At 39.0% G+C, this 72089-nt stretch overlaps 2 protein-coding genes across 2 annotated transcripts; one reads left to right on the top strand and one right to left on the bottom strand.

Moving 5' to 3' along the window:
- Nucleotides 1–26189: 26189 nt before the first annotated feature.
- On the bottom strand, nucleotides 26190–57105 carry LOC126373245 (pecanex-like protein 1). Its single transcript, XM_050019307.1, has 26 exons — nucleotides 56630–57105; nucleotides 53691–53854; nucleotides 52752–52864; nucleotides 47801–52239; nucleotides 47104–47268; nucleotides 46222–46366; nucleotides 45472–45638; nucleotides 44649–44805; nucleotides 44306–44431; nucleotides 43790–43906; nucleotides 42442–42594; nucleotides 41847–42043; nucleotides 40671–40840; nucleotides 40079–40252; nucleotides 39355–39502; nucleotides 38780–38931; nucleotides 37978–38164; nucleotides 37053–37222; nucleotides 36516–36646; nucleotides 35744–35854; nucleotides 33108–33271; nucleotides 32753–32875; nucleotides 31799–31867; nucleotides 30604–30755; nucleotides 29459–29870; nucleotides 26190–28630 (listed from the first exon to the last, which is right to left on the bottom strand). The coding sequence occupies exons 1-26, from the start codon at nucleotides 56780–56782 to the stop codon at nucleotides 28490–28492; spliced, it is 8400 nt and encodes a 2799-aa protein (XP_049875264.1). The 5' UTR covers nucleotides 56783–57105; the 3' UTR covers nucleotides 26190–28489.
- Nucleotides 57106–57305: 200 nt separating this feature from the next.
- LOC126373180 (mitochondrial 2-oxodicarboxylate carrier) lies at nucleotides 57306–63785 on the top strand. Its single transcript, XM_050019224.1, has 4 exons — nucleotides 57306–57858; nucleotides 58428–58700; nucleotides 60210–60391; nucleotides 62939–63785. The coding sequence occupies exons 1-4, from the start codon at nucleotides 57517–57519 to the stop codon at nucleotides 63060–63062; spliced, it is 921 nt and encodes a 306-aa protein (XP_049875181.1). The 5' UTR covers nucleotides 57306–57516; the 3' UTR covers nucleotides 63063–63785.
- The last annotated feature ends 8304 nt before the right edge of the window (nucleotides 63786–72089 follow it).

Genomic DNA, 72089 nt, shown 5'->3' with positions numbered 1-72089 from the left:
CGCCTTATTTACAAACTTAAATTACAGAAATTAAAAAAAAAAAAAACAAAGACAAAAAGACAAATAATACAGACATTAAATACACAATGGAAGCGCCCAAAATAAAAAAGGATCTCCCTCAGCATAATTCCGTGACACGTGCTTAGCACGGGCCGCGGCGCTGGTATTATGGAAGATCTAATGTTGTGTAATCTTCACTTCCCGAGGTATTTAAAAAAGTAAAATGAGAGAGGCATGTCTCTTTCGCGCTAAAAGTACTTAAGTACAGTTTAGTTAGTACAAAAAAGACGAAAGATATGTCACTTAATGCTACGTTAAGTTAATAAATAGATATCGAATTATTGTTAACTACAAGTTGAAATACCAGTGCTGATTCCAGTATGTTCACGAGCATTAATATGTAACATAGTACACTTTGTTACCATGTCACATTAACTTTTTTGACAAATTGACCTGTAAGTCTCACTCAATGTCAAATATGTTAGTGCGACAGAGTCCTAAAGTGAGTACATTATATTGCTCATGACTGTACATGCCATTTAATTTTATTTTAAGTTACACCTGTAATTTTTTTATCCGACGAAATAAAAAAGTATGGGTAATCGACAGGCATAAAATTTATGAAACACACGTCAATTTTAAGCTGAAATTTAAAGAACCCTCTAAAACTGTTTACATTGGCCAATAACCCGACAGTATTAAGTAGACAACACACATCAAACGGGTATTTTATCTAAATGCCTATTTTTTCACTAGAGTTATTCGTTCATTCCTCATTCGGTTTAAATTTATCAGCTGTCAATCATCCGTCTCTTTTCTTTCGACGCATAAGGGACATGACACGTGTAACTTAAAATAAAATTAGGAGTTGTCTGCAGGAATCAGGGAGAATGTATTTCTTAATTAATATTTCTAAGAAAAAATATTATTTGCAAGTCTAATGCTTCCTTTAGGCTGCTCATTGATGTTACAGGTAAACTACCTACCTAATTTCCAATTTTCAATTAATGAAGAAACTTCATTATAATTGTTTTGTTAGTAATATTTAAAAGAGTGCGATGTTTTATACACCCTTTAAATATTTAGTAAATTTAATATTAGTAACGAATTTTTCGATTTGTATTTCAGTAATTGTTGTAAGTAAATAAAATGCGAATGAATGTGCATTATTTTTTATCTGTGAACAATAATAATAACAAATAGGTGAGTAAGCATTATAATAAAATAAAATAAAAAATCTAGGGACATACTTACCTAATAATATTATTATAAATTATGAGATTCGAAACTGGTATTATCATATCAAACATAATTCAATGTTTTCAACAATAAATTCATTCTATTTGTGTATTTTGTTGTTTTTTTTTCTCCGCACACCCCTCACACAGTTGTTTCGACCATAGGGTGTTAGTGACATCGTAACGAAAATTTTAGGGTTGTTTCAGACCAAGATTCTCAGTTGATATTAAGTGGATTTTTCCGTCGCAAAAGTATGGAAATAAAAATAATAAAAAAACAACAAAAGTTTCATGAATTTTCCGACAGTATATTCCACTTAATATTAGCTCAGAATCATGGTCTGAAGCATCCCCCTCAGTATTCGTTCCGGGGTCTCACTAACGCCCTGAATTTTATATTAAGTAAAGATAAATATAAGGATATCGAATAACGATTCTTTTACTTAAGATTTAGAAAAAATAATTTAATAAAAAAAACCCAAGCTGACGAGGCTTTTTGGCGGGAACGGGACAGCTACTTTCTTCATTGAATAATGTAAATAATTAATACGAAGTGGTGTTTTGTTGTTAAGTATCGCATAAAGTTAGCTAGAAAACATTCGCGATAGTGTTATTATATCGGAATATTCAATAAACAAAGTGTACCTACCTACTTATCTATTTTCGCTTCGTGCCAACAAGCCGCTTCATAACTCGAAAGTTTATGCGGACTTTTGAGTTAATTCGTTTGGGGTTCGGAGTAGAAGTCTACTCCGAGGGTGGGGGCTTAGGTTTCATCATACACCGTCATCACCTTTCATCATTTCATTAATCATCGTCAAGAAAAAAATATATAAGACATGGCTGTATGGGCATAGTTCCCTTTGCCTTGCCCTTCGGGGAAAACCAAAACAAACCAAGTTGACAACCCAGTGCCCGAGGAACCCGATGAAATACCAACTACAACGCGGCAAATATTTCATAAAACTTAATTTTGTCCCGGTATTTCATTAATTAATTTATTATAGAGCTGGCATTTGGAATTTAAATCTATTAACACATTCAATATATGTATATACGTACATATATCGTCAATAGTCATTTTTTAAAAAACGTCTAGGGTCCTGTTCCGAGGTTTTTCTTGCAGCTTTTCCCCGGCTATGCAGGTTGTGAGAAGCTGCAGTAGTTTTAGGTTTCCTATGCAGCTATTTTTTATACATATGTATCTGTTGAGACCATTATAGACGGCGATACGGCTCGTTACGCCCAATGGTTGAGCGTTGGACTCACGATCCGGAAGCCCCGGGTGCGAATCCCGGTGAGGATAGGTCACAAAAATCCGAAAATCACTTTGTGATCCCTGGTTTGGTTAGGACATTACAGGCTGATCACCTGATTGTCCGAAAGTAAGATGATCCGTGCTTCGGAAGGCACGTTAAGCCGTTGGTCCCGGTTACTATTTAGTGATGTAAATCGTTACATGAGCCATGTCAGGGGCGTTCGGCGGGTCAATCATAACGCTGACACCAGAGTTGATGAGGTTGGTTATCCACCTCACAACCCACACGATAAGAAGAAGGCGTGGGTCTAACAGAAAACTCGGTGAGGCGTGGGTAATTAGTTCAATGTGCGGTGGATGTACTTCTGACTTCTAACTACGCTAATTGAGAATATATTAGTGAAGTTATGTTATATTAAAAAGTAATTTAATTTTCGTAATGTTTCATGTGAAACAGAGGTTACAAAGGAAAGTTATATGCGTACTATGTTTTACAATTTACACGAAATGTACCCTGCATAGTCTTGACTAAGGCTGTGTTCCCATTAGGGTCATTTGTCTGGCCAGATCTACGTTAATAAAGAAAATGGCTCACAGTTAGCGGCTAGCTATTTGCCTCTTGTTCGCTTCCCCATATAGGGTGTTAGTGAAATCGTAACGGAAACTTTGAGCGATGATTCAAACCATTAGAGTTGATATCAAGTGGAATTTTCCATCGCAAAAGTATGGAACTGAAAGTAATATAAAAAACACTAACATTTTCATGATTTTTCCGACAGGAATTTTCACTTGATATCAACTCAATTCTCAATTATTTATTGCATTCCATGTAGTATAATGGGATGTTACATAGGTACTGTACTCGAGCAGCTTGTGGGCCAAATATACTCAAAAAGCGTATATACTCAATAAACATTCAGGGCTCTATTGCGGCTGCCTCGTTACTGCAGCGCGTCGGCTATGTTCGCGGAGGCGGGTGTGGATCGTTTTGACGCTGTCTGGCGCAAAAAACCGCATCCCTGCTGAACAGAATGCGGGTCAGTAGCAATGGGATCCTGGCTGCAATCGCTAATAGGTGTGACAGCCCTCTGATATTGGACCTCATAAAGCGTGTCAAATCCCCTCTAGTTATAAGGTACTAACATAAATTAAGTGAATTGTACTAACAAATAAATGGATCTGTGTTGTCTTTAATAAATAAATTATTATTATTATATAGGCATAGGAACTATAACATAGACCCTGTAGGGCACAGCAACGTTGAAGGGAAGAGAGGAAGTGTGTATTAAAATTAAAACTTATCATTCAAAAATTCGTCTACAGTATAATAGCTCTTTTTAATTAGCATTGTTTTTAGATTTTTCATAAATAAGTTAGTTTTATTTTCATCTCTTAAGTATCCCACTAACAAAAACCCCCAGTAACTCAGAATCATGATCTGAATCATACCCTCAGTATTCGTAACGGTGTCACTAATACTCATACGTAAGTACTTGTATAGCTACCTGTAGGTATTTGTACGGAGCGTAAGTAACGACGTCACGAATACTGAAGGGGATGATTCGGACCATGATTCTGAGTTAATATCAAGTGGAATATTGCGGCGGCCCTAGAATAAGGAATAATACTACGTATAGAACGGCAACCCTCCGCTCCCCACCGGCGTCGACCCAACCCTTTCGACCCACTAGGGTCGATTAATTCTTTCAAATATTTTTCCTCTCAGACGACGCCCTGAGCCGAGGTTCGAGCCCAACGGGGCACCCTCAGGCGTGTTGTCTTAAACGTTGTACCGGGTCTTCAGCGCTCCCCATTTGTCCGGCCAAGTAGTTAATGCCATCTGCGGCAAATCTACAATAAGTCACGTCAAAAAAAAAAAAAATTGGAGAATGTCATTGAGCGTAACCTAAAAAAAAATAATAAAAAAAAAGTTTATTTAGGTAAAATCTACGACACACATATACTACATTTACAACATTAAAATATACACACATAACATTAATACATATTTAGCCTCGAACCTCGAACTACAGGGCAAATTATAACCCACTTAAACTAAAAGGTGAAAGCAGGGAACTCTGTTTGGAGTGCACTTATAAGTTACTAGCGACCCGCCCCGGCTTCGCTCGGGTGCAATGCTGAGAAAAAAAAATACGACATCACATTAAAAACCTCAAAATAACAGTATTTCTCCACTATTTAATGGATGTTATTATACATATAAGCTTTCCTCTTGAATCACTCTGTCTATACAAAAAACCGCTCCCCATTTATCCGGCCAAGTATTTAATGTCACGTCAAAAAAAAAAGATTTTTCGTAAAAAGGAACCGATTTTGAAACTAGTCTACTCAGTTATCGCGCGCGACATGCGTGTTGTTTCTCTCACCCTCCTTCCGGTCCCATTAGGGAAGATTTCCCGGATAAAAACGTATGTTCTTCCGTCGTGAAGGTTGTGAGTCAACCCAAACATCCGACCCTAATCAACCTTGACGTCAGAGCTACTCGTATTATTGTACCACTTAACGTCTCTCATTATGACGCTTATAATACAACAACTACCTACGTACTTAGCTACATTTGTAAATACCTACGTACTTAGGGTACATTAGTAAGTACCTACGTACTTAGGGTAACTTTGTAAGTACCTACGTACTTAGGGTACATTAGTAGGTACCTACTTAATTATGGTACTTTAGTAAGTATCTACGTACTCAGGGTACATTAGTAAGTACCTACGTACTTTGGGTAACTTTGTAAGTACATACGTACTTAGGGTACATTAGTAAGTACCTACGTACTTAGGGTAAATTTGTAAGTACCTAAGTACTTAGGGTACATTAGTAAGTACATTAGTAAGTTTTTGTGATAAATATGTGCACTGGGATTCGAACCTACTTGATCACATTAAAAACTATCTTATCTTCTTCAGAATAGAATACAATAGAAATTGTTCATTATAGGTAATTTATTATTTATTACATCTTCGACCGAGAGAAGATGTTCCCATAAAAACAACAATCTGGTAAGTATATAAAAATATAAGTTTAAAAACTATAACCCGACTACGGAAAATCACGCTCTTAAAAGTATGAAACAATAAAATAGGTATATTCCTCTGAAATTGTCATTTTTAGGTGATAGCCGTGGTAAGCGAAAACACTTAGGACTCTTAGAACAGATTAGCGGTTTTCTTTTTCTTCACTACATAGTATATAAATCAAAGTCGCTGTGTTTTCTGCCCCTACAATATCCCTATTCAAATTCATTAAAATTCAAATTATTTATTTCAGATAAATATCCATAATTATAAGCTGCGATTACACACGCTACGAGTACATTAGATTAGATTATTTTAATATTAAATTTAGTATTAAATTAATATTAAATTAAATTAATATTAGATTATATTAAAAAGATTACTAAATCTTTTAAGGGGCAATGTATACTTTTTTACAATAAGATTCCCATTGACATTCAGAATTTTCCTTTCAACTGTTTTAAGACAGTAGTTAAACAAAAACTTTACAAAAAAGGTTATTATAAAGTTAGTGATTATTTAGAAGATATGAATGCATGGGATTAACTGTCTGAGAACTGATATTAGGCAGCTAAATTACTCAATTGTATACCAATATTTTATGTTTATTTTTATTTTTTTAAAGAACGTCTAGGGCCCTGTGCCGAGGTTTTTCTTGCAGCTTCTTTTCCCCGGCTATACAGGTTGTGAGAAGCTGCAGTAGTTTTAGGCGGATGAGACGTTCGTTATGTAAAAATTGACGATTCAAAGTGTAACTATGTTACCTACTGAATAAAGATATTTTTGAATTTGAATTTGAATTTTGAATTAATAAAATTATAATTAAATTATACAAAATCAAATAAAATTAAAATTATCAATGTCCTAATAAATAAAATAAAATTAATATTATTAATAAAATTGAAATAAAAAACATGTACGCTTAAATAAATAAATAAATAAATCTTTAAAACTACGCAACGGATTTTGAAGCGGTTTTTTTAATAGATTTTCGTAGAATGATTCAAGAAGAAGGTTTATATATGTAAGTATAATAACATCCATTAAATTGCGGAGAAATACTGTTATTTTTGAGGTTTTTGATGTGATGTCGTAAATATCACGTATGTGATTAATTTCATTTTTTCCTCAGCATCGCACCCGAGCGAAGCCGGGGCGGGTCGCTAGTTTTGTATAAAACACACCATGCGTTTAGAGAATTTCTGTTACTGCCTCTGTAAATATCGGGCTTATTTAAATTTCATGCAGGCAGAATACATCACAATATTGTTATTTAAATTATTTTTACCACCTTTTTGTATTATAAAATATGTGTTCTCGCAAATACATAGATTTGATTTGGGCACACAAATAATGGTACACAATGAAATCGCCAATAGATACACTACACCGCACAGTAGACGAAAATTGGTGTTACTTGACCATTAAACGCGCGCTCCTGCCATGGTCAGCCGCTCGGCCAATTAGTGGATGTGAAACATCCATTCTGGGAGGCGACATAACACATTTGTTCACTTCTCTCGCATGGGTTGTAAGTTCAACGACCGACCTCATCAACCCTTGTTTCAGGGTAACTGATGAGCAGCCATAGGCCCCTGACTTAGCTCATGAAACGACTATTTGTACGTAATATTTTATACTTATTTTTTAAAGAACGTCTAGGGCCCTGTGCCGAGGTTTTTCTTGCAGCTTCTTTTCCCCGGCTATACAGGTTGTGAGAAGCTGCAGTAGTTTTAGGTGGATGAGACGTTCGTTATGTACAAATTGACGTTTGAAAGTGTAACTATGTTACCTATAGAATAAAGATATTTTTGAATTTGAATTGAATTTTAATAGTAGCCGGGACCGTCTTCTTAGCATACCCTCCGAAGCACTGGTCACACTTACGAAGATATTAAAGTCTTTCGGCCTTACAAATAAAAACTTACTATTCCATCCTTATTTCAAGATTATACTAGGAATAGTTAAACCTGGTATAAGCCGATAAATAAGGAGAGATAATTTAAAAAATCCGTGTGCAAACCAATAAATCACCATAAAATCACATCTGCCAATGTCAGTCAGTTTTAAGTTATTCCGAACTTAAACCAACCAATAGATATGAGACGTTACAGCAAGGTATAAGTTATTCCGAGTTTATTTGTAGAGATTTTGCTTATTCTTAGTTTAAGATATTCGGTATAAAATGTTACACCAGGTTTATTTGTAAGGTAAGTAGTTAGAAATCGCATAAAACATTTATTATTACGCACTAATTTATGAAACAACAAAAAGCAATAGCAGTAGCTTTTGGTGTGCCGCAGCCTTTAAACTTTTATTCAGACATAAGGTTGGTGCCTAGTAGTGACGTGCCTTTCCGAGAATGTTCCCAAAGTGGGAATGTTCTCGTTGTAAAAACTCTTTAATAGTAAGGATAGAGGCTGCTTGTTTCTTCCAATTGTTAAAGCTCATTTTACCTAAGTTTTGCGCCTTTTTACTAGCGGGAATGTTCCCGAAGTGGGAACATTCTCGGGAACGGCCCATCGTTGGTACCTGCCGCTAGATATTCAGCTCTGATTGAGTTTACTTCGTTTCGTTACGATCGCACTTATTAAAGTGTTCATTAATTTGAAAACTAGCTATTAAGTACCAATTAACGGTGATACACGATCTGGAAGTCCGGGTTCGATTCCCGATGGAGACAATGTCGAAAGCACTTTGTGTGACTGACTGTGACGCAGACTGTCTTTTTTTTGACGTGACTTATTGTAGATTTGCCGCAGGTGGCATTAACTACTTGGCCGGACAAATGGGGAGCGCTGAAGGCTCTCACCCGGCGACGCAGACTGTCCTTTGGCTAGGACATTGAAGACTGAATCAACTGATTGTCCGAAACAGTAAGATGATTTGTTAAGTTGACCGTGCTTCGAAAGGCACGTTAAGCGGTTAGTCCTGGGCTACTAGCTCTTAAACCTCCGCCAAGCTGTGTGGTGGAGTATGCATACTCCCCTCCGGTTATGTGCAATAAAGCGTTTTTGTATTGTATTGTATGTTTATCGCGATCTGCCCATTTCGGCCGCTCGTCGACGTACATACACGCATACATAAAATCGCGCGTATTTTTAGGGATGAGCAACCTGCGGGCGACACCACGACTTAATCCTCCTAGACTAAGCCCCTCAGTTATTTCCCCAAATCCCTCCTTCAATCCTAATCCCGGCCTTAAGCGATATCATAGAATAAGGAACAGTACCTACTACGTATAGAACTGCAACTCTCCGCTCCCCACCAGCGTCTGAGCTAGGTTTACCTTTCTAGTCTTCAATCGTACGTGCGTCAGACATCACACACACAGATGCGCGTGTACGATAACTTCTATGTGTAGTGTCCGTGTAAAACGAGGTTGTGCAAGATAGCATAACTTTATAAATAAATAAATAAAAAATCGTTTATTTCGGACAAAGTCCATAGAATGTTAGTGTAAAAACGACTTATAAACTAGTGTTAGTAAGACATTATTCGGGCGATCATAAATACAAACTTATAAAGTGTGAAGCTCCATCCACCTTTTTAGAAGGGGGGAGTCCCACCTATCACATAACGTCTTCAGGATACTGTTGGGGCTGGCTCGAGTTCGCGTGCCATTTGCAAAACTATTTGCAATCATGCGGAAACGTTGTGTGCTAGAAGAACTATGCCTCTTTGATATAGTTTTTTATTCCTTTATTGTCTATGTTTTTGATAATGACTTTGTCTTTTGTTAGCAAACTCTACAATACAACGTAAATATTAGTAACATACCCAGTTTTAATCAGTAAAGGTACCACAAATATCACTCTTATTAAGGAAACCAAATATTATTACCACAAAGAATACAGCATCTAGTCTTTCAGTTTTCGCTTCTCTCGACAATAATCGTCTTCACTTGTTTTTCTCTTCGTAGTCGCAGACGGAACACCCGCCAAACGTTTTTCTCTTAAAAAGTGACGTGCCATTCGGCTTTTTGGCGGGAAACGGGAACGGGACAGTTGCTTTTTTCATTGAATAGTCTAAATAATTAATACGAAGTGGTGTTTTGTGGTTAATGATCGCATTAAGTTAGTCGGAAGACATTCGCGAGTGTTATTATATTGGAGTATTCAATAAACAAAGTGTATCTGCCTATTTTCGATTCGTGCCAGGAAGCCGGTTCATAACTCAAAAGTTTATGAGGACTTTTGAGTTAATTCGTTTGGGGTTCGGAGTAGGAGTCTACTCCGAGGGTGGGGGCTTAGGTTTCATCATCATCACCTTTCATTATTTCATCAATCATCAAGAAAAAAATACGTAAGACATGGCTGTATGGGCATAGTTCCCTTTGCCTTACCTTTCGGGGAAAACCAAAACAAAAAAAAAGACGTGACGTTCCTTTTTTGAAATTGCCAAGTACTAGCTTTTGCCCGCGACTTCGTCTGCGTGGCGTGTTATAAAAGAGATCTTTGTGTGTGTGGGAGAAAGCTTAAAAATGCTTAATTTTATTATTTTTAAATGAGGTTAGAGTATAAGTAGCTCAGTTAAACAATGAATTGTTATTAATTTTTAGATTATTAGTTTATGATAATTTGGTTTAATATAAATTTTGGAAAGTACGATCAGAGGAGGCTAACCCTAAAATACCTATAAGCTTTCGTCTGGAATTCAGAGATGAGAATGTTTTTTTCATACAAATGCTTTTTCCCGCTAACTCCCGTTCCCGTGGGAATTTCAAGAATTCCTTTCTTAGTGCACATCTACGGTACCTAAACTACTTCCGTTCCAAATTTCAAGTAACTGAAGCCAATTCTATTATTCATTATGTTCATTCATTTGAAAACTAACTATTACCAAGTAACGGTGATACACGATCTGGAGGTCCGGGTTCGATTCCTGCTGGGGACAATGTCGAAAACACTTTGTGAGACTGTCCTTTATATGGCTAGGACATTGCAGGCTGAATCAACTGATTGTCCGAGAAAGTAAGATGATTCCGTGCTTCGGAGGGCACGTTAAGCCGTTGGTCCCGGCAATTAACTGTCCCGTTCCCGCCAAAAAGTCCCTTTGGCTTCTTCTAAAAGTATATTGCTTTTTTTTGCAAGAGAATCGGTTTATTATTGTTAGGTCGTCAATAGAAGTGTTTTGTATGAAGTGTCAAGGGTGTGGCAATATTCAATCCCCGATACCGACCCCGCCGGCGTGGTCGACGATTTCCCTCATTCAGCGCTTATCGCTATCGACCCACTAGGGTCGATTAATTCTTTCAAATATTTTTCCTCTCAGACGATGCCCTGAGCCGAGGTTCGCGCCCAACTGGGCACCCTCAGGCCTGTTGTCTTAAACGTTGTACCGGGTGAGAGCCTTCAGCGCTCCCCATTTGTCCGGCCAAGTAGTTAATGCCATCTGCGGCAAATCTACAATAAGTCACGTCAAAAAAAAAAGGCAATATTCAATATTAAACGAATCCTCGCTCCTCTAGCCACACGATTCTCTCCTAAGCTACACAATTAACAGCGCCATGTTCGTGTTACAACATAAATCATTAAAATACGTTAATGAAGGCCCAAAATAACGAGACGTAACTAAAACTGGAATATTATTTTGGCTGGTTTAGCATGAACTGTTCAATGCATGATTCACACATAACATAATCTCAGGGGGCTTATAAAGATCACACACACACACACACTTCATTTCTTTTTGACTTGACTTATTGTAATTAAAGCACATAATAACGGGTTCTTACCGCGTTTAAATGGGGATATGAGACTCCCGATATTTCGACACTGTAGAACTAACACACACACTGACACACTGACACGACACTGTGACTTATTGTAGATTTGCCACAGATGGCATTAACTACTCGGCCGGACAAATGGGGAGGACGGAAGGCTCTCAACCGGTACAACGTTTAAGACAACAGGCCTTAGGGTGCCCAGTTGAGCACACATTAAAGCAATAGGCTAGTTTCCAACTAGTCAAATCAGTTACTTTTTACTAAACGTCAAAACACGAAATTTCTATGGTATTTGTATGAAAAAGCACACTGTGACGTCATAGCAAAACGTGACATGTCGTAACTTATTGTTACGTTTTCATAATTAGAATTCATAAATAAGTTAAATAGAAAAAGAAAATGTTTTTCATTAGTTTTAGATCGGTCTCTATTTAGCAATCAGAATATCATAATTTCCCTTGAACCTAGTGCACGACCCATGCAATTAACCTAAAAAGCAATATTGCTATTTGACATTTGTTTGCATTGCGCACTTACTTTTATATTATACGCGCAAATGTCAAATTGCAGTATTGCGTTTTTATATGAATCGCTTCGACGTGGCGTTTTTAGCCCCCCGTGACTCTATTCCTTTCGGGGTAGTAAGAAGTACATCCATCGCAAGATGAATTAAGCATTGCATGGTTCGCTTGCGGATAATCTGTTGTTCTTTATAAATAAAACAGCTTATTGACTGCTGCACTGCTGGACGCAGGTCTTCAATCAATTAACCGGAAGCGGTATGGAGCGCTCGGCCGCGCAAAGGCCGGTCATAGGATGGGTGACCACAAAAATAAAGTTTTCTCCAGCTCCTCCGTGCTTCGGAAGGCACGTTAAGCCGTTGGTCCCGGCTGCATTAGCAGTCGTCAATAACCACCAATCCGCACTGGGCCAGCGTGGTGGTTTAAGGCCCGATCTCCCTATCCACCCAAAGGGAAGGCCCGTACCCCAGCAGTGGGGAAGTTGATGGGCTGGTGATGATGATGATGATGACCGAGGAAATTAGAAATAATAAATAAAATATCTTTATTAAATAAAACAGAGTTACAATTTATTTTTATTTTAATAAAGTAATATTATTTAATATAATAAAATAATAATAATATTATATTAATATTATTTTACATGATGATGACTCCTTTTAAACTACAAAGTCTGTGTTAGGAGGCATCACTCTTCACTCCCAGTTAGATCTAATAATATACTAAGTAAGGACTTTAGTATTCTGAAAGCTACGCGTTTCATTTTGTGTAAATATGTAAATATCCCTTACCTTTGCGTTCATTCTATTATTCCGGGGTTCGCTTACCTGACCTGCAGACATTGACTGGCCTGGTTTTACGGTTCCGTGGGTACCCAAATATGGGATGCTATTAAGTCTATCTGTATTATTATGGCTGTGTAGGATAGCTGTTCATAATGCAGTACTTGTCCCTACGCTGAAGCACGGTAGTGAATGTTGCGAATAGCAGAAGAAGCATGAAAGTAGGATTAATGCCGTAGAAATGAGGTGTTAAATTGAGTGAGAAACAGTGTGACAAAAGAGAGATGTGGTGTAAAAGACGATATAGTGAGTAAGATTGAGAAGGGAATGTTAAGTTGGTTTAGACACGTAGACCGGATGAAGGATAATAGGATTACGAAAGCAGTATATATAAAGCGAAGATTGGTGGTAGGGCTGGCAGACATGACACGACATGACTTATTTGAGTTCACATCGACCAACCACACACACGCACACACACACACGCACGCACGTACGCACGCACGCACGCACGCACGCACCCACGCACGCACGCACGCACCCACGCACGCACGCACGCACCCACGCACGCACGCACTCACGCACGTAGTTTAGGCTCCAGACTCTACAAATATTATTAATGTTCATGTTATAATATTATTGTAAATTAGTATAAGAACAGTGTTATTTGTAGAGGAAATAAATATTTTACTTACTTACTTACTTACCAATCGACAAAACAATATAATTGGGTATTTGACTGGGCCAAGGATAAATTATAAAATGCTAATCTAGAAATAGAAGCCAGTCTAAGATGATCAAAATTAAATTTTTTACTTTTTTATTTATTTAATAATTTTATTCATGAATAAAGTAATAATGAGTACGAGGTTTGGCCGCTTTCATTGATGACGTGACAGGACAGTATTTCCATACAAACTCCATGTAAAACTATCGTTTTGACGTTTCGTAAATCCCTCAATCAGCGCTTATCGCTATCGACCCACTAGGGTCGATTAATTCTTTCATATATTTTTCCTCTCAGACGACGCCCTGAGCCGAGGTTCGCACCCAAATGGCCTTCAGCGCTCCCCATAAGTCCGGCCAAGTAGTTAATGCAATCTGCGGCAAATCTACAAAGAGTTGTCAAGTAGACTAATCGATAAAATGTCTGTGACAAGATTTTATCTCGCTGCGTATGTTATACTGGTCCTTAGTTGTCCGCCCCGACATTGCTCGTCGTGTGAGCAAAGCCTTTGACCGTGTGCTCTCGGAAGCTCCCGGCGTTCCACTGACTTTGCCTTTCATGTGGAAAATAACAGATGAATCACCACTGTTTTGTATTTCTCATACATGTTATATATACATAACATGATTAAAACACAACAACATAACATAACATCGCGCCTGTATTCCCGAAGCAAAGATGGATAGTAGGCCCACACCTTCAGCTATACAGGGTGTTAGTCAAATTCAAAAATATATTTATTCAGTAGGTAACATAGTTTCACTTTGAATCGTCAATTTTTACATAACGAACGTCTCATCCGCCTAAAACTACTGCAGCTTCTCACAATCTGTATAGCCTAACGAAAACTTTGAGGGATGATTCAGACCATGATTCAGAAAGTAGAGAATTAAAAATAATTTAAAAAAATCAGAATTTTGTGACGGAAAATTCCACTTGATATTAACTTGAAATCACAGTCTGAATCATCCCCTTCAGTATAATTATTCGTTACGATGTCACTAACACCCTGTATTTAAGTCCCATGTAATAGGGGGCGAGCATACCTATCCCCATTAACCATGCACAAATTTCTTGAAACCACGTGATGTCAATTATCTATTAGATAAAATCTTATCTTATTTAGCCTATACGATCCCACTGCTGGGCAAAGGCCTCCCCTTGATTTTTCCACTCCTCTCGACTTTGCGCGATCTCCGGCCAATCCTTGCGATAAGCATTGAGGTGGTCACACCATCTTTTACGCGGTCTGCCTCGACTTCTAAGCCCGCCCTGAGGTATCCAGTGAGTAACGACTCGTGCCCACCGCTCCGGATGCATCCGACAAACGTGTCCGGCCCAGTCCCACTTCAGTTTGGCGGACTTTTTCCCTACATCAGTGATACCCGTTTTGGAGCGCAGTGTAGTGTTTCGCACACGGTCGATTCGTTTAACGTCTAGGATACTGCGTTCCATTGCTCTTTGGCAGACCTTGAGCTTAGACTTTTGAGATGCTGTCAGTGACCATGTTTGGGCACCGTAGGTTAAGATTAGATAAAATAAACCCTTTTATTTTTTTTAACAAACTTACTTACATATCGTCACCAAATAAGTGAAACCCACGTAGGTAAGCGCCTTTTTGAAATATCACATTCTAACTAAAAAGATTTTCTTCAACAGTCTTGATTTCTTTCTTGTACGTGTTCCTCTAGTTATTAAATAACTTGTAATATGATTCAATAGATTTGTTGCTGTTGCAGTGTCTTGTCATTTCTTCTCCTCAGCCATAACACCTTCCGAAATGACGTAAAAAAATGTTACATTGACCTTCAACAAGTTTATCCATGATAATAACGTTGAATAAATGATTCTGATTTCAATTAATCTCAATCCGGCGAAAAATTGAGACCACAATTTTTTACCTGAATTGAAACTAGTTTGTTTACTTTTTTGTGTTTATTGTCTGTGGTTTTGTTAACAAACTCACACTCGAATGTGGTTTACGAAAAGTCGCTACGTGCTAGCGAAACATCGCTTTAAAAGCATTGAGACCCGGGGACGAGTTTTTCATACAATTTTTCTGTGGCAAAAGCTTTCAACGCAAACTTTTATTTTTCAAAGTGCAATAGGTACCCTACGCTTCCACAATTTGCATGGTTCATTATGTGTAAAAGGCATTTGGTTGCGACTTCCAACGTTAAATGTTTCATACGCTACCATTAAAGAAAATTCGACGTTATGTTCATTAGATTTTCATCTCCACCAACCCGCACTGGAGCAGTATCTTATTATTTATTTATTAATGTACATTGAGGAGCTCGGTGGCGCAGCGGTAAACGCGCTCGGTCTGCGATTGTTGAAGTTAAGCAACTTTCGCAAAGGCCGGTCATAGGAAGGGCGACCACAAAAAAAAGTTTTCATCTCGAGCTCCTCCGTGCTTCGGAAGGCACGTTAAGCCGTTGGTCCCGGCTGCATTAGCAGTCGTTAATAACCACAAATCCGCACTGGGCCCGCGTGATGGTTTAAGGCCCGATCTCCCTATCCATCCATAGGGAAGGCCCGTGCCCCAGCAGTGGGGACGTTAATGGGCTGATGATGATGAATGTACATACAACATTACAGTATGGCCCAATGCGCTGTATGACGAGAAAACAATATACAAACTAATACAACAAAAATAAACATTGAAAGAAACAAAAAGGAAAATAGACTATAAATAATATGAAAAACACTAAAGGAAATTACTTATGAAAAGTAAATGACAGTAAATGACTTGTTTGTAGTATCTTACGAAAATTAATCTTCTATCGTGTGGATTGTGAGGTGGATTACCAACCCCATCAACCCTCATGTCAGGTGTCAGGGTTATTATTAAACCGCCATAGGCCCCTGACATGGCTCATGTAACGACTATGTACTTACATCATTACGTAATAACCGGTACCAACGGCTTAACGTGCCTTCCGAAGCACGGAACATCTTACTTTTGGACAATCGGGTGATCAGCCTGTAATGTCCTAACCAAACTAGGGATCACAAGGTGATTTTTGTGATTTGTCCCCACCGGGATTCCAACCCGGAACCTCCGGATCGTGAACACAACGCTCAACTACTGGACCACGGAGGCCGTACGAGAAGTAATGATAACATTGCGGCCTATTACATAAAAATATTGCTTTGAGCTATCTTACAAGTATCATCTGTTTGCAGTGGTAGTATTAAAAGAGAGTGGGGTTGAACCGGCGACAGCGGTTCTCATACAAAATGTGCGTTAGGGCCTTGCCTTACCCTCTTTCTTCTATTTTGTGATGATAACAAAACAGCGAGATAACAGGGTTTTATCTATGTAAGCGAGGAGAACCGATGGCCGCTGGGGCGGAAAGGTTCTAGAATGGCGACCACGTGTACAAAGTGGACCGACGATCTGGTGAAGGTCGCGGGAAGCCGCTGGATGCGAACAGCGCAGGACCGATCGTCGTGGAGATCCTTGGGGGAGGCCTATGCCCAGCAGTGGGCGTCGTACGGCTGATGATGATGATGATGATCTATGTAAGAGGAGTTTTTGGCGGGAACGGAAACGGGACGGTTGCGTTCTTCATTGAATAATCTAAATAATCAATAAGAAGTGGTGTTTTGTGGTTAATGTTCGCATTAAGTTAGTCGGAAAACATTCGAGATAGTGTTATTATATCGGGATATATGTATATTCAATGAACAAATTGTACGGTCACTAATATGTATACACTTTGATACCATGTCACATTAACTTTTTTGACAAATTAAACCGTAAGTCTCATTAAATGTCAAATATGATAGTGGGTCAGGGTTTTAAAATGAGTACATGATATTGCTCGTGACTGTACTTACCTACTCGTATCTATTTTCGCTTCGTGCCAACAAGCTGCTTCATAACTCGAAAGTTTATGCGGACTTTTGAGTTAATTCGTTTCGGGTTCGGAGTAGGAGTCTGCTCCGAGGGTAGGGGCTTAGGTTTCATTATTCGTCGCCATCACCTTTCATCATTTCATTAATCATCATCAAGAAAAAAAAATACATAAGACATGGCTGTATGGGCATAGTTCCCTTTGCTTTGCCCTTCGGGGAAAACCGAAACAAAAAAAAATATCTATGTAAGACTCTGGAGAAATCAATAGACATTTGACCTTCAAGAATCGTATATAAAACCGTTCCAATGTTGGTCTATCCCTGATCGTATAACTCGACTACTCCGAGATAAAAGTGACTGCAAATTGACGACCTCCCGTGAGGTCTCGCAAATCGACAAAACAACCACTAGACTAACATAATATAATCTCACGACTATATCCCAAATGGGGTAGTCAGACAGAGGTATAATCAAAGAGCAAAAGGCAGTAAGTGAGCCCAGCGAATTATTTATAAACAGTGGTGATTTTTTTTTTTTTAGAATAGACAGAAACTTTATTTACACCGTAAACAAAACAGTTACATAACAAAAATATTAGAAAAATATGAAACAAAACAGAAATATAATTAAAATAAAACTAAAACAAATAAACAGAACTCAAAATAAAATAAATTATGTACAATTAACACTTAAACTAAACTATAGTACTTAATTAAGAAGCCCGCCTCGAATCGTACCTGGTGCAAATGTACTTACCCATAATGCTGGCTGCGTTTCCACGTTGGTCAGCCAGCGATATGCGTTGCACCAGATACGATTCAAACCGTTATTTGTCATAATTATAAAATTCATGTTTTTGTAGGTGTTTTTGGTCTATTACAAGTCCAACCAGTTAATTTATTAGTACTTTGCAAGAAACTGATTGGACTTTTGTATCTTATCGTATATGCATGGCAAAATGAACTAAGCGCCCACGCCTCACCGAGCTTTCTTTTAGACCAATCTATCTATCTAGTTTATCTATGTAGTCTATATCTTCACACGTCGGGTTGACGACCCGATTACTCTAGCCATAGAGACAGCCAATCAGCTCGCGACACCAAACACTTCAGGACCCCGATACCGACCCCGCCGGCGTGGTCGACGATTTCCCTCATTCAGCGCTTATCGCTATCGACCCACTAGGGTTGATTAATTCTTTCAAATATTTTTCCTCTCAGACGACGCCCTGAGCCGAGGTTCGCGCCCAACTGGGCACCCTCAGGCCTGTTGTCTTAAACGTTGTACCGGGTGAGAGCCTTCAGCGCTCCCCATTTGTCCGGCCAAGTAGTTAATGCCATCTGCGGCAAATCTACAATAAGTCAGGTCAAAAAAAAAAAAAAAACACGTCGGGCCGGACATTACTGTACACGACAGTTATAGTTCGCCAATAACGGTAAGTAAGTAAGTAAAATGTTTATTTTTCATAAAAAATATAGAAAATTTTGTTACAATAAAAACCCCACAAAACCAATTCCTCGGTTTGTCTGTGGGAGTGGAGTTCGCTTAGTTATTATGTTTTAAAATACTTACAGTTAACTTATAGCTAAGAGATCTTTTGCATAAGATGTTTAAATAAAGATTTACTAAATTTATTTATATTGCACTCTTGACGTATGTCGACCGGCAGCATGTTGAATAGATACGGTATTCGTTTACGAAGTGTTCTGTCACCGAAGTAGTTGTTGACTCGTGGTACAACATACCTGCCCGTCGACAAGGTCCGCGTACACTGGCCATGCTCAACAAGTTTTCTATGGTCTGGATTGCTATGGTTATTTAATATTAATAAATAGGTGTGCTTTAGGCTAACAGGAAGTACATTACAAATCAGTAATTACCTCTGTTAGTTGAAGTCTATGCGAAAAATCAAACATCACAGGTGTCTACCTGGTTGCATCGCCGATGATCTCGCATCAATCATAGATGCTACTCGACATCAGCTCGAGTGATAATGGAGGCGGTGTCAGGTGTATTAACACAGTTTCCTTGTTGTACCAAAAGCGCCTGTAATTTACGGATGTTACCAAAGTTTCGTTTCCTGTTAGGTAGGTACGTAGTATTAAACAGAGCGGCCTCCGTGGTCCAGTGGTTGAGCGTTGGGCTCACGATCCGGAGGTCCCCGTTCGAATCCCGGTGGGGACATAGCACAAAAATCACTTTGTGACCCCTATTTTGGTTAGGACATTACAGGCTGATCGCCTGATTGTCCGAAAGTAAGATGATCCGTGCTTCGGAAGGCACGCTAAGCCGTTGGTCCCGGTTACTACTTACTGACGTAAGTTTGACGTTACTGACGTAAGAGTAGGTATGTAAGTATACAGGGTGTCAGATATATAATAAAACGAACAAAGAACTTTATTCTGAGTAGTTATCAAGTTCGCTCAGTGGGTAGGCCCGCTACAAGGTGGACCGACGATCTGGTGAAGGTCACGGGATGCCGCTGGATGCGGGCAGCGCAGGACCGATCGTTGTGGGGGGTGATTCAGCTTATTATTCTGAGTTAATATCAAGTGGAATTTTCCATCGCCAAAGTATGGAAAATAATTAAAAAAAAAAAACAGAAAAACACGAAGTTTGCGACAGAAAATTCCACTTGATATTAACTCAGAATAATGAGCTGAATCAACCTAACCCTCTCAGTAGATATTCGTTACGATGTCACGATCGCCTGTATATTAAGGTAGTCTGCTACTAAAGACAAAATAAAACAATGTAAGATCCATGTAACATTTTTAATTCAGGATAATTATCTGGGATATTCATAATGCAACACAATTTTTACAATTCTAGCGGCGGTTTCCACACAATTACAACTATACAGAATGTACAGGATCTAGTGAACAGTTTCCGATAAAATTTCTCCAATAGTTCAAACAAAGTTTACAGAAAACATCGTGGACGGATTGTGATTCCCATGAACATGTGTTAATTTACAATCCTATGCCCGTTTAATGAGAAACTTTCCAGGCTACATTCCCCAAAAAAAATATAGATAACGCTGTACAGATTTGCCTTCGTTTAACCTTCTAATTTCGGGGTAGCAGACATTTTCATCTTTTAACTTTGTTTTTGGGTATAAATGATGACCCTTGTTATTAAATCCAGGCACAACAAATCAAAATAAAGAGAAGCAATATAGGTAGCAACATAATTCTATACCATATCGGACCCAAATATCAAACAACAATTATTTTTATACATGCTTGACCATTACATTATATTTTTGAATATGTACCTGAACAATGAAAAAATACATTGTTTTGAGTTTACGCAGTATCATAATTAAAACACATAATAACGGGTTCTTACCGCGGGAGTCTCATATCCCTATTTTAAACGCGGTAAGAACCCTTTATTATGTGTTTAAATAATGAAAAAATAGGTAATAATAGGCGTAGGGGGTAGGTAGGCGTTTGAGATGTGGTGTTGGCGAAGGATGGAGGGTATAAGCTAGACTGAAATGGTGTCAAATGAAAAAGTGCTGGAAAGAGTTGAAGAAAGGAGAACCATATTGAAGACTATAGAGAACCGGAGAGGAAATATGATTGGCCACCTGATACGACACGATTCATTTATAACAAACATTATAGAAGGAAAAATTGAAGGGAAGAGAGGAAGGGGTAGACCTAGGATAACATTTATGAAACAAATAAAAGAGAAGGTGCAGGTCGTGTCGTATCGGGAGGTGAAGGTTTTGGCGGGAAGAAGAGAGGAATGGCAATTACTCCACCGACAAGAGCACAGCTCTTAAATAGAGAGAGAGAGGTAATAATCGCTTTAAATCTGCAGAATGCCATCTGTATTGTTTTTGGGGAACGTAGCCTGGAAAGTATCTCATTACAACCAAAAAGAAAATAAAAATGGAGGCTTATGGAGACTCTTTGACTACTCTCTCAACTCAAAACTAGAGCGTCGTAATTTTATTTTTCTTGACTAAAATTAATTAACAACACAAAAAGTTTTTTTCAAGTTTTCTTAATCACAAACAATGATAGGTTACTCTGTAATCTTGCTAATTCAACTACAAAACACTTATTACAGACGAAAAAAAAGATTACGTACACTTTATAACTTACTCTTTGACACTAAACACTTGATAGACTCGGGAATATACAGCTACATAGATAAAATGTTCTATGTTTACATAATTAGAGCAGTGAAAACCGCCTTCGAAACATAAGTACAATATTTTAGCTTAACAACACTATTTATACACAGCTAGTTACTATCAAGATTATAAAAAATCAGTCTAAAATATATTAAGGCAACTTGAGAATAATATACCTTATAAACTGCCCGTTGGCGATTGCGTTTATGATATATTTTTATTAATTACATTGTCTAATAAATTGTCGTTGGTATGAATTTCGAAGATATGTCACCTAAACTGTGTTGGGTTAAGTTTTGCGGGTTGAATGGTCAGACAGGCAGTCGATTTTGTAAAAAAAAAACCGGCAAATCTTCAGGTTAGATAAGCGGACCCTGTGAAAAATGGGATAACCCGGTAACGCTCATTTCCATCATGTGAATACTTATAGCAACACGGGGAAAGGAAAGTGAACAACCGGTGAGACCATCTTCAACTCCAGAACTGCAACACTTAGCTGTAGTGTAGTATAGTGTGTAATATAATATAATCTAATGTAATAAACACTTAGCTGTAGTGTAGTATAGTGTGTAATATAATATAATAGGGCAACACTATGCCCGCCAATTGGGTAGTTAAAATTAAAAAGTAGGTGAAATTCTGATTACTAAATAAAGACAGATCTAAAGGTGACAGAAAACGTTTACTTTTTTCTTTTTAAGTTACTATAAGTGCGACATTTGGTCACTTTTTCTATAAGGTCACAGGTTGCTTTTTCATAAAAATTCCATAGTAATTTCGTGTTTTGACGTTTGGTAAAACGTAACTGATTTGACTAGTTGGAAACTAGCCTATTAAGAAGTGTAATCATCATCACCAGCCCATTAGCGTCCCCACTGCTGGGGCACGGGCCTTCCCTATAGATGGATAGGGAGATCGGGCCTTAAACCACCTCGCGGGCCCAGTGCGGATTGGTGGTTATTAACGACTGCTAATGCAGCCGGCACCAACGGCTTAACGTGCCTTCCGAAGCACAGAGGAGTTCGAGATGGAAACTTTTTTTGTGTTGACCCATCCTATGACCGGCCTTTGCGAAAGTTGCTTAACTTCAACAATCGCAGACCGACCGCGTTTACCGCTGCGCCACCGAGCTCCTCGAAGAAGTAATATCATGTACCTATCTTTTTCCCGCCTTTTGAAAAATAAATAACTCTAATAATAATGTTTTGACATGACTCATTTATAACGACTACGTACTTACACAGTAAGTAGTAACCGGGACCAACGGCTTAACGTGCCGTGAGTCATGTCAGGGGCCTTTGGCGGCTCAATAGTAACCCTGACACCAGGGTTGATGAGGTTAGTAATTCGCCTCAAAACCCACACGATAGAAGAAGAAGATAATGTTTTGGTTGTGTTCATCATATCCATCTTAGGACTTCGTATCAACAGTGTCTGCAAGTTGTCTTTGATTACATGTGCCTCTGCCCACCCCATTAAGGATTGACGTGAGTTTATGTATGTAAATAATTACGTCTGCAATCGCGAACGGGCGACATTATGTGAAATGATTCAATGCCACATTACATGCTAAATAACATACGTGCAAAATTTCGTGTAAACGAATGCATTCATAAAAATTACATTTTCTAGCAAACTTTATTATAATGAGAGACTTTCCAAACTATGTTCCCAAAAAAATAACATGGCGCTGTACAGATTTGCCTTCATTCAACCTTCTAAATTCAAGGATAACAGACATAATGCATCTTTTATCTTTGTTTTTGGGTATAAATGTTATTACACCCGAGCACAACACATCTCCACTCTGTATTATTCTGATCAAAATAAAGAGAAGCAATATAGGTAGCAACATATTCTATACATATCTGATCCAATTATCAAGCAACAATTATTTTTATATGTATAGGTATGCTACTGCCATTATGTGCTTACAATTGTTTTTTTTTTGGAATAATTATGCACCCGAGTGATGAGATTATAGGTAATTATCACGTTAAATCCAGACAGTGCCATCTATATAGGAATCTCTATCTATATATATATACACTATATATAGAAATATATATGTATATGTTTTGAGGAACGTAGGCTGGAAAGTAGATATTTAATTTGTGTGCAAATTGTTTTATATAATTTGCAGATATTTATTTATTTTGATTTTCTTTGACTGCAGATAGCCTCAAGAGAAATTATAGAAGGGAGTTGCCAAGAGCACGCGTCTCCGCTGAAGTACCTACATGAACAATCGGTTCTTGTTTTGTTATTGGTGGGACGGTTTTATTTTGGTATGATATATGTAGGTATATAATGATATTTTCTTATAAGTGTGCGTCTGTGAGTAGATATGTGCTGTACGTGTATACATACCTCACTTCCACCAAAAAATGGCATAGAATAAGGAATAATACTACGTACAGAACGGCAACTCTCCGCTCCCCACCAGCGGCTGAACTAAGTTTACCTCACCCCCTCGGTCTTACTTAACTATTCAATCGTATGGCGTCAGACGTCACACACACAAATGCGTGTAGTGTCTGAGTAAAACGAGGTGTTTTGTATGAAGTGATCCACTCTAGACCACATCGTCACCTAACATCAGGTGAGATTGTGGTCATACGGAAGCGTATTTAATTAAATTACACACCAATACAATTACCAGAACAAGACACATAAAAGCACAAACACAAGGTAATTTAAAAGTTAGGTATATAATATGTAGAAATATATTATACAATTTCAATAAAAAGGCGTTAGATAAGTGCAGTGTGAACACATCGTAAGCGAGACGGCCGCGCAGTACCTATTGTATCGAGATTGTATGGACCGGCGTGGCGCGTCGGCCGGTCCGTCGATGCGTTTGTATGAACACACTACGCGTTACCGGTGCGCACATTCGTGTGGACAGCGAGACACAGCTGGCGTGTCGGTAGCACATTCGTTGGTACAACTTTCGTGATAGCTACGCGTGTGCGTAGAGCACGCCTCGAGGTTCCATCATATTTGTCACATGGGTCTAGCAGCTGAAGTGTTAAAAAAAAAAGTGTCCGGGGAGTGGCCTAAGGCAAGTCCCGTCTATAATTTCTCTGAGGCAGAAATAACAGAGGTGAAGACATTGCACATTCAAATAATGATTTTAACGTTAATAAAATTAGCTTTAGATATATTTTTAAACAACTTTTCATATTTATCAACAAATACATTTTAATTTGTGGTTCTAATTAAGTTTGTTATTTGTATTTTGCACATTTAAAAAAAATATTGGTGCCGATTCCAGTACATACCACCTAAATTTATTTTAAGTTATACCTGTCATTATCTTATCCGCCGAAAAGGAAAGGGACGGGTAACCTGCAGGCATACAATTTATGGCAAACGCGTCAATTTTGGCAGAAATTTAAATCCTCCCAAAATTTTATATTGGACAATAACCCGACAGAATTAAGTTGACAGCACAACGTGAAACATCAGCGAGATTAATCATTCATAAATAGTAATAAAGTAACAGTTGTCAATCATCCGTCCCTTTCCTTCTCGACATAAGAAAAATATGGGTAGGTACAACTTAAAATAAAATTAGGTGTCTGCAGGACTCGAATATTTTTTTAGGTAGATTATAAAAATTTCTTGTGTTACTTAGTTATGGTCTTATAGATTGCCTTTATAATAAAGTAGCTTCTTCACTTTTCTTTTTAATTTACTGTCAATGGTGTAGATTCTTTGTTGAGAGTTGTTAATTTATCTCAAGTGCAGTTTTTACTAACACAGTTGACTCGACCATTATAGACGGCGATACGGCTCACCACCTATCACGTTGGTCTAACAGAAAGCTCGGTGAGGTGTTGGGTAGTTCATCTTGCGATGGATGTACTCTGACTACCCCAATTGGGATATAGTGGTGAGCTGATGTAAAAGTTTACAAAAACAAGTTTTGCCTTCCAGAATCTGTGCAAATGATAAATAACAAAATACAAACAACAAACAAACAAGATTTTTTTTTATGATATACATTTATAAAACATAACTACATTGAGGGACTTACCAGGCTATGTTCCTCAAAAGCAATATAGATGGCGCTGTACACATTTGCCTTCGTTTAACCTTCTTATTTCATGGAGATACAATAGAAATGGAGTTTGTTTTTGGGTATAAATGATGACCCTTTTATTACTCCACCCATTATACATCATCAGTCCATTAACGTCCCCACTGCTGGGGCACGGGCCTTCCCTATGGATGGATAGGGAGATCGGGCCTTAAACCATGCTAATGCAGCCGGGACCAACGGCTTAACGTGCCTTCCGAAGCACGGAGGAGTTCGAGATGGAAACTTTTTTTTTGTGGTCACCCATCCTACGACCGGCCTCTGCGAAAGTTGCTTTACTTCAACAATCGCAGACCGAGCGCGTTAACCGCTGCGCCTCTCGAGCTCCACCCATTATTATTCTGATCAAAATAAAGAGCAGTAATATAAATAGCAACATAATTCCATTCATATCTGATCCAAATATCAAGCAACAATTATATTTATGTATGCATCTGTCGTTACGTTATAATTTGAATAATTATGTATGCGCGCAATGAGAAAATAGGTAATTATCACTTTAAATCTAATTAATTTAATTTTACTATTTTGTTTTATTCATTTTGGAATTTTAATTTTATAATTGCTAATGTTAATATGGGTTACTTGCCTGAAATATATATTTTTTTTAATTTTATTTTTTTATATCTGTACGCCTACTATATTTTTTCAGGGGAATGAAGCCTGAAAAGTCCCTTAATATCAACATAAGACACCGCTACCGCCAACACTCACACATTTCTTATGACATCCACAAAACGGGTGAAAAATAGGTGCGAAAAAAAAAACAAAAAAAATGAGCGAACAATTTACTACAAAAAAAAAAATTAGAAAAGTAACAAAATAAAAAAGAACTCTTACTTATTAATATACCGTTTATATATTAATGGAGTAAATATACAAAATGTTTACATTTTTACACTATGTACAGGCTATTTACATAGTTTTAAGACACACAACGTAGCTTTATGTACAACTGGAATTATAAAACTTAGTATTGACTTCATGATAGTGTTAAAAAAGACGCATTTTTTTTAAGTTACGTAACTTCTTTTATTTGTGAGTTGTAAGGTCATTTGGGCGGAAGGCAAGAGGGAACACACTGCCCTATTTTTCCCTTAAAAAGTGGTATGGAAAATGCCGCACCGACAAGAGCGTGGCTCTTAAATTGATGATGAAGGTCGTTGAAATTGGTGCAGATTCGGGCAACCACCAACTTAGTTATAACTTAATTTGCCAGGACTAAAACTAACTCTATCCCTTTCTTGCACTTATTGTAAGTGAAGGACGGTATTAGTAAAGCTGTCATACGTCATAATGAAAGTTTTTTTTTTACTTTGTATGGAAATACTCTGTGACGTCATCAATAAAGCCAAACCAGAAGGTCAAACGTCGTATTAATTGTTACTTAATTCATAAATAAAATTCGAAAATAAGTCGATAAGTGGGTTGTGTTATTTCCCTTCGCGGGTTGAAAGACAGGCAGTCGCTTCTGTAAAAAACCGGACCTGTCAAATCTTTCGGTTAGATAAGCGGACCCTGTGAAAAACGGGATAATACGGGAGATGATGAAGTCGAAAAGTAAAATTAGATTGATTTTTGATCATCTCAGACATGCTTCTGTTTCTAGATTTTATCCTTGACCCAGTCAAATACCCTATTGAATGATATCGAGGTCTTGTTGAAGAATTTTCACAATAAGTTTATATTTATTTTTCAAAAGTTTCACTATAATGTGTATATCCTATTTAACTTAGCATCATAAGAATGACATCAGGACAGATATATTGTAAGTACATCGCATATTGCGAGACAAGATATGTGTCTCTTTCGCACTAAAGGTATACAGCTAAGTACGAAAGAGATGAGAGATGTATTTGTCGCTTTAATCATGCTAATTTAAAGTCACAAGACTGAATGTCCTTTTAAAATCGAAAACTTTAAAGTATTATTGTTTGTTCAATATTTGTATGGAGTTTTAAAATCGTTACAGTGTCATGAAGTCAATACTAAGTTATTCGCAAAGTAAACAGTAACAACTCTTACATTTTGGTATAGTTACTTTAAAAAAATAACATCGACCACAATGTGTTACGTTAACGGAATAACATCAAACAACAAGTCCACAAGAGGAAAATAATTTTACACTATTACATTTAATTTCCATACAGAATATTCAAGACTTACAATACAGTATTTTAACTAGGTAAATCCGTGGTTTTTACTTGTATACTAGTACGATTATAGATCGACAAATTATCGGTATTTGTTTGTTTTTCTCGGCGTTACAACCCAGCGCGGACACTCCGTATTTGCTAGCGCGAGCGAGACAGGAAATCCGCGCGCGCTCCGTTACCCTTCAACGGCTTACGACCATTCAGACTAAAGTAAGACCCAGGGGAGGTGAGGCGCCGGATATGAATCGGTGCGGGGCGGAGTGTCCGTTGTATACGTACTGTTATATTTAATTTATGACCCTGGTCATACTCCCTTGATATCGGGTAGTGTAATGAAGCCAATAAGTAATGTCCAATCTTATCCAATATTTCCGACTGTCAAACGAGATCAATAACATACTGATACGTAGTTTTACTTCATTGTAATAATATTATAGATAAATCACAAATACAGTAGATAATATCATATAGACGGCGCCATCTGTTGTGTAGCTTCCGTACTACAAATTGCAAAAAGAGTAAAACGTTGCCGTATCGTAAGATTCCCAGCATTTAATAAACAACAGATTCCTATATCCAATAGCAAGTCGTATACACGACTAACATTGAAGTTACTAATAAAAATAGATCAATGTATTTAGATACTAAGTAAATTTTCATAGAAAACATCACAAAGACAGTGGCGCCATCTCTTGTCGAATGCCGGCATTAGCTCTTCCTTACTCCAACCATAGCTCGGACAAATCTCGTTTTTCATTATCTTACCCTGTGTGCGAACGGGACAGACAGTCCGTGCGCGCTACTTACTCCTTTCTTCTTGTTTTAATAGTCAAGCTCGTAGAACTTTGGGGCGAAGTCTTTTATGCGTAGTATTTTTAGGTCCAACTTTGTCATAAAATTTCCACACTACCTCCAAATTCAAACCTCATCGCCAAGGTCTTGGACGCAGTTTTCAGCTATGGGTACAAATTTGTCGTCGATTTGAACTAGCAGTATGCTTTTGTCGACGTGTGAGCGTAGCTTCGGGTCGCGGTGATTTGGTGTCCATTTGTGTACCACCTGGGGAGATGGCAAATGTTAGATAAAAGCTCATGCTTGCAATGCCCAGCGGGGAGCGAGTCGCAAGTAATCATAAGGAAGCATTCATTAATTTTATTCCAAAGTAAAAGGGATATTCACAGAGCTCAAAATAATTATAAAATCAAAATATTATATCAATGAATTAATTATTATTATAATAATAATCCGAGAGTCCCTGATAGGCTTGTTCGTAGAACATGTGACTCGAACCCCGGCTCGGACTTTTAACCACTGAAGTCGACTTTGAGTTTGAATTGACGTTTGGATCATAAATAATAGTTTTCAGGATTTGTGCCCGGTTAATGGCAAGAGGCTGACCCCCTATTATATGGGACTTAATCATAGCTGGCGAGGAGTGGACGTATAAGCTATACACCTCTGCCTACCCCTTTGGGAATATAGGTCCTTGCGATGTCAGTTTTCATCAAGTGTAACGGCCTCCGTGGTCCAGTGGTTGAGCGTTGTGCCCACGATCCGGAGGTCCCGGGTTCGAATCCCGGTGGGGAAAAATCATAAAAATCACTTTGTGATCCCTAGTTTGGTTAGGATATTACAGGCTGATCACCTTATTGTCCGAAAATAAGATGATCCGTGTTTCGGAAGGCGCGTTAAGGCGTTGGTCCCGGATATTACTTACTGATGTAAGTATGTAGTCGTTACATGAGTCATGTCAGGGTCCTTTGGCGGCTCAGTAATAACCCTGACACCAGGGTTGATGGCGTTGGTAATCCACCTCACAATCCACACGATAGAAGAAGAACAATATCTAAAAAGAATGTCTAGAAGTGATTAAAACCAAAATCTTACCAATCCATCCATTCCAGCCATAGGCACCCAGCTGCCCCAGAAGTTCCTTCCACCCCTCTCCCTTTGGTACTCAGAAGGCCACTGCACATCAATTCTCCTCCCCAAGTTTATACAATCGTACACCCCTAAAGGCTCTATTATAAGCACTTTACTGCCAACCGACACGTTGATTTTCAGTTCACTCCTCCCCGAATCCGATCTCTTTATTTTCGTCTTTATTTCTTTCCTCTCTTTCTCTTTTTTAAGGACTGTTTCTTTGTTGGAGAGGTCGGAGTAGTGCGTCTCTTTCAACGGTATGGACTCAGGTTTCTCTATGTAACGTCCGGTGAGTTCGCGGTAGCTCTCTCGTTCGTGCCGAATCTCCTTACTGGGTTTCGACAGATCTTTTGAGGTACCCTCGTTTGCGAAGTATCTGTTAAAAGTTGGATATCTTAGTAGACTGTAAGATAGGGTGGTGTTGGTTGTTAAGTGACGTAGTAGCCCAGTAGGAAGAACACTTGAACAGTCAATCGGGCGAGCGAAGTCGCAGGTTTGAATCCCAGCACGGACCAAACCAAATGATTTCGGAATACATTTTTGGATCATAAATAATTATCACATGCTATGCGGCGAAAGTGTGGCGGGCCCAATAAGTTGATCAGCTAGTTCCGCCCATAACCAACAGATGGCGTGCAAAGCATTGAATGCAGTCCTGGAACGCGCCAGCGAAGTTTCCAGTTTAGCGGAAGGGATGTTTTCGGGGCACCGAACAGAGCATAGTACCCCGCTAGCCACAAGTTGCTAGTGTGACTAGGGATCGACGATCCAACGGTGTTACATTGGGAGTTTTATATGTGCGTCGCGCTGTGCACACTTCGCTTGCGCGATCCAGCCGGCTCTGCATGACAACCGCGCCGAGCGCAACGCGAGTTATATTGAGCGCTCCGACCAATAAACAATACGAATGTTGTCTACGCGCTCGGCGCGGTTACCGTGCAAAGCTTACAGGTTTGCAAACAATGCTGTGCGCGCCATCTGTTGATTATTATAACTAGCCGGTCTACTAGTGGAGTCCGCCACAAAAGAAAACATTGTGAGGAAACCCTCATTCCCAAGAACGGTATTGGACTGTTTTCCCTTCGCTGGTTGGAAGATGAGATATTTACCTCTTGAAATGATGATGTGTGGGTTGGTGCAGGTTGGCGCGGTTGGCGAGGATCTTGGCGTCAGGCAGCGACACGTCGAGTCCCAGCGGCGTCAACGGCGGTAGAGACACGTCTTCTAGTGAGGAACCGCCGCTTGAACCGCCCACTGCCACCTACAGGGCAAACTTTTTTATTAGTCTTCTGTTCTTTATGCTGCCCTTTTCCCAGTTCATCTGGAGTCGGGCCTTCATACACTCATACGTAGATACGTGGTGTGGTTTTGTTTCAATATCCGTGGGAGACCAAACTGTCCACATAGCATGCTTTTCGAGGTGACGAAACTTGACCTCAATAACAGTCTCACTGTTTTCAAGATGTTTGGACTGTCTGTTTTTACTAATTTTAGCTCTGTTCTATCGTGTGGGTTCAAATTGAAATTCAAAAATATCTTTATTCAGTAGGTAACATAGTTGGGTCATTCTTCTTTTTTATCGACAATAAAAATACATTTTCTCGATATATCGGATTTAACACCTTTAAAATTATAACAACAATAAGTACTTTAAAACATCATATAAAAATGTGTCTATAGAGGACTATTTAGAGTTTCTCTTTATTTTGTTAACATACTTTTCTTTGCAGGGGCATTCAAAAAAAATTGTGACAGAGTGGCCCTTTTCATCGGAGACAGCATTTTGATTTACCACTCTGTCACAGAATTTTGTGAAAAACAATCAAGCTAAGTTAATCACTAATCAAGGTACCGATTAGTATTTTGCTAGTATTTTGAGTATAATAAGATTACCTATATTTTTGGACAATGGAAAGGTTAAATAAAATTCTAAAACATAAAACCTATCAGAACTAAGTACAGATCATTGTCGATAAAAAAGAAGAACGACCCAGTTACACTTTGAATCGTCAATTTTTACATAACGAACGTCTCATCTGCCTAAAACTACTGCAGCTTCTCACAACCTGTATAGCCGGGGAAAAGAAGCTGCAAGAAAAACCTCGGCACAAAGGTGGATTACCAACCCTGATTTCAGGGTTATTATTGAGCCGCCAAAGGCCCATGACTCACACATGACTCAAGTCTGATTTTAGATAAGTACTTCTGATTAATTGTTCTATGAAATGGATTAATTGAACAATGGTAATTTCCTACAACAAAACAAGAATTAAAGGTTTTTTTTTATCAAGAGTAATGCTGTACCTTAGCGCTGGCGGATCGCCTCGGCTGATGGTCTCTCCATCCGCTCTCCCACCCGCTGCCAGTACCTCCCTAAAACACAAATATAAACATAATCAAACCACACGGGGTGTTATTAAGACCGCACCGAATACTGAGGATGATTCAGACCATTAATCTGAGTTAATATCAAGTGGAATTTTCCGTCGCATATTTAATTTATTTTTTCTACTCCTCTACTTTAATCTGGCATTTAAATAACCAAAAAGTCTAATATAAGTACATACATAATTAAACTCTTTGAAAAAGTGTACGCTCTATGGCCTATAAAAGCATTGTTTACAAAGTGTAACTGTACTATAATGTCGCCAAAAAAGCATTGTTGTTGTTTTTTTTTTTTTTTGACCTGGAAACTGGCACCTTTACTTTGTTTGGTGCCATAGATATACTATAAAAAAAAAGTATACATTTGCCGCCATTTTCCCGCGCGTTGGAAAATAATTTTTATAAATAAAATTTTTCTTTGTATAATTTTTGTTTCATTTAAAATTACGTCGTCGTAGAAAAAGTATTGTATGCAACGTTGTATAACTAGGTCAAAAAATGCTCGTGGCGTCTCTTATTGCGATGTTCGCCAAGGCTCACATCGCAACTCACGCCACTCGCATTTTTTGACCCTTCTTATACAACTGTTGCATAAAATACTATTAATAAATTTATAATAAATTCTTTTTGTATTTTTTATTACTTATTTTCAATACTATACTTTTGCGATGGAAAATTGCGCTTGATATCAACTCAGAATCATGGTCTGAATCATCCCCTTTAGTATCCGTTACGTTGTCACTATGTACGTAACACTTTATCTATTTGTATGGATACTTGTACAGGGTGTTAGTGACATCGTAACGAATACTGAAGGGGATATTTTAGACAATGATTCTGAGTTAATATCAAGTGATATTTTTCGTCGTATACCTGTGCATTATCCATAGATCGTCCGTCAACGTCAGTGGGTATTCTGATATTATCAGAGGCGGCCAGCAGCCGAAATGACGCCGGCATGGCGCGCTCGCGGCGTAAACGACTTCTGTTGCTCGCCTGAAACAACATGTACTAATATTAGGGAACCATTTGGTAGTTATACCAAACCAATTTTGTATGGAGTGTCCTGGCTGTGGTCCTGTCCCTTTTAGGGCGCCTCTACTCTAGCGATTTCTGTGTGTCATTGACGTGCCAGTGTCGCCAACGACGCGACGCCACGCCATGTCACAACGACAACCCTCGAAAAACGCTAGTGTGGGGGGCGCTAACAAAAGCTGTGTGGAGGCACCTGTCTGGCGGGCTCCTTCCCCGCGGTGCGCGCGCGCATGTTCCGCTCGCGCCGCGCCGCGCCGCCCGCGCCACCCCCGCCCCCGCCGCCGCCACCCCCTCCGCCCGCGCTCGAGCTGCGCTCCGTCGTCGCGCGCCGGAGCTCGGTCTCCGCTGCCGCCCCTGCTGGAGGGATAAAAGTAAAGTCTTATCCTGGGGTACATAAATAAAATTCGTTTTCTTTTTACTGGCGATAAAATTTGACCAAGGTTTAAATAACTTATACGAAAAAAATATCTATCCAGATGTCATAGTTGCGCCAGGCCGTAGGGTACCTCCCTAATACCGGGCAGTTTTCGAAGATCGGGAAGCATTTCCGTACTCTACATGGCATTCCGATCAAACCCCCAGTAAATCAATTCTACCTCCCCAGACTAGTTCTGGAAAAAACAACATTTTCTATGGCGGCCATCTTGTTTTTTCCGCCATTTTGTTTTGTTTTCAGCAGCAACAGAATTTGACCAAGACCATTTACCATTATAAAAAAATCATATACCTACAGCAAAACGAAACAAGTCATGTTGTAATTTATTGTTCTATCCTTTTTTTAATATATTTAGTAATATAAAACACAAATACAGATGCACTTTGTCAGATCTAACTCGTACGGCGAATTAAAGCTATTTTATAGTATTTTTTTTTTTTTTTTTTTTTTTTTAAATTCAATAGATCGCGTGGTCTTTCACCAACTAGATGAACTGATCAGATTCAGATTCAGATTCTTTATTTGCATTGAACATAGGTACATAAAATTGGTGTTACAGGTTTATGTTACAGTTAGTTCTCTATGTTCCACCTACAGATAGGTATACAAATATTTAAATAATGTTTATAATTAAATGTAAAAGCACATATGGAAATTAAAGAAAAAAACAGTCATTCGAGATTAGATACTTACATAGCAAACTTTAGTAATAATTAGGTATTCGTGAATTCTCTTATATCATATATACATTTATCCAATAATAATAACTTTAACATTTTTTTGAATTTCTCGTATTGCAACATTCTTATTTCTTTCGGTATTTTGTTGTATATAGTTGGAGCCATACATATAACACTATTGCGCATGAGAGCTGTGTGAGCACGTGGTACTCGAACAACGTCTTCGTCGCGTCTACTGCGCCTTACTGTCTCACACAGTCTAGGAAACAATTCGGGATTAGCTTTCACAAATAGAGCTATTTCTAGTATGTATATAGATGGGCATGTTAGTATATTATATTTTTTGAAGTATGGTCTGCAACTTTCATCTGACGGTATACCAAACATGGATCGTATGCATTGTTTTTGTCCTCGAAATACTAGCTCTCTATTTGTAGAATTTCCCCAGAATATTATACCGTACCGAATAAAGGGTGCTACGATACCATGGTACGCCGTCAGTAGAGTATCTAAGTTTGAAATCGGTCTAAGTTTATGAAGTGCATATGCTGAGGTACTAAGTTTATTACATAGCCTCTCTACCTGTAGTTTCCAATTAAGTTTAGAGTCTATAGTTAGCCCAAGATATTGCGTATTATTAACAGGATTGACACATTTATTTTCGTAACCAACATTTACATTATGTGGTGATATCCGCTGTGCAAAATGAATTACTTTCGTCTTTTCAAGATTTATTTTTAAATTATTATTATTTAACCACTCTATTACTGATCTGAATGCATCCAGAATATCTGCTTCATACGTCGCAACGTTCTTTAAGTCAATCGTAATTGTGCTATCGTCAGCAAAAAGCGATATATGCTGTTTCGTACTTTTCGGGAGGTCATTTATATAAATAATGAACAGAAGCGGCCCCAGCACACTGCCTTGTGGGACTCCGTAAGTATTCACTCTTGTATTTGATCTGTAGGTCTTTATCAATTTTGTGTGTATATCAAGTTTCTTTATTTCTGTGAATTGTTTTCTGTGTTCTAGGTATGATGCAATTAGTCTAAGAATGTTGCCTCTAATGCCGTAAGTATTAAGCTTTTTTAATAAAAGTTGATGATTCACGTGATCAAAAGCTCAAGATCAAGTGAAAGACTCGTCGTCATCCAAGTTCTACACAGTAGTAAGGAAAGCACTGGACAGAAACCGGTGCCGCGGTGGAGGCAGATCATCCGGTCCCGGTGCAACCCTGATGCTAACCACGATCCTCAGATATGAGTGACCGACCCAAGAGAGAGATATTATTATTATTAATCATCATCATCATCACCAGCTCATTAACGTCCCCACTGCTGGGGCACGGGCCTTCCCTATGGATGGATAGGGAGATCGGGCCTTAAACCACCACGCGGGCCCAGTGCGGATTGATGGTTATTAACGACTGCTAATGCAGCCGGGACCAACGGCTTAACGTGCCTTCCGAAGCACGGAGGAGCTCGAGATGAAAACTTTTTTTTGTGGTCACCCATCCTATGACCGGCCTTTGCGAAAGTTGCTTAACTTCAACAATCGCAGACCGAGCGCGTTAACCGCTGCGCCATCGAGCTCCTCAATTATTTTTAATATTTATTTATTTTTTATAATTTTTATGTTGTCCATCTTTATTTTCTCTATCTATATTTTGTTCTGGTACAATAACTAGACGTTATGTTTAATACTACATACCAGCTTCGTCCTGCGTGCGTTCATGCGAGTGTTCCCGCAGTAATCCCGCGAGAGACGCCAGGGTCGACGACGTGGGCTTGCCGGCCGACGCCAGGCTGCCACGGGTGCCCGCTATATACCAATGTAGGAGATAGTCAGAAAACCAGGTTGTCATAAAATAACTAGTTTATATATGTGTTAATTTATAAACAAACATTATCAAAACAAAAGGCTGACTGACTCACTCATCACTACGGCTTCCTTTTAGGACATACATACTCAGTAAGATGAGATTTTGACAAATACAACCCTTAAGGGGGTAAGAAGTGGTAAAAAACTATTGCATAAAACTTGTATAGTTTCTAGGTAACAGCTACTCAAAAAAAAATCAAAAATATTTATTTTTCAAAATTGGCTTACAAAGTTAGCGCTTTTTGAACGTCAAAAAAATTAAATTACAAAAAAAAATATTATGTAACTAGTTGTAAAACTACTACCACATCGGAATCTGTAACGCTGAGGGAAAGACGTGGCCAGAAAACCTCCCAGCACAGGGCCCCAGTCCTACTGTTTCATGTTTTCCTTTCTTTTCTTTTTTTTTAATCCAGTTTGTATTACATAATTTATAAACTTAAATACAATGGTATTCCAATTACAGTCGGTGGAAGGAAAGTGTACTAGGGTCGATTAATTCTTTCAAATATAATCCTCTCAGACGACGCCGTGCGCTGGGGGTTCGCGCTCAACAAAAAGTCACGTCAGAGAAGATGATTGGCTTATTGCGTGGCCTCACCGAGGGAGGTCCGCGACAGGTGCAGCGTGTGCCTGGGCGTGGCTGCGGGCCGCGCGGCGCCCGCCTCGGCCGCCGCCGCGTCCGCGCCCGCGCCGCCGCTGGAGCAGCCCTCGCCGCAGCGGCGCCGGATGCTGCGCACACGCACAATGTTACGACGGTTGTTTACATGCTTTTTAAATGGTTCAGGCAATTTATTATAAATTCTCATTGCCATAGGGTAGCAGCTATCTCTATACAAGCCTGTTCTCATTTTTGGTAAAATTAAGTCGTTAGGGAATCGCCTCGAGTAGTTAGGAAGTACGTCACTGTTTCTTTTAAACAACACAGGATGAATTCTGACAAATTTGCATAGTTCAAATATGTATGAACTTCATAGGGTCAATAAAGACAAACTTACAAAAAGAGGTATCAAGTGGCTTTGCGTTCATCATAGGGCTCGAATGCATTGCTTTTGAGCAATGAGCGCTCGACCAGCAGCGACTAAGCAAGTATCATTGTTTATTCTAAGCTAGCGGTTTAACAAGCATGTATACTGACCGTCTCCAAGCCGCTAGCAGCTTGTTCCTGACGGCGGTGACAGTGACGGGTCCCCCCAGCAGTGAGGTCAGTTGCGGCGAGGTGTCCGCGTAGGACGTCGTAAGAGGCGACACATATATCGGGTAGCCAATCGGCTGGTCACACGAAGAGTTTATTATGTTGCGCAGCGCCTGCGGGGGAATTTTATCAGGTTTATGACAAACTTAAACGGTAACAAAAAGTCGGTCAATTGCCAGTCCAACTCGCGCACCAAGAGCACACCCCGGACACTTCATACAAACATTTACACAGACACCACACATTGACGTTATCGTGCACACGCGTCTGTGTGTGACGTCTGACGCCATACATTTGAGTCTAAACTGTGTTCGAGGGCGGGGGGGGGGGGGGGGGTGAAGTAAACCTAGCTCAGACGCTGGTGGGGAGCGGAGAGTTGCCGTTCTACACGTAGTATTATTCCTTATTCTATGCCAAGGGTACCAAAATCTTCGACTTTGCCATTGAAAAACTATACTCTTCAAACATCAAAATAGGTCGCAATTAGCTTCACTCCAAAAAGTTTGTAATCACAAATCATTTTATTTTTTATGATAGAACAACAAATTAACGGTTTCGGATTTTTCTATTTACTTATGCTGTAAGACGAAGGAAAGGAAAGACAACTCTAGGTCTATGGGAAGTACCTCCTAGGTTTTGATCCCACATACAAATGTATAGTTAGTATCTTTGGATTGCGTTTGTTTAGAAGTTTGATTTTTTATAGCTTCAAGGGACTGCAGACATAAGTATTAGATGTTAATTTCTACTTTGTACCTCTACCCGTTCTCGAGGAAAAGAGTTTTGAGTCTTGGCAAGCAGACGGACAACAAAGCGATCCTATAAGGGTTCCGTATTTCTTTTTGAGGTTCGGAAACCTGGAACTAACCTGCTTAGCATTCTGTATGGAGCCTCTCTCTGGGTTCCTGTTCCTCAAGTAGACCAGCTCCTGCTGCTGGCCCGCCCACAGACCACGGACGCACTCGCGGTTCAACTTGATCACTCTAAAGCCGAGATGGCGCTTGTTCAGCATTATTATCTTGTAATCGTCCACGTTGCCTTCGTCCATTACATGTCTGGAATAAAAATATGGTTTTATAATGTCACTTTCTATGCTGAACTGGGAGTTAAAGAATTCCATTAGCTTCGATCCTGACACACTTCTCTTGCTTCCTCTACATTCATCAATCGTTTCATACACGCACGCCGGTTCAGAGTAGATCGTACTGAACCTTTTCTAAAATACCAAATTCATGTTTTTTCTTTACGAAGCCTTGGTACAGTTAGTTCGAAGAACGCATAACTCTCACTATGAGGTCGTAGGTACGAATCTCATCACGGGCCTGAACCAATGATTTTCGAATTGGTTTTCCATTTCATGTTTGAATCATAAAGCATCACGTGCTCAGCGGTGAAGGAAAACACGTGAGGAAACCCACGTACCCGAGAAATGTGTTTTCGGTGGTATACAACCTAACTAACTTAACCTAACCTGTAATTAGGCTGGATTTCCCTTCGGGTTCGAAGGTCAGACAGGCAGTCGCTTCTGTAAAAATCCGGACCTCTCAAATCTTCAGGTCAACCTCGTGAAATGCGGGATTATATGGAGCTGATGCTGCTGCACCTAGTACAAGACATATAAGAAAATACGACCAGCACATATCTGAAAATTAGAGCGTTATGTGGATTACCTGAGTGCCAACAGATGCGGTGCTCCTCGGAGCACGTTGTAGCGCCACGCCGGCGCGGCCTCGTGGCAGATCACCAGCCGCTGCGTGTGCTGTGTTATGGCTGTATATAGAGCTGCACTGCTGCAATACTCCTCGGGGAACATGAAGTGGTCCTGATGGATGAAACGAGGTAAGTGGCAGGTCGGAAGGCATTTGGCTTAACATGCCTTCTAGAGCACATAATCTCGGATGTCTTTTTCGGATAACCAAGTGATTAAAAGGAACTATTCTTAGCCGCCCCGTATCGCACTTTCCTATGCTTCTATCGATCATTTGCTCGAGCGAAACAAAGAGCAGGAGAACATTATCTCGCTCTAGTAAATAACGGTCCTGAGTGACAGAAAAGCATAGACGCATAGGAAAGTGCAGTTCCGTGTTACCAGACGGAGATCAACCCTTAGCTTCCAATATCCACACCAAACAAAGAACAGTCTCACATAATGATATCGATAATGTCACCATTGGGATCAAACCCGGATCTCCATATCGTGATCCGCCACGATCTGTGAAAAAAAAGACTAATTAAATTGTCTCACCTGATGCAACTTAAGCGCCATCCGTATGGCGGGCGCGAGCACCGAGTGTAATAGCGACATGTCGGAGAACACCCACTCGTCGCGCGCGCACGTAATCCGGAAGTCACCCTTGAACAGCGCGTGCAGTCCGTACAGAAAGAACTCCACGCTGGAAGAAATATTGCGATATTACTATGAGACAGATAAATGTAACTCACTCAGAATAAAGAACCCATCAAAACATTTTCATGTTAAATGTTGCCAAGTTGAGATTATACCGTTAAAAATGACAAAAAGTTATCAGAACTAATGTAGAACCAAGCTTTTAACTCTGCACGCCCGAACTATACAAACCTTAAGTTCAGAAACTACACGCTGGGCGAAATATTTTATTTTTATTACGCAGTCTTCGTGCACGCTTGTGGTGGTCCCAGGGTCTCCCGTGCGGAATCCCAAGTAGGGAGGCCGCCGCGCTCCTACGGACGACCCTGGGGCGCTTAGAGCCCCATTTGGGTAAGGAGGGCGGCAGATGGTCACTTGTCGCGGGTCGGAGGTCGGGCCGGACCTAACGAGCCCTATCCTTAGACTTTGCTGAGGGGACTCTGAAGGAGGGAGTTGCCCACCACTCCTGTGACGACCTAACGATCGCCGACAGTCGTCTGCCTTCGGCGGCTCAATAATAACTCTGACACCAGGGTTGATGAGGTTGGTAATCCACCTCACGACACGGTAGAGGAAAAGGTACCTGGAGGCGGTGAGGTGCTGCTGCGCGGCGAGCGCGCGGCGTCCCAGCATGCTGAGCGCGAAGCACAGCGTCACCAGCGGCGAGTCCCGCGCAGCCGCCCGCCGCCGCCAGCCCGCTCCGCGCCGCGCCCCGCAGTGCACTACCCACTCCTGGTACACCGCGCAGAACCGGCCCCTGCGACACAACGCCACACTCTACTCCAGTAGGGCTAACAACGCAACGTGATAACTTTTTGCCGATTCTGACGATAAAATTCCCGTGCCACACATGTTAGGGAAAAAAACAAACTTATCTATTTTGACAAAATTTATTCAATCGTTCAATAATTTAAGTTGTGCATGTTAGCCCTGCTGGGGTTCCCAAAACGCAACGGAACACCCACCAAATATCGTTCACTACCACACTAGTCCAGAGGGTCCCCAACTTTTCAGATAACGCAAGATCCACCAAACCAATTTGGGGTTTTATGGAACTACAAATCAAATGGTTACAAATCAAAGAAACTGTAATTTATAAGAACAAAATCTTTTATTAGAAATATTGTTAAAACACTTTGACTATTAATGCAAAGAATGACTAGCCTATTACATACCTGGTGATTCCTGAAGCTCGGAAGTCATAATCTTCATCAAGGTTGACGTTGAAGATGGGATCCAAATCCACGAAGTTGCGCTCCGACATCGGCTTCAGTGCTTCAGTGAGCACGGGGTTCGACAGCCACTGCTCCAACTTGGCCGATTGCACGGTGTAGTAAATTATACTCTGTTGACATAATTATTATTGTAAGTAACGACAGGCTGTTGCAAAATTCACGCGTAATTTCGACAGAAAACTCATATTTCTAAATTACAAAACGCAACTACATCCCAATTCGGAGTTGTCAGTGGTACATCCACCGCAAGATGAACTAACCCACACCTCATCGAGCTTTCTGTTAGACTAACTTGATAGGTGGTGAGTCGTAGCGCCGTCTATAATGGCCGAACCAACTATATTAATGAAAACTGGACTTAAACTCATTGGTGCAAGTCCAGTACCGGGGTTGGAACCGGCGCTCCTCATATGAGAAGCAACCCGGTGTAGCACCGGCCACAGGACCACAGTCTTCATTAAAAAATAAATCAAAAACAAGCATTTTTGTATCAAGTGTCCTAAGAATTTATGGCACTTTTATATCATTGACAGGAGTGCGCTGGTGTGCACCATCACTATACATTCTCCATTTATAATTACTATTACTATCACCAACCCGCATTGGAGCAGCATGGTGGAATATGCTCCATACCACCTCCGGTTAATTGAGGGGAGGCCTGTGCCCAGCAGTGGGACGTATATAGGCTGTTTATATATGTATGTATGTATTACTATCAACTATGACGTTTTCAAAGGCAGCATTAGATCCGATTATGTCCATGAGTCGCAAGTCCTTGACGCACAACCTTTTTTCTTATTGTAATTTTCTTTGTAATGGCATTCTTTCAATTGCCAATGTACAATTGCCAATGTATGTCAAGATATCGATTTCCGCAAAAAAAAATACGAATGTTATTTTATTTAATTTTCTAATCTGAGTAATCTGATCAGACATTGAAAGAAGCAAGAAGAATATTAAAACCTACATCAAAAGGACTGTTTATGAAACGATTGATGAATGTTGAAGAAGCAAGAGAAGTATGTCAGGCCCGAAGCAAATGGAATTCCATAGTCTCTGCTTACCATAGTGGGAAACATGCGTGAGTTTGTGTATGTATGTATATGAAACACCCACCTTGACGTAGTAGGTGAGCAGCACCTTCCGGAAGTCGAAAACCTGCAGCATGGAGACGGCGGAATTGTCGGACACGGAGTACCCCTCCAGCACGTAGCGCGCGGCCGCCAGCTGCCACGCCAGCCAGCGCAGCGCCCACACCGCGCCCGGCGCCAGCACGCGCCCGCCGCAGCCCCACCACCCGCCGCAAACGCCCTCTGCGAGGCCCAAACTCCGATCGTGTACTCAACATACTTATCACTACACAGTATAAAACAAAGTCGCTTTTTCGGTCCCTATATCCCTATGTACGCTTAAATTTTTTAAACTACGCAACGGATTTTGATGCGGTTTTTTTAATAGATAGAGTGATTCAAGAGGAAAATTCCATTAAATTGTGGAGAAATACTGTTCTTTTTGAGGTTTTTAATGTGATGTCGTAAATAATTTCATATTTTCCTCAGCATTGCACCCGAGCAAAGCCGGGGCGGGTCGCTAGTCAGTTAAGACTCCAACTAGACACCGGTGGTGGTGACGGCGTGACGATACGAGAATGCGAGACTCATCACTTCACATCACTTCTAATCCAAGAGGAGCTTGTGGTGTGCATACAAACCTGTGCTCTCCTCAGGCCCCTCAGAGATGGCCTCAACCTCTCGCTGCTGGCAGTAGGTGCCGCGGAACTCCAGACCCCGCAGTTGGAACGACACCAACCCGTTCCCCATCTCCACGATGTGCACCAGGCAGTTCAGATAGTCTGATGCTAACACTGTTGAAAAATACTCTAAAGTCAGACAGGGCCATAGGCAAGTATCAAAAATTTGGCGGAGATTTTAATACGGCGACTGCGGGAGAGTACCAACAAAGTTCTGAGGATGATAGCGGAGAGGTTAGACTCGCCTGTTCTCGGTCGGTTCACAGAACTACACGTACCACAATACAATACAAAAACTCTTTATTGCACTTGAATCACATTAAAAAAAACATTAGTATTATAATTAAATTGGTAGTACAACAGGCGGCCTTATTGCTAAGGTAGCAATTTCTTCCAGGCAACCTTTAGGTATAGGATATGAATTTAATGAAACATGTAGCGGGATAGACAGTGCAAAAAAAATAAAAAATAATAATAATAATAAAATGTTGAAAAATATAAGTACTTATAACTAGATAAACTATATTAAAAACAATACATAGAAGACAATAAATAATGATTATAATAATATATAAATACGTAAATAATACATACATTACTATGGAAGAAAGGAAACCATGACAGTACTACAATACCTACTTTATAATTATAAAGAAGAAGATGTAAGAAGAATGGAATAGAAAAGAAAGTATCACGTGTGAGGAAGTGAATTCATTGAGTTGGGGGCGGCTTATCTTTTATTATATTTATATCGTTTCGTTGTACTAACATAGTATTCTTAAGCATTTTTTTTAATAGTTAATGTCAGTGTTGGGGGAACGCTCCGTCCTAGCCTGTTCTAATAAAACTGTATTTATATTTAGGTGATTTTAACTTGTATGGCACTAGGAACATGTGACATCACAAGATCGAGCCATTTCTTTCCATGAATTCGGATGTGCTTTCATAATTCAACGAATTTCGGTTTTGTTTTCTTTGGCTAGCAAGTTGCGTCTATTTCACAGTTGGGTCGTTTACAAGGTACAAAATAAATTATGAAATTCTAATTACTAAATAAAGACCGATCTGAAAATAACGAAACATATTTTCTTTTTAAATTATTTATGAATTTTAGTCAAGAAAAATGTAATATTAAGTGAGACATCTGTCTGTGACGTCACAGGTTGTTTTTCCATAGTAATTTCGTGTTTTGACTTTGATTAAAAGTAACAGATTAATGATTAGGAAACTACCCTATTTACAAATTGATTACGAGTCATAAAATTTAAAATCATCGATACAATAAGACTAGATGGTCTAGAAGTCTTACCGAAGCAGTCACCCTGCTGCACCTGCCCCCACCGGCCCAGCATGAGGTCTCCGCATAGGTAGTGCTGTAGCGATCGAGTCAGGTGCTCGTAGAATATCGAGTTCAGATTGTTGTCGTCTGAAACAATCACATCATCTCAGGAGGGTTAAAAGGCCTTTTTTTGACGTGACTTATTATAGATTTGCCGCAGATGGCATTAACTACTTGGGCGGACAAATGGGGAGCGCTGAAGGCTCTCACCCGGTACAACAATTAAGACAACAGGCCTGAATTTATATCAGGGTCGGAAATAAGTTACATTGGTAACGCCGTGGTTCAGTGGTTGAGCGTAGCTCATGATGTGAAGGTCTTGGGTTCTGTTGCTGGCGATCCATGATTCCATGCGTCGGTTGTGCGGAGGAGCACCTACCTCAGTAATCCTGGTGTCAGGATTATTCCATCGCCATAGACCCCTGACATGACTCGTAACTACGTACTTACATCAGTAATCGATAAAAAGTAACTTTGTTCGCATACCTGCACCGAGATTCCTCTCCAGTTGCGAGGACAGCCGCGTATTGCTCTGGTCAACCCGCTTGGTGTTGTAGTCGCGTTCCCAGAACTTGACCGGACGCACATATGACGTCATGAATATGGCACTACCTGCAACAGTCACAGCGTGTTTACACACTTTTTTTGACGTCACTTATTGTAGATTTGACCCCCAATAACATGGGACTTAAGCATAGCTGGCGAAGAGTGGTCTCTTCCTCTAGCTCTTGCCTTTGAGGGTACAGGCGCAATGCTGCATAAGTTTGTGAGGATGTATGGATGTCACTCACTAACGCAAACACGTTTAGCTGCATCTAATAATAATTACCCAATGCCGGAGTGAGAGGCGAAGATATGAGCGCTGAGATGCAAGCCTGCAGGAATAGCATGGCGGAGTGCGGCACCGAGAAGGGCTGCGCAAACGCATGGAACGCGCTGCCCCACGTGATCTGCCACGGGGCTATGTACGTCACTACGAATTGGACCTGTCAAAGGAGAATATGTATGAAGATATAATTATATGAAGGCCCGACCATCTGCGGCCATAGCATATATCGGAGGTGTGCCAGACGTGCAGTGAATGTGGCCGTACATTCGCTGCTAAGATCGGTTACGTCAGCCATATAAGAGCGCATCTTAGGCGTTCCTAGATTGGAGATTTGTCGCCATGGCCGAATACGGCTGGAAAGGATATATATTTTATGACTATCGTGTTCCACAATTATGTATGTATGTATTTTATTAGTGTAGGTTATATGAAGGTGTATGATATTTTATTTTAATATATTGCACTACACTATGATACTACAGTATATTCTATTACCCAAAGGTTGCCTTACCAGTAGGATCGCCTTTTGTACTATATGTTTTGTTGTACGGTGTGATATAGGACTTAAGTGAGCTATGTTTGAACATAGCTGGCATTTGACAAATTAAACCGTAAGTCTCATTAAATGTCAAATATGATAGTGCGACAGGGTTCTAAAGTGGGTACATGATATTGATCATGACTGTACATAGTATACACCGCCTTTGGGGAAATAAAAGGGCAAGGATTTATAAGGCAATGTGTTGTTATGTTTTCTTTTTTTGTATATGTGTACCTTTTGTGCAATCACAAATTGTGTATTCAATTGTATTGTATCACTAACCTTCAAGAGAAACTCGTAAACCTTGCTGAACACTATCGCCATGATGAAGTAGTCGACGAGGAAGGTCTCTGAGATGCCGTAGCTGCTCAGGTCGATCTGGAACACCAGCACCGCGAACACCAGGATCAGGTACTGGCTGTCGGGCTCCGAGTACGCGTGGCGGAGGCCTGCGAGAGAAACATACCATAAGCACAAGACTATAATTTACGAATATCTACACATTGGTGTTGATTCCAATACACACCATCTAATTTTAAGTTATACCTGTCCTTTTCTTATCCACCGAAAAGGAAAGAGACGGGTAATCGACAGGCATAAAATTTATGGAACATATGTCAATGTTAGGCAGAACTTAAAAAAACCCTTCCAGAATTACTACTTTTACGTGTACACGAAGAAGAAAATAGTAAGTACATCAAAGCACATAAACAGCCTACATACGTCCCACTGCTGGGCACAGGCTTCCCCTCAATCAACCGGAGGGAGTATGGAGCATACCACGCTGCTTCAATGCGGGTTGGTGGAGTTATTTTTACGGCTAATAGCCGGGACTAACGGCTTAACGCGCTCTCCGAAGCAAGGAATCATGTTACTTTATCAGGTGATTCATGCCTGAAAAGTTCTTACCAAACAAAGGACAGTCTCACAAAGTGATTTCGACAATGTCCCCATCGGGAATCGAACCCGGACCCGGAAATAGTTAATGTGACATGGTTTCAAAGTGTATACATAAGTGACCGTACAACGTACATTTGAGTGCACACACGCAGACGATGAGGGCGCCCACTGCGTCGCCGTACTTGGCCGCGATGGCGGGGGCGTCCTGGGAACTGGCTGCCACAACCACGCCCGGGTATAGCACGTTGCGCTCCAGGAAACACAGATACACGAATATCTGCACAAATACAAATTTATATAAACTATAGTAGCGAAAACCAGCGGACCTGTCAAATCTTCAGGTTAGGTTAGCGGACTCTTTGAAAAACGGGATAATGCTAGGCAGAGATGATGATAGTAGCGAAAACCAGGTAAGCGCCTTTTAAAAAATCACATTCGCATGTGATTTTTGTTAACAAAACCACGCAATAGACACGCTAGTTTCAATCTAGGTAAAAAAATTGTGGTGTCAATTATTACCCGGCTAGAAATTAATTGAAACAAATCGAGGTTTTGTGATTTTTTCAAAAAGGCGCTTAATTGGTTTTCCATGTCTGACTTACATTGACTGACTCACTCACCACGAAATCTCAGAAAAAACAATTAAAATGAAATGAATTATATTATATCAGAGCTAAATCCATATTTGTTAGTAACAATGTGAACTTAACCTATGTGAGTACCTATCCTACACACACATTACACATAAATTAGAACTGCCAAGTTGCTATTGTTTAGATATTTACAACAGTGTCCTCCTCGTGGAATATCTTGAAGGCACATGCATCTTCACCCAAAAACCCAGAATAAGACTATCCCACCTAGGAATTGCAGGAGTCTCAAATTTTGCATTGGGGTTCCCTTAAGAACGTAGGTGCTTACTAAGATGGGATTTTTCAAAATTCAACCCCTAGGGGGGTACTTCAGGACGTATTTTCACGGATTCGGATCGGATGCGAAACTGCAGTAACGTACCCTTTCCACGGCGGTGAGGCGGGCGGGTTCGGTGACCTCGAACTGTGCGTGCTCGTGCGCTCGTAGCACCGGCCCCGCCAGGCACAGCCACGGCTGCTGCTTGCGGAGTTGCGGGATCACATAGTGCAACACCCAGCCGAGTATTCCAGCTATTATCCACAACACCTGCAGGAAAAAACACATAATTTAGCATATCATCATAAGGACCCGTGGTAGCCCAGTCGATAGAACGCTTGCCTCTCACTTTGAGGAATTTATTTTCGAATTCATGTTTGGATCATAAATGATTATCACGTGTTCAGCGGTGAAGAAAAACATCGTGAGAAAACTCACATTCCCGAGAAATGCATTTTCGGAGGTATGTGACCTAACCTGTATTGCGCTGGTTTTCCCTTCGCGAGTTGGAAGGTCAGACAGGCAGTCTTCTGTAAAAAATCGGACCTGTCAAATCTTCAGGTTAGGTAAGCGGACCCTGTGAAAAACGGGATTAGGGAGATGATTTAGGATCATCACAGGTATAGAAATAAAGAACAACAATGAGTGTAGGGAAATAGACGTGAGTTTATATTATGTGTATGTACTGAGTGTAGATTGGGAACACTCCGGCCCGCATGAATGCTTACGTGCTTATCATACATACTCTAATTTCGAGTAATTTCGTTGCTTTTTTTTTCAAATATTATGTTTACCAACTCACCGTGTTCAACTGTGGTCTGAGTGTCGTGAAGACAGTAGTGCAATGCAGCCCGAACACAAACAGCCCGAGGAAAGTGCACACTATGACGTCATTCTTCAGTCTGCCGTTCACAGTCGCTTGGAGCTTCTTGGGCAACGGATCCTCCATATCCTCATCCGGTTTATCACCGATATCCTGCTTATTCGAATTCAAATCTCGAACTTTATCTTCATTCTCTACCGTATCTCCTTTCAAAGATGTCGTAGAGTTAGTATCACCTCTAGGATCCATCTTTAAAGAACTCACACTAGAGGTTTGCGACCGCTTCTGTGGCTTCGCGATGTTAGTCTCTGAACTAAAGTTGATTTTCGACGCTGAACTGCCAATTGAGTTCTGTTTTGATATGTTGCTTTCTGATGTGTTTTTCTTGTCTTCCGTCAGAGTATTTGGGTCCCCCTTTTCTAGTTCTGGAGAGCAATCAGGGTTGTGTATAACGTAGAGCTCCGGTGGTAGAAGATGCTTTTTGATAAGGTTCCATATCAGACTATAATCACTTGCGCTTCGGCTTAAGTGATAAGCTATAGGTACAAGAAGACCACAGAATATAGAAAACAGTACGTTGTGTTTCTGATGCTGGGATTTTTTGCCTTCAATAAGTCCACTATACGCGAAGCCGTATAGGACTCCTATAGCGGCTATAGATCTGACCACGCAGTAGAAAGCTGCGCTCAAACTGCTCGTAGCGTTTCCTCCAAAGACGTGCATGTCAATTTGCTCCAACAAGTACATCATGAATGTATTCACTTGGGGAAAGAGACCCAAACTGAATGCTAGAGGAAAAAAGAGTAGAAACTTCGAAAGAATCTCCTGGATGGCGAATAAAAAATCTCTTTCGTTCAAATGTATTCCATACACGGTCAGAGGTTTATCTTCCCCGGTACTTCGTCTGCTTCTAGAATGTTCTTCTGTCGGTGTCGATTGTTCTAAATAGCTGTGTACTGCGCACAGTATCCCTGTACATAGACAAAAATATACAGGTCGGGAGAATACCACCATTTTGTTGAAACCGTGGACTGGTGAAGCGGAGTCTGGTTGGACGCTCTTCAGCAAAGAATACTGGCTGCCTGCTATGATGAAACAAAACCAGAACGCGTAAATATCCTTGTAGAAACCCAAATTCAAAACCATGGCGCCTAAAAGAGCGACTGTGATCGCCAACATGATGGATATGAACGTCTCCTTCAATGTCAAGTTTCTATCGAACAATGCCATCAGTTTTAACCTGTCCATTGTGATTTTCAATTCGAAACATTTTAACAGTTTCACCTTGTAATAGCTCTTCGGTTTCGGTTTCGGTTGATTAGCCTTATTAATTTCGTCTAGAAGTTTCGAGAATTTGCTCCTAATGTTTATTTCTACGCTTTCCTCTCCTATTGAGGGCATCAAGCTCGGTATATTTGTGGGTATACTTTCAACTTGATGGGCTTGTTGTTGAGCCCTTTGCTGGCTCATTAAGAAGTTTATGTGCATGCTCGGAAGACCCATTCTCGACTGTCTCTCAGCCTCAATCTGCTCTAACAAACTATCAGTCACGTAAGCCACTGGCGACCTTGGCTGGTCAGATCCAGTTCCCCCATCAAACACATAAAACCTCTTATTCCCTGTGACACCTGTATTTGTGTTAATAGGGACTACAGTAGAAACGTTATTGTTACTCGCTAAAAGCGCATTGCTGCTTCCCTGGTTAGAAGAACTGTGGTCCACGCTGTCTCCACATTTAGTCTTGGTTATACCTTCGCTGGTTCCAGCTTCAGACTCCAATGACCCGGAGCTACCTTCGTTTGTTTCTTGAGAATTTTCCCTGTCTATAGGCCCTGTATATCTGTTTGATCGAACGTTATCAGCTTTCTCAGGGACAACGATCGGTTGAGCGTGGGCGACTCCTGAGCTGCTTTTGTCGAAAGTATACGACATCCAATTGCCGTATTCATCCATGAAGCAGTGTATCGCGCCGTCTGTCGTATCGTCGAACGACGTTGCGAAGTGCACGTTGCCAGAATTGTTCTGGTTCTCCACGTTAGCTGGTCTAGTCTTCTCAGGATTACTTTGCGACGACGGGTTGTTTCTTTGCCTCGTGGACCGTTTTATCTTCCGCACTCTATTCCTGTGGTTCCGGTCCATCAAGGGCCTCAGTCTTTGAGCATCTTCAGCGCTTTGCTGCGCCTGTTCTGGAGTAGCATTTTCACACGGAATGAAATCCACCCTTGAATTTAAAAACGCTGCGAGCAAAGGCATTGATGTAGGTAAAAGAGTATTTGTAGACGTCTGAGCTACTTCTTCTATAGATCTTTTTCTAGTTTTATGAGAGTTTTCCCTCTCGCCTCTTAAGCTCTGTCGCTGACTACGAGATCGTTCCTCCCTGTTAGGAGGGGGCATCACCACGGTGTTAGCGTTGGTCGCTGCGAACAGGCACTCCAAACCTTGCACTAAAGCGACCTGAGCTTCCACCGCATCCATGAATATTCTTTCGTCATTTTGATTTTCATCCTTCTCCTTTCTAGAATCTCTCTTCTTGTTCTCCTTCTGCGAGGAAGCACGGGAGCGCGCTAGATTTTTTATCTGCTTTGGTATTGCGCCTAAGTTTTTTGGGACATTCGAAGATGATTCTCCGAGAGTGGCGGTTTTTTGGACTTCTTGAGAACATTGCGCTTCGTCTTTCCATCTTGGTTGAGTTTCTTCGAAAAGCCAGTCTAAACTGTAGACGCTCCTTTCGTCAGCACTCTTGCTGTCGCCAGTCAACTGTGACTCTTCGGTCTCTGGTGCTATCTTACTCTCTTTCGCCTCTTCATTTGGCGGTCTGTCAGTGTTCGAGTCGCTACTACTGCTAGAGTTCGATATATCATGGTCCCACAATTTCTTCTCTACAACTTTATTTTCCGGCTTTTTGTCCGGTTCAGGATTCTCGTTAGATTCTAAACTGGATTTCTCTATTAGCAAGTCTTTAGAACTTGCGCTCGCTTTGTCAAAATAATCCCCGTTGCTATATTTACATTCACAGGCAGTCTTTTCTATGCGTTTATCGTACTGTTCTTTTGATTGTTTCCTCTGTCTCACAGGCTTAGGTTTTTCTGCCTCTTGTTTACTTGGATGTCTGTCGCAGCATTGTTTTTTGGTCTCCGTCTGATTTTTAGTGCGAACCACTCTTGCATCAGTACCTCGCTCTAATAAAGGAGATCGGGACCCATTATTCTCGTAATCTGAATCACTAGAATGTGCAGGCGACTGTTCCGCGTCCCAGTCGAAACCCCGAAATTGCTTGTCATCTTCGTAATCGCTGTAACTGTCCCCGCTAGAGTCCAAATCAGTCTCTTTTTGTGACGTTTGCATTTCGTCAGAAATTTCTGCTATCGGGTACACTATTTCTGACCCGTAAGTGAGATAGGGGTAACTACAGCCTTCGCCAGGCTCACCTTTTGGATACAGATTTAAATGCGGACCCCTGGTCAAGCTTTTACTAGGAGGAGGTATCACAGCACTTTTTGGATTCTTCAACATTTGACCACCAATTGTTTCCGCGCTGTTTGGATGTGGGGACAGATTTGAAACACTAGGGGGAGGACAGCCTATTTCTAGAGCAGCGCTTTTGATCCGCCTGACCCCCGGAGACATGCCTTTGTTCTTATCTGAGTCACCACTAGGAGCTTCAGCTTTCACCATCATGTACTCCCCTAGCTCCACACTAGCGAAGAATCCAGTGTCTGCGTTGTTGGAATGTCTTCTCATGTGCGAAACGAGCTGCGCGGTCGAATTGAGAAGGGGCAATTGTATGGTAGACATAGTCGAGTTAGAGTTCCTCCTCATATTGGAAGACTGTGCGGTGGCCAAGGCCATAGCGGACTTGGTACAGCTTTCGTCGGGATAATTGGTATATCTTCTGCGATGCGGCGTGCGCTTCTTTGGCGATGGCGGTCCTACACTCGGCTCGGAGTTGTCTCTCGAGTCTGAACTGAGCTGACGAGCAAACTTAGACTGGTAAGGTTCCCCCGTCGCCTCACTACCGTCAAGATACAACCACTCCTTGGAGAAATCTCTGTTACTGGAGCCTCTTCTGTGCGAACATTCATGGTACCTCCTGCTGACTTTGGCGAATGGTCCGTCGTCTATCATGTGCGCCGGAATATTGCTGTCCAGACGAGGATTCCTAGCGGCTTCCTCGACTATAAGCTCGTCGATCCTGCCTCCATGGGTTCTCCGCGTCTTGCTGGTCCTTTGGTCTCGTTTGTGACCGGATTTGGACCGACTTCTGTTAGCAGGACGAGATCGAGAGGTGCTGGGTTCAGATTGAACCACGCATAGATCTGACTTGGTGGTGGCGACAGGCTCTGCTTGCTTCGTAGACATGGCACTGTCCTCCATGCTCGATTCAGAACTGTTCTTGCGATGGACATCCACTTTTAGGTCTGTAACAATATTAAAATAAAAATCCCATTAGGAAAGCTTAACAACACACAAATTCAAACTTTCTGATGATAAAATATGATCCTGGAACGTGATCATCGATGATACAACCAAATCGGTGACCTGTTTGATTTTTCGCCTATTATTCATTGGCAGTGCTCGTAATTGATCTGGTAGTTATGCTACGTTAGACTCTAAGGTTATCTATTATGCGTGCTGTCATTGACTATATAAACCAACTTAACTCTTTCCAAGAAGCTCAGAAGCCTCCAGGATTTTTGCCGGTCTGGCGGAGCGGCCCCGTTACACCTATTTGTCAGAAGTATCATCATCATTAATTTCAGAGCCATGCTCTTGTCGGTGTAGCATTCTCCATGCTACTTTTTTAAGAAAAATAGGGCAATGATTTCCCTGTTGTCTTCCGCCCAATGCTGTCAGAGATGTTGATAGAACCCGTTCATCTGATATTCTAAGGATTGCCATCAATGGTTCTGACAAATGAGGAGTGTATTACCTATGGTGCTGTTGTTGGGCTTGTGGTACTCGAGCGAGGTGATGGACTCGTTGTCGGAGCCGGCCGCCGCACCGCCCAGCCGGAGCATCTGCATCTCCATGCCCTCTTCAGCCCTGAACCGAGCATAACAACATTTATAAACTTAGTACTGTTTTATCTTAAATAAATTAGCCTATGACTTATCTTTTGACAGCTGAGATAAGTGAAAAATCACAAAATCTGCACCAATTAATCTACTTACTTCGTGGCCAAAAACTTTCCACAAACCATACCAAATTTTTATTCACAAACAATCGCTACAAAAGGCGGTCTTATTGCTGAGGTAGTAATTTCTTCCAGGAAACCTTACAACGCAACAACAACTTTACACATTTAACTTTATTTTTCTTAACTTTTTTTTTCTACAAGGACAAAGTGGAAAAATAAATTGGATGTCTATCTAAACACAAAACGGACAAAGTGATGACAAGTCCCTATCGGGAATTTGTCTATTTGGGGAAGTGCGTGGTAAAGACTTGCAAAAATAGAAGCTCAAATCGAAAAAAGAAGGGTGGAACATTACATTTCTAATAAGTAATGACATTGCGCATGATAACATAGTATAAACATTTTCATTTTCGTAGTAAATCCCGCCAAATTATTATTTTAATTTAAAATATACTAAAACAAATACTCCCGGTCAATCCGAGTCGCAGTATAACCCGACCGCGTTACGAAGCACCACGCGCAAATATACGTAATAAGACGATGCGTACTTTCTTAATTTGACACGATTTTATTGAATGTATATACCGCTATGTACGAATGTATAGCTAAACAAGCGCCAAGTTTTCGCCTCATTTTTCAAGCACTGTATCTACGGTAGTGGTAAATCAATGGGCATAGGTCACACAGACGGGATTTCGATAAAATATAGTAAAATATAAAAACAATACTGACTGTGTGTTATCATTGTTTGGTGTGTGAGGTGGTGGTGGTAGCACGATGCACTCGCGCGTGTCGTACATGTGGTGCAGAGCCTGGTTGAGCAGCTTGAGAGCCGTGAACACCACTCCCACCGCCACGCAGTACACCACCCACCCCACAGATGCCGGTGGGAAGTACTGAGGACAAATAAACAATTTATTTACACACGACTTAAACGAAGACGATATAGTGACCAAGATTGAGAAGGGAATGTTAAGTTGGTTTGGACACATGGAGCGGATGAAGGATAATATGATTACGAAAGCGGTACATAAAGCGATGGTTGATGGTAGGGCTGGCAAAGGAAGACTTAGAAGGACGTACATTGTCCATGGAGCTGGATTGCTCGCTGGATCTCACTTCAGTCTAAACGGTCGCAAGCCGTAATAAGGCGCGCAAGCGCTCGCGGTCTGTGTCACGCTCCCACTTACGTGTTGTATTAGACGATTTATGTTTTTTCTTTTTTAAATTTTATTTTCAATTATTGTTCTTTTTAAGCTAACTTTAGTTTAGGTATACTTTTTATTATCAGTGTTGTGTGCGTCTATAATTGGCAGGCATACCGGAACTTTTCCTATGTGTATTTTATATTGTGTGTTTGTGTATGTACTGCTGTTGATGTACCATAATAAATAAATAAATAAATAAATACGTGGTAAGGCGTTACACGATAAGGACGACATTTTTACATGGACTAGGGCAAAGAAAAAGAGCATACAATGGAAACAGAGATTTCTTCCAACTGACCTATGTGGCAAGATAAACATGTACCTAATACCAATCTCTCTCTCTATTTTAAGAGCTGCGCTCTTGTCGGTGAAGTAATCGCCATTCCTCTCTTCTTCCCGCCAAAACCTTCACCTCCCGATACGACACGACCTGCACCTTCTCTTTTATTTGTTTCATAAATGTTATCCTAGGTCTACCCATTTCCTCTCTACCCTTCAATTTTTCCTTCTATAATGTTTGTTATAAATGAATCGTGTCGTATCAGGTGGCCAATCATATTTCCTCTCCGGTTCTCTATAATCTTCAATATGGTTCTCTTTTCTTCAACTCTTTCCAGCACTTTTTCTTTTTAATACCAATCATGAATAAGAAAAAGTCAACTTTGTTTACTAAATCTAATTTCATGTTAGAAAGGGCACAATCCCTCTGTCAGATCTTATGACATTCTTGTGGATATAAGCAGCTGAATATGATCCAAATCTTTTATTTCCAGAGCAGCATTGAAGCAATACAAATTATTTCAATTACAAACCAAAATAAAATCAAACTAAAATATTTTAATGCACATTTACCTATTAAGAAATATTTCAAAACGTAGGCATATACCTACATCACAATTGGCATACAGTAAATTCTAGAAATAAAGGAATAGGCAACAAAAATTAACATTATTATCATGCAATCTTGTATTGATTTCCAATTCACAGCATCGGCTAAAGTGAAGTAGGACAGATATTATCAGAGCTTTATCATGACATGTGACTCGAGATTTAGTTTATCTATGTCCATAACATTATAACAAGAATATAAACAAGGTTTATAACGACACTGGTTGTTTTTTTTTTATCTAATATTTTTTCGAGGCTTGAACCACTCTTGGTGGTTATGCCAGCCTCATAGTTAAGAGCGTTTAGTGATAATCAAATAAACAAAAGAACACCATTACAGCACTACACCATGCTGTTCAGGGATTGTTATTCCTAAGAGACACAATACAGTATTTATATACAAGCCTTGAAATGAAATGAAAAATGAAAAAATGAAACGCTATGGATACTGGATCTGCCAAGAGGCACCCAATTTCTCCTCCATGTAGATTTTGGTGGAATGATTTCCTTCTAATCTCTTTGTTCCGGTCACATTCCACCAAGAAATGCATAAGGTCCTCGACAGACACTGGTATGTAATGGATTAATTAAAGATAAGCAAGTTAAGCATCCTTGAAACCCTAAGCATTCAAAAATGTTGGTGCATACTCATACTGCAGTGCCTTAGGAGGCAATCTTGAATTTTGGATGACTTTATATAAAATAAAATAAAAAATTGCCTTTATTTACGGACTACATTACATAGTATTATTTTTTATTTAATTATAATTATATTTGATATCACAGGGATACCATTCCATAATGACTTCAGTCGACTTATTTATTTTAGACCTCATCATGTATCCTCTCCAACTCCATTTGAGTCTCCTTACTTGTTTTTGGCACATCTGCAACCTTTGTTAAGTCTCTTTATTTTCGATAGAGTCCATTTGTCTCACAGTTTTAAGAGTCATTTGTATTTTAACTCCACCACCCTACATAAATGTGTTTAATTATATGTACCAATATGGTCCAATTGATTGTGGGGAGGCCTTTGCCCAGCATTGGGATGTATTAGGCTGTTTAATGTTATGTTATGTATGTACATAACATACAATCTGCTTTGAATATGTGTTTAAATATTTGACAGCCAAGCAAAGTTCAATCAAATTATTTGATAATTGGATTGAATTTTACTAGGCTGCTGAGTATTTATACTCACTTTTGCCATTTGTTTATTTTTTATTGGTAAGGCAGTATTTTTTTAAAGCATTTAACGGCTCTGGCCAGAACCTTTTAAGCCTGTCATAGATGGTAAGTTTACTGCCAGTGTTTCCAGGTATCCCTATAGACATTTTTACATAAACTAAAGTTTGTTATTGCTTTGTTGTAAATGGATAACCTAAAAATACAAGCAGAATAATACTCTGTAAAATATATCTATCATATTTGGTCAGAATATGTGCCTTGACTTCCAAATCTGTATTTGGTCAGAAAATGGTTAAATAACAATCAAATTACACATACACATAAAGAACTTTGACCTGATTAGCACTTGTCACTTACATTGTTTGTTTCATTAGTACAGTTACTCACCAAGTATATCGAAAATGGCAGACATAGTAGAAACAGCCAGATGTAAAGGTGGACAGTGTTGCAGAAGAGGTTCTGATGCGGATCGTAGAACCAGCCGCCAGTCAACGATGCCCACACTCCTTGGCGAAGGATCTCCAAAGTCTGCGAGCCCATTGTCGCGCTATCTCCACATCTCAGCCACCAGTCCGCTGCTCATCCACACCCGCAAGACACTACAACTCCACTCAAAGTCCATGTTTCACCACCATCCGAAACACACAGCTCACTCTTCCTGCCATTTTGTATGGCAATGTACACAAAAAACAAACTCCCAAAACATTAACCGTTATACCACTCCCCAGTGTTATTTAGAAACTACTGTAGTCGGAAATTATTGCGCTATTTCGAGAAAATCATCTCAAATCATTCGGAAATAATGAGTAATACACAAAAAATAGGGAAAAAACATGGAAACAACACTTTCGAATTTGATTATTTTTGACATTCATCTGGCAGCTGTCATCAATGTTGCTATCATGTACATAAAAATATAAATAAAGTTTATAAGTCTATGATCAGTGTCAGATGATCGATCACCCAACCGACCAAGCAAGCAATGTATGCTAATGTGTTTTAAAAATTACCTACTGATGCTATTATGTGAATTTCTTTAGAATTTCTATTATGTTGTCAGTGTTGTCATGAAAATCCTGAAACTCATTCATTCCCTCATCTCATTTCATTCATTTTTATCAGTGTGTCAGCTGTTTTGTGTAGTGGATGTAGTGATAAGACTTGAGCCCAGCAAAACATTCCGAAATTATTAATAAAGTTTCAAGTTCTTGTGAAATTTCTGTACTTATGCATTAGTAATAGTTCCAAAAGTGTGTTTATTTCATTTATATACAATGTCTGATCTTGAAAGGGTTTTAAAACAAGCAGCGATGCAAATAGGGGCCGGCGGCAGTGCCGGGTTTATAGAAGTGTGTATAATGCATCCGTTGGACCTTGTGAAGACGAGACTACAGATCCAATCTAATAAAACATCGAAGTTGAGCTCTGATCCTCACTATTACAATGGCATAGTGGATTGTATGAAGAAGATGTATAGATACGAGGGGCTAACGTCGTTCTGGAAGGGTATTTTGCCGCCGATTTTAGCCGAAACACCGAAAAGAGCAGTCAAATTCTTTACATTTGAGCAGTACAAAAGGTTTTTCATGTTTGGCTCCAGTACACCAACTCCTATAGTGAGATTATTTTATATTTACTTTTTTTACAGACAGCATTGAAATCCTTAGTTTGGTGGAGTACCTATACTCCAGCCGTTTTCTGAGTCACTGAATATAAAGTTATGGCTACCAAATGAAAGCCAAAGCCAACATTAATCTTTTCAATAAAAAAAATAAAAATCTTATTTTCTTAAATATACTTATAGGTAGGTAGATATTTCATACAACCTACTTATGAACTATGCTTATCGAGAGCCACATCAACTACAGTCGACAACCAGTGATAAGCAATCATATACAATAAAGATAATAAAGTTTATAATTTACTTGACAGTTATGTTATCTAACTACTGTATCTTACAGTAGATAGGTACCTATCTTTGTTTAACATTCATCAATAATTTATATAATTTAGCTGATTAAAGTTATGTTTTTTTTTTCAGTTTGTATATAATTAATTACTAATTACTTATATACAAACTGAAAAAAAAAACATAACTTTAATCAGCTAAATTATATAAATTATTGATGAATGTTAAACATGAATATATATATATATTTATAAACTTGAATTTTATGTGTTGTAGACATATTCCCTAGCTGGATTGGGCGCAGGTATTACAGAAGCCATCCTGGTCAACCCGTTTGAAGTTGTGAAGGTGACATTACAATCAAACAAAGCCCTTGCCACTCAGATACCTAGCACGTGGTCAGTGACCAGACAGATAGTCAGAGAAAGCGGTTTAGGGTCAAAAGGACTAAACAAAGGCCTAACAGCAACAATTGCGAGGAATGGAGTCTTTAATATGGTCTACTTTGGGTTCTACCACAGTGTAAAAAATTATATTCCTGAATATCAGGTGAGTTACACTTTAAATTATTTGTAATTTTATTATGTTTTGTTTTTAATAGCGACTTTTTTAATTTAGTTTATTTAACCTTGAGGCTTACACCAACACCGCGATAAATGAATGATAAAAATCTCCTTTGCCCAGCAGTGGGATCTTATTAGGCTAGATTAGATTTATTCTTAGAAAGATGAACCAAACACAGTACTTACTAAAAATATTTTTGGCGGCCTTTGAAATGTTCGATCTTTGTCTACCCCAACGAGATATAGGTGTGGTGATCAGCTCATCGCCCTTATCGTCCATCATGTCAGAAAATAGAAAGGACACGATCTCTCTGGCAAAACTTACGACAATCAATCAATCAATCAATCAATAATACTTTATTGCACAACAACATATACAAAGGACATAAACATACGAATAAAACATAAGCACAATAGGCGGCCTTATTGCTAAACAGCAATTTCTGCCAGGCAACCTTAGGGTGAAAGAAGATTATTCATTGGAGCACGGGCTGGTGCAATAAACATATAATGATACATAACAAAAAAAAAATATGAATAATAAATAATATATACTTATCTAAAGAAATAATATAAAAAATACACTCCCGGGAAAAGAAGCAGCCACCTTGGCTTAGCTTTTTTATTGCGTTCTATACTTTATATACGCTCCTAGGCTAAACAGGTTTTTAATTATTTATTGCGTAAGACAATTAATATTGTGGAGAACCGAGGTCACGGTCGTTGTCATTTATGTAATCGCATGTACCTACCTAACTATTATTTGTTTTTCACTATCTGTCTGTCTCACTCAAATTATCACATTCTATGAATGAAACAGATAAATAGATTCTTCTGTCTGTCTCACTCAAATTATCACATTCTATAAATGAAACAGATAAATAGATTCTTCGTATTTATTGTCGCTTACGCATTTAATCGACTGTCTCGTGTAAAGAAAACCTCGATCGAGGTGATTTTCCACCAGATATAAATACGATGGTACGGGTCTACTGATAATATTAATAAATGACTTGTACATATCTATTTCTATGAGAATCTATCTTTTTTTTTTTTGGAATGTTGGCGACGACAATGTAGTGTAGTGGAGTAGATGGTATGTATATTTCTTAATTAAATTTCACGAAAAGCAGTTCTTATTCCAATATTCATTCCCAGTTATACCAGTGACAGGGTAACCGTCTAACCGTGTTACCCCGAATTGAAATTGCGGGTAAAAGCTAGTTGAATATACAACTCGACTGAGAGAAGTAAATGGAAGAAGACATGCTATGCCGATCATGTTTACATCACTAAGTAGCAACCGGGCCAACAAAACACGAATCATCTTACTTTCGGGCAATCAAGTGATCAGCATGCGATGTCCTAACCTAATGAGAAGAAGACGACAATTTCAACCTACATTTATTACGTTTCTGTCATATAATTTTGTGCTGTTACTGTTTTGTTACTGTGGCGTTTTCTAATGATAAACAATGAATTCTTTCTTTCGCAGGATCCTCTACTAGAGTTCGGCCGTAAGGTAGCGATAGGCTTCACATCGGGGGTTCTTGGATCGTGTGTGAACATTCCCTTCGACGTGGCAAAGTCTAGGATCCAGGGACCACAACCCACGCCTGGGATTGTCAAGTACAGCTCCACCACCGGCGCCATCTTGTTGGTGTATAGAGAAGAAGGGTAAGTCTCTATTTCTCTCTCTCTATGTCTCCTTTCCCATGACAGTTACCTGCTATTCCCATTTCATAGGTGGTAGACCTTGTGAGAACAGCCTTATTCCTTTTTTCCTTCCACTTTGCGCTATTGGAATTCAAAAACATTTTTATTCAGTTCAGTAGGTAACATAGTTACACTTTGAATCGTCATTTTTTATATAACAAACGTCTACTAAAATTACTGCATCTTCTCACAACCTGTATAGCCGAAGAAGCTGCAAGAAAAACAACACAAGGCACAAGGCCCTAGACGTCTTTTTTTAAAACATAAAATATTGTTATACTAATAAGGGTAACGTCATTAAATTTATACCCATATAAAACCAATGGTAATGATGGTACCACGAGGGTAACGGACTGTGGAGCGGGAATTTGCATAAAACCGCATCGTGCCCCGCGACGGATTTCTCGAAATTAAAAAATCCTGGCCCGGTATCGCCACTGTGTGAATTTCTGTGTTTCACTTTTTTGTAAGCTTATTTACTGTAGATTTGTCTCGGATAGCATCCGAGGTTGCCTACAGATGTTTACAAAGTAGATATCTAGCGCTAGCATAAATTATAGCGACTTAGTAACACCTACATATTTTAGTATTAATACATTAAGGATTTCAGCAAGCAGTATTTAGTATTCAAAGACAGCGCTTTGGCGGGTTTACTCTGGCTTAGGGCCAAGAACTCGAAAACTGGTAATTTTGAGCAAATATTAACCTACATGCAACAATTTGCGTCAATATATATCTCTGTACAGTGCGTTGAACTGAAAAAAGAGCATTGCACTCAAATGCATTATTTATTAATTAATATCTGTAAATTAAACAAATAATCCACCAACACACACTAGAGCAGCGTGGTGGAGTATGATCCATAACCCCTCCGATGGAAAGGACGCCTATGCCCAGCAGCGGATTGTATATACGTTCATGTTTATGTATGTCATAATATAAGCATTATAATATTGTAGATTTCAAAGATAGAGGCAATTTCTAGGTCAGCGTAACCCACCTTATTAGACCACCTCGTCACTTACCAACAGGAAACAATTCTTCTTCTTATCGTGTGGATTGTGAGGTGGAATACCAGCTTCATGTCAGGGTTATTTTTGAGCCGCCAAAGGCCCCTGACACAACTCATGTAACGACTACATACTCACATCAGTAAGTAGTAACCGGGATCAACGGCTTAACGTGCCTTCCGAAGCACGGATCATCTTATTTTCGGACAATCAGGTGATCAGGAAAAAATTGTGGTCATAAGTGAGTAAAAAAAAATATTTGCAGGGAATGCATAAACTTGTTTTCTTAGTCACCGTTTTTGTTCCAATGTACAGTAAACTAACAATAACAGTGCACAGTTATTGGACGTTTGCCAAACAAGCATACGGTGGATGGCATTATTCAGTAGCTTGTTATTCCCTGTTTGAATAACTATGTGGTTAGGAAAACATAAAATGCAGTAACTTTCCAGCTAACAAAGTAATGACATCACTAACAAACAATACTTGGATCACTTCACTCCCACTCGTTACTCGTTGCTGTCATACACACAGATTATTTTAAAAAAAGATTAATATTTTTTATGTATATAAATCTAAACCTCAATCTCAATTCTTATATAATATATAACCTAACCTAATATAACCTAACCTAACTAAAAAAAGGTTCTTCTTTCTTATATATTATATAAGAAATAGAAGAACCTTTTTTAATGTGAGTTGTGCTTATTAGAACAATGACCGATCTTATCTACACTATGTAATAATTATGTGTATTTAATAAAGACAGAATTAACTCCCAGAAATTACTTGTAAGTTGTAGGTCTGTTGCATAATCTTCTAACTATCGTGTCACTTTACTATCGGCCGATTAACAAGAATTATGAATGAACGTCTGTTTATTTTAGACTATTGTTTTTCGCACAGAAATATCTGTAGCTGGTGGTAGACGTTCATTTTAAAGTGGTCACATTATTAATGTATGAATAGATTGTTGCTTTCCTGTTCAGACGTGCCACACGGTAGCGCAGCAGGCTCTCCGCATATCACGTGATCGAATAAGTCGATTTTCACACAATACTGTTCACCGATATAGTTAGCAATGAAGTCTGCAAGGTAAAGGTTCTATGTTATACGCCGCTGCCCAACATACGAACACTGCATCGGTACAAAATCCGCGAATCTAAATAACAACATAAATACATCACATAAACATAAAAATCCCCATCGAGAATCGAACCCGGGTCGTCCGGTCCGGATCGTGAGCCCAACGTTCTAATTACTATACCACGGAGACTGATAAATGGATGAAATAGCCTATATACGACCTCCTAGGTACCAATCTCAACACAATATTCCGGTGGGGTATGGAGCATACTCCACTACGCTGCTCCAATACAGGTTAGGTTAGTGTTTGGGCTAGTAGCCGGAACCAAAGGTCTAGCGTGCTTTCAGAATCCAAAACAAAGAATCATCTTACTTTTTCGGACACGCAGATTTCATTTTTGTAAATTTACAGGTTCCGCGCGTTATACAAAGGATTGCTTCCCAAGGTGCTGCGGCTGGGTCCCGGAGGGGCCATCATGCTGGTTGTCTACGACTACGTCTACCACTTCCTAGATAATAAGTTTAATAAACAATAGGGAAGTATAACTGGTTTGAACATAGGCAAACGCAAGTCATATATTACGTGAAATCAGCACGCCTGTTTTGTAACATTATCATCTGATACCTGTCAAGTATGGTTCAAGTTCCATTCGTCAGGTTTTACGATTTAATTTTCTCTCTGTCATAAAAATATCAAAGATTTAGATAGATTTCAAGGCCAGAGTAAATCTTCTAGGCGAGCTCACTCCATCTTAGGTCTCGTCATTGCCTTCGGGCAAGAGTGGGGCCATGAGCAAACCAATTAAAGGTAAAAAAATAGGTCTGGTAAATACGATTGATTCATTACAGAAACTCAAGCCCATAATTCTTAATTGGGTGGAGCAGAAATATAAGTAGTGCCTAATCAGGAAGATAACTTGCAAATGCCCTTGATAGGTTCTAAAATAAAATTTTAATACATTATAGTTACAATTGCTTGGATCTGCCACGTTTAGTATTTTTTAGGCTGACGCCTATTTTTAAATAAGCTAAAACACCTCGTAATTTTGCAGTTATAAAGCATTTACATATCAATTTATGTATAAAACACATAAACCAAAGTAGATATATTTATATTAAAAAAACAATACCTAGATATGGTCTAATATTTATATAATATATAAAATTGTTATTTTTATACAAAATAGTTAACTATAAGAAACAGTTATTTGAATAATATAATTTTCTAAATAAGGTAAATAGCTTGAATATAGTATATAATTATAGTTAACGTTATAAATTGTAATATATATTTCTCGAATTTTGTATTTAAAGTACCTAGTACCTACCCATAACTATGAACTATTTATACGTACTCTGTTAGATAAGGCTCGACTAATTTGACAGCAGTCAAAATGTTCGAATCATACAATATTCTTTTCACTTTATAAGATTAAGAAATAAATTATGATGACTTTTAATTCTTAGACTAATATATTTTTGTTGACTAAAATTATTATTTCATTTTATTTTTCACATCTGCCTTTTATTTTAGTAAACATTTTTCAAGGAAGTAAAGTAACATTAAAATGAATTTAACACGTTGATGAACACCTGATAACTTGTTTTCAAGACGTCATTGGCGACACGGATTACGTATTTATAAATGTATGTGAAAAAGTATCTACTTTATAATAAATTTGAATTTATGGGATAGTTAACGATATTATATTTATTGTGTGGTGATACTGTATTATAACGCACCCCCCGTGGAAAAACGCAGTAAGTGGACTAGCGACATTTTTTTTTTATTGCACCATTCAATTCAGCGTACACGGATACACCTTCTCACAAATTTTCATTAAGATATCAGTAAAAATGAAGAAATTATTACAAAAACAATGAAATTGTGCAACATTGATAAAAATATTTTTCCCCCATAATAAGAAAGTAAGTATAAATACGTGTTTTTTTTTTTTTGTAATTTTCCCATATAGTAAAGTCATAATAACACTTACGTCGTTTTTACACGAAAGTTTTTTAGGATGGTCGAGTCGTAAGTAAACGTACTAACATGTTTCACGACATTATACGACACGACAGTGGTTGTAAGTCTAGTTACTTCGTTATTCCACGAATCTTGTAGCGTTACTATTTGGTGTAACTCCAGCTACTTGCCTATTCTGCGAATCTTTTAGCGTAACGGTTTGGTGTAAATATAATCACGTAGTTTTTTCCAAGCAAGATTTGATATTACTATTACGTTATTTCATTTAACTTCATTTTTCGATGACATATTTTACACTACACTCTTCGTAAATATGAATACAACTCTTTTAAAGGCAATAATTTGAATCATTTGTCGTGTTATTCTAATTACTGTGCCGCGCCAGCGGCGGCGGGCTGCACACTCAAAGAGAGGTATTAGAAAGATATTAGAGAGGTATTACATCTATCCACCAATTTTTCGTCAATCTCGACTTTATATTCAACCAAAAATCGACCCTATTATTACTGTACTGTGATCGTTATTTGTAGGGTCGTATGCTGATTGTGGTTTTACCACGGTAAAACCAAGATCACCCATAGACAAAATTATTGCCGACGAAGTTTATAAAAAACGACCTTATTATTATCGCACTGTGATCGTTATTTGTAGAGTGAAAGCTGATTGTCTATTTGTGATCGTAGTTTTACCACGGTATTCCGTCAGTCAGCATACGACCCTACAAATAACGATCGCATTGTAGTAATAATAAGGTCGATTTTTGTTAGAATAAAAAGTCATGATTGACAAATGTTGGATAGATGTAATAATTATCTCTCTATTTAATTTGTTCATGGTGGCTACTCGAAGCGTGCATATCTTTGTGTGGAAGTAAAAAACCCAAGGATTATACGTATGCTCAACTTGGACAAAATCGAAGGTGGTGAGTTATTTACTTATAAATAGACTAGCTAAATTTTAGGTACCTATTACCTTACCTACTTAGTATATTACTATTTACTAGACTATTAATACATATTATAAATATTTTGTTTTGTAAGGTTTACACAGAAGCAGATACCTACCTACTTGACGTAAGTTGGTTTGGTTAATGCGTGATGATGATTGCACTGCTCTGTACTAATTATTAAAGTAAACTAAGCATGCCTAGGTGCCTATTCGGTGCTTTTAATCTATAAACTAACTATTTAAATTAGGGTGTGCCGTTTTTATACATTCGCTATCACCTGGCATAGCACCTGGTATATAAATAAAATAAAGATATTTTAACAAAAAACTGTTACGTGATCAACTGTAGTATTTCGGCGTGATTGTGAATTATCTACCTAGGTATAAGTATAAGTTAACTTTTGCAAAAACACCCTTGATTTTGTTGTTATTTGTTCGCTTGAATTTGATAATATGCATTTTATTATTAACGCATTGGTACTAACCTTCTATTTAATACCTAAATAACGATAAAATATTGTGTCTAATTATTAGGGTGATTTGGTAATGGGTCATTTTTATTGCTTAACGTCTATTATGTACCTACCTACAAACAATGTATTTAAACCATTATGTTACAATTAACAGATTCCATTAATACTGCAACCCAATCCAGTACAACCCAGTGGAAGAATGACCAGAAATGCAAAAATATTTCAAGAAACTATGGGATATCTTCTCGTCGTAGTCAACATGAGACACATTCTCTTGAAGTTTCGTATGTACCTATCCGTATCCTACTAAAGTCGAGTAAACTTCTTCTCTCGTGTGGGTTGAGACAATAATTGACTGACCTCATCAACCCTAGTATCAGGGTTACTACTGAGCCGCCATAGGTCCTTGACATGCCTCATGTAACGACGACATACCTGCATACTTAATTAAGCCGCAACCGACTGCCTAACGTGCCCTCCGACGCACAGATCATCTTACTTTTGGGCAATCCGGTAACCAGACTGCAATGTCCTAGTGATCTCGCCGCTCGGCTGCGATATGGGTGTCACTTTGACTACTTATGTATGTCGGTAATTAGGAAATAGTACTAATATTAAAATTAATATTAGTACCATTTCTGATTTACGACTTGGCCGGGAAGCTAAGCAGCTGAAAACGTTCCCTGTTTTGTATGCCGAAATATCCTTTCAGTATTTGTATTCTAGATTGATATAGGTATTTACCTACTAACCTGGGAGCGGCGCGTGGTAAAGTTTCTCTGAAATAGTCAGTGCCTGAGTATTTGTGGTATAATTATTCTGTCATTTTCCTCTTATCATAACAACCACAGATAAATTTTTGATTTGCTTAATGTAATTTTTTCTAGAGTTATCTTTTATGCAAACCAACTGGCTTTTATGGGGTTTTAGCCAAGTTGCAACGATTAAGTACGTAAAACGACAGTGAAAGTGATTTGAGAGATTGACATGTAACCTTATGTCAATCACATACATTTTTATCACTGACTCTATCGCTTTTCGGATACGTTGGAAAATTGGCTCATCTCTAAGCTTACTATAATAGGTATTAATGGTTGTTTTTCTTTTTAGTAATTTATTATCATACTGAATAGTTTTTATATTTTGTCATTTGCAGGTTCTACCGAAAAGCAAAGAGGGAGTGATCGGAAAGGAGCAAAATGTTCAAGAAAACTTTTAATGATTAACTGTAATAACTGAAAATGAAGGTTTTTCTAATAAAGGCAAGTGCCATACCGTATTAATATTATTTTGTGATTATGCATGTAATAATTAATAAACGTTTTAAAATTAAAAGTTGGATTTTAATTACAAATAGAAATAACTCCCTGAAAACTGAAAACCCATGCGGGTCAAACGACTTTTGGCACAGTTAGTAAATAAATATTCATGTTTTTAATACAAATTAGAATAAACACTTATTTTAACACTGATTTAATTTATTTCAATATACATGTGGTGGCCCAAAAATTCACGTTCAAAATTAAAAATTTGATAGAGGGGCTCATTAGCTACCAGAAACACCCCCATATATGTTCAGCGATTATTTACGGTTTAGGAGATATGACCCATTTTACACCTTTTTCTTGATTTTCTATCTTACTTCAGAAATCATCATTTTGTCGCTATCCCTTTCTTAATAATTCTAATTTTTTCTTTCTAATTTCTAATTATTTTGCTTCATAACTATGCCTAAGGATGTGTATCGCTAGGTGAAAAAATAAAAACAGTCGAATGAAAGATAAAAAAGTCATTGGAAGTTGGAAGTCAAAGTGAGAATTCGTCTAAAATTATTACAGTTGTTAAAACTTCACCGAAGAATACTTAACACATGAGATTTTCATGAACCCTGAAAGTGTTTTTAAAAACTGCTCCATTTAATAGGCTTTTAGACACATCATAAAAAGTACCCTTAATAGGGGCATAAAACTAGTAATTAGCCCTCAAAGATTGCAAGACAGACAGATTTTATTTTAGTATCTCATAGTATGAATCACCAACAGTGTTTGGGGATAACTTTTTCCTTCATTACAATATGAATACCAAAAGTGACTGCAAGTTTTGTCTTCAGACTGTTGCTATATCTACCCTGTTAGCGATTATGAGGGTGATTCTTTTTATTGAAAATGTGTCTTTGAGCACCTTTAACAACGTTAGAAAGAAGCAGCTACCTACATTGTATGAGAATGTAAATTTTTCCTTCAAATAATAATAATAATAATAATAATAATAATATTTATTGACAAAAATATCGGTACATAGTTTTCCTTAAGTTAAGCATAATTGACATGAATATAATTGAGTAGGTACCATAGCCGACTAAGTATATAAATACTTGTATTTCAGTCTATGATGCCTCTCTCCTGGAGAAAGACACAAAAATATAGCCAGCATACAATCCTATGTTTCCGACAGAGTCAACAATAAAGTTACTATCATACAAAAGGTTGTGAACCTCTCTTTGTGTAAGATGTAAGTGTACGTGAGTGATTGTGAGAGGGTGTGTGAGAAGAGTAAATACAATGTTCTTATAACTAATCATTAAATTGAATACAAAGTAGATTTTTAAAGGATTCATACATAAGTTTAAGGGTCTGACTGATATATAATATACATGTAATTGCAATTTATTTTAATCATGACAAAATATGTAATAATTCTTCAGTGTCGTCATACGATAATTTTTGTAACCACTTAGCTGTTTTGGTTTTACAGTCATAATGATTCATCGAATATATTGATATATATTTATTCAACTTATTGTATAGGTAGGCCCCTATAAAGCAGAAAAACCTTTTTGAGAAGGCCGTACTAAAATTAGAAGACCTGTGACAAACTACATCACACCTACGTTTCAATAGACTACCTGGGTCATACGTTAGCTCACAATGCTGTCTGAGTATGATGCTTAATATGAATAATTGTCGCACGGTAAGAACTTCCCAAGATTGATAGAGGAGCCGTGTTGGATAAAGATAGGGTTTGAAAGAGCTAACCTTTAAGACTGCTCGTTGAGCTACCTCTAGGGACTTAAGTTTTGTTTTAGGAACCCCACCCCATGACGATATACAATATGTCAGCAGTGATTGACATAGAGCAAAATATACCTGCCGCAATAGTGTTCTGTCAGCAACATGTCTTAGATATTTAAATATATATATAAGCTTACGAACCCTACCGCATAGTAATTCAATGTGGTTATTGAAGTTTAAATTGTGGTCTACAATAATTCCCAGGTATTTTATTGTAGAGGAGCGTTCAAGGGCTAGACACGAGCAAAATTCAGATTCAGAGATACGGCAGGTGTGATTAAGAATTTTAAAGTTTTGAAAAAGATGGGAGACATTACGAATTGAGAAAGTTAAATATTTAGTTTTATTAGCATTTAGGGTAAGTGCATTCTCTGATAGCCAATTAGAAACTTTATCAAAGCCACCTTGAGCATAAGTGAAAACATCCTGCCAAGCCTTACCTGAGAATAGAAGTACAGTATCGTCAGCATATGAAATTAGGCTTCCTGACGAGAGATCTATTTGGCAGAGGTCATTAATATAAATTAAAAATAGTGTTGGACCAAGAATACTACCTTGCGGTACACCATAAGTAATGGGAAGCGCTGAGCTAACGTACCTACCAACCGATGTACACTGATATCTGTCAGTCAAATAGCTCCTAAACAGTGTGAGTTCATTGCCTCGAATGCCAAAACCTTCGAGTTTATTAAGTAGAATAGGAACAGAGACTGCATCAAAGGCCTTAGCCAGGTCTAAAAATATACCAATACATTTATTACCCGCATCAAGATTAGTGCAGACATAATTAGTTAAATTATGAACTGCATCGTTGGCGGATTTTTTTCGACGAAAGCCATATTGGTTTTTTGATAAAAGGTTGTTCTTCTCTAGGAAATTTATAAGTCTGGAATTTAAGATGCGCTCAAGAAGCTTAGAAATAGCAGGTAGAATGGAAATGGGTCTATAGTCGTTCGTACAGCCCCTGTCTCCGCCCTTGAAAATAGGTAAAACTATGGAACGCTTTAAACATGTGGGGAAAACACCGCTGTGAAGACTAAGATTAAATATAAATGTCAGGGGTTTTATAAGTAGATCTTTGAAACTCTTAAGGAATTTATTAGAAATTTTATCCCAACCCACAGAGCATTCGTTCTTCATCCCCATGATCATTTGTTCAACCTCGTGTTCATTTGTGTCCAAAAGAACAAATGAATTCGGGTTAATATTTACAGGAAGTACCGTGTTGGTATTGGTTGTACCTTCGAATTTTTCTGCAAGCCGTTTGCCCACGTTTACAAAATAATTATTTATCTCATCTACAGATTCCTCCGGTGAAGAGCGAATGAGTAAAAGTTCTTTAGGAATCTCTTTGATGATCTTAGTATGTGTAGAGGCTCTAACTGCGTCCCATATTTTTTTACTGTTGTTACCTGCCTTCTTTACTTGATCCCTATCGTATGCCCTTTTAACCTTTTGGAGTAATTTATTGCAAAAGTTTCTATATCTGGTATATATAAGTTTAACTGTATCATTATGGGGAGAGCGTTTTAATTTTAAATGTAGTTTGTCCCTGTGCCTTATACACCTTAAGAGACCCGGCGTAACCCAAGGCTTGATAATATGTTTACGTTTGGGCAAGTGGATGATTTTAGTGTGTTTTTCAATTGCGGATACAAGGACCTGCACCAGGTAAGACATACAATAGTCGGGGTCAAGAGAGTCATATATTGGCATTAAGTTTATGTTGGAGATTTCTAAGCTAAGTCCTTCATAATTCGTTTTACTGATTTCAGTGGTAGCAAAAGCTCTGGTTTGTTTCCTTTTCAGACACAATAATACTGGTCTATGGTCAGTGATATCAGTATTGAGAACAAACGTAGTCGCCAAAGCTTTAGTTTTCAGTATTACATGGTCGATACACGTGCCAGCGGCATCACGAGTAACAATAGTATGTGCAGGGAGAAGGCCATGAAAGGCTGCTAAACTAAGATAAGAATCAGCTGCGTTAGCTTTTTTGTCATTAATTGATATATTTATATCTCCCATGATTATAATTTCCTTAAAGCTTGAGACTTTGTGCAGAGTATTGTCTAAAGATGTTATAAAAGGATCCGGGTTGGAATAAGATGGTGATCTATATAAGGCAATAATAGCAGTTTCATTTCCAATTTTAAGCAATAGACAGTTAGCCTCACAAAAAATAGGCTCTTCTACTGTGACAGCAATATCTTCCCTAACATAAGCCACTACACCATCATTCTGGATAGGGTTATTTTTTGTTGAGAAAGCTTTATATCCATGCAGAACGGGTATTATGGAGGAGGAGGACAGTCTACATTCTGTCAGTAATAAAATGTCACAGGTAACCCTTAATCTAGTCAACAATACTTCAAAGGCCGGAATATTAAGATTAATACTTCGTATGTTTTGGGTGATTATAGATAGACAGGAAGGAGCAACAACAGGAACTTCTTCAACCTGACAGAGTATAGAATTTGATATAGTAATATTATCTAATTCAGTTTGCAAGGATTCTAACTTATCGAATGTTATAAAATAATACAGTATATGCTGTGTGTATGTGACAGTGACAAAAAGTCATAATAAATAAATAGTACCCGGTAAAAGTAAATTCTACATTTAGGATTTGTAAAAACTTTGTATTCATATTCAAAATAAAATGTGTTATGCGTGTCATGTGTATAATATAAAAGTAAGCTAACAAAAATAAGAGTTTGGAGTTCATTAAACTTCGACAGTTCACAAATAATGAAACAATTTGAGTAAAAGCATGCAGAGATAGTCACTTAATGCTCCTTAAATGGTCCAAGTCAGCCTCGGATTCAATCTTAATTAGTGGACTTTGTACCTCTTTTCGGAGATAAACAATACCTCGTGATGTCCAACAGAAAGAGTATTCATTGACTTTCTGAAAGTTCCTGGCCAAATAATAGAGCTTCTGGGATTTTGAAGTAAGAGCTTCGGAGACATAAACAGGTCTACTAGGATTTAGCAAACCAAGATGGGTGGTGTTAATCTTGTTTTCATTTGATTTTCCTTTGTTAAACTGCTTAACTGCAGAGAGCACCCTTTCCTTCATAA

Source organism: Pectinophora gossypiella, chromosome 15 (genome assembly GCF_024362695.1).
Source record: "Pectinophora gossypiella chromosome 15, ilPecGoss1.1, whole genome shotgun sequence".
Lineage (NCBI taxonomy): Eukaryota > Metazoa > Arthropoda > Insecta > Lepidoptera > Gelechiidae > Pectinophora > Pectinophora gossypiella.
The sequence above is the reverse complement of the archived record's forward strand: the minus strand, read 5'-3'. Positions and strand labels throughout refer to the sequence as shown.

Coding starts and splice junctions, on each gene's coding strand:
- LOC126373245 (XM_050019307.1), bottom strand. CDS start 56,782: ATGGGCTCGCAGACTTTGGAGATCCTTCGCCAAGGAGTGTGGGCATCG. Junction 46,367..47,103: donor GCCTCACCGCCGTGGAAAGG/GTACGTTACTGC, acceptor GTATTTGTGCAG/ATATTCGTGTATCTGTGTTT. Junction 38,932..39,354: donor TGGCGCTTAAGTTGCATCAG/GTGAGACAATTT, acceptor TTCATCCATCAG/GACCACTTCATGTTCCCCGA.
- LOC126373180 (XM_050019224.1), top strand. CDS start 57,517: ATGTCTGATCTTGAAAGGGTTTTAAAACAAGCAGCGATGCAAATAGGG. Junction 57,859..58,427: donor CCAGTACACCAACTCCTATA/GTGAGATTATTT, acceptor TATGTGTTGTAG/ACATATTCCCTAGCTGGATT. Junction 60,392..62,938: donor TTGGTGTATAGAGAAGAAGG/GTAAGTCTCTAT, acceptor GTAAATTTACAG/GTTCCGCGCGTTATACAAAG.